At 58.2% G+C, this 60948-nt stretch overlaps 2 protein-coding genes and 1 long non-coding RNA gene across 9 annotated transcripts; 1 reads left to right on the forward strand and 2 right to left on the reverse strand.

The window, feature by feature from the left end:
- Positions 1-13326: 13326 nt before the first annotated feature.
- LOC130837122 (uncharacterized) lies at positions 13327-17318 on the reverse strand. Its single transcript, XR_009049252.1, has 3 exons — positions 17175-17318; positions 14753-14849; positions 13327-13640 (listed from the first exon to the last, which is right to left on the reverse strand). It is a non-coding gene; the product is annotated as an uncharacterized LOC130837122 (long non-coding RNA).
- Positions 17319-28842: 11524 nt separating this feature from the next.
- On the reverse strand, positions 28843-42599 carry TRIP13 (thyroid hormone receptor interactor 13). 3 transcript variants are annotated; one of them, XM_057708025.1, is made up of 13 exons: positions 42408-42599; positions 41214-41379; positions 40990-41119; positions 40238-40293; positions 39410-39500; positions 38089-38161; positions 36058-36121; positions 35288-35374; positions 34972-35078; positions 33090-33243; positions 31139-31224; positions 30087-30156; positions 28843-29775 (listed from the first exon to the last, which is right to left on the reverse strand). In XM_057708025.1, the coding sequence occupies exons 1-13, from the start codon at positions 42497-42499 to the stop codon at positions 29680-29682; spliced, it is 1272 nt and encodes a 423-aa protein (XP_057564008.1). In that variant the 5' UTR covers positions 42500-42599; the 3' UTR covers positions 28843-29679. The 3 variants fall into 3 exon arrangements, with proteins under 3 accessions (XP_057564008.1, XP_057564009.1, XP_057564007.1); XM_057708026.1 differs by having other exon boundaries at positions 28843-29742; positions 31139-31251; XM_057708024.1 differs by having other exon boundaries at positions 31139-31251.
- A 58-nt stretch (positions 42600-42657) lies between these two features.
- BRD9 (bromodomain containing 9) lies at positions 42658-60387 on the forward strand. Of its 5 annotated transcripts, none has more exons than XM_057709676.1 (16): positions 42658-42822; positions 43414-43628; positions 43881-44013; positions 45461-45521; positions 45933-46077; positions 47925-48035; positions 48737-48912; positions 50063-50195; positions 51766-51841; positions 52991-53086; positions 53524-53656; positions 55034-55145; positions 55563-55601; positions 56614-56713; positions 58627-58794; positions 59694-60387. In XM_057709676.1, exons 1-16 carry the CDS (start codon positions 42771-42773, stop codon positions 59792-59794), a joined length of 1851 nt encoding a protein of 616 aa, XP_057565659.1. In that variant the 5' UTR covers positions 42658-42770; the 3' UTR covers positions 59795-60387. The 5 variants fall into 5 exon arrangements, 3 of the variants coding, with proteins under 3 accessions (XP_057565659.1, XP_057565660.1, XP_057565661.1); XM_057709677.1 differs by having other exon boundaries at positions 48797-48912; XM_057709678.1 differs by having other exon boundaries at positions 48800-48912.
- The last annotated feature ends 561 nt before the right edge of the window (positions 60388-60948 follow it).

Consider the following 60948-nt stretch of genomic DNA (forward strand, 5'->3'; position numbering starts at 1 on the left):
AGTAAAAATAAATAAATAAATAAATAAAAATAAAATTTTAAAAATTAAAAGAACCAAAAACGCTCTGGCTCCCTGCGCCTCCACACGACACACCAGGGCAGGCATGGCACGCCTGCAGTTTTCTCACCAAAGATGTGTAATCTCAACCTAGTCGTGATAAAATAACAGATACTCAAATTCAACAACCCCTGACCTTCAGAAGTGTAAAGATCATGAAGAGACAGTGCAGGAGCTGTAAGTGCAGGGGGGTCCTTTTTAGGACCTGGAACAGGGGGCGGACTTGTGAGGAAACCAGTGAAATCTGACCAAAGCCTGTAGTGTACCTGACTGTATCCTACCCATGTGAATTCCTGCTCCGGGGGTGGTGGGCGCCAACACAGGACGCCAGCACGAGGAGCTGGCACTGGCTACACGGCAACTCTGGACTATTTTTCAACTTCCCTCTAAGTCTAAAGTTATTACAAAATAAAACGTACAAAAGTATAGTGCCCATGGATTTGAAAACGTACAGAAGAGCTGAAGAGCAACAGTCCTCACCATCACTCTGCACCCCAAGGAAACCACGGTTGATAGTTTCTGAATTTTGGAGCTTCTGGAAGGAAGACGTCCCGAGGACACTCTTGCCTTCCAGGAAGCCTAGGTCTGCACCAGTAGACGTGGCGTCGGCCCCCTGACCCCTGGGGGATTTCTTCTCCCCGTCCGCTCCCCATGGTGGGAGTCCCAGCACAGGGAGCTGCTTAGCAGAAGCACGGCTGCCTGGATGTGCCTTCCAGCTGGCGCCCTCAAGGGTGCTGCTTCTCTTCTGGAGCCTCTGTTTCCGCTTCTGTAAAATGGGGTGGAAGGTGCCTCCATCACAGCCTTGAGGAGAGGACTGGGTGAATTGATGCCCGTGAACTAATTGGAAGGTGGCTTGTACACAGAGAGCTCTCAGAGACTGTCGGTTACTAGATACATTCTCCATGCTCATCCACAGTCCTTGTTTGTGAAGAGAAAACACTGAATGTAAACGTGGAGTTGCAAATGGCTCTGCTGTGACACCCACAGATAAAATGATATCACTGCAAATTAACTCTGCCTCCTGTGACATTTCTTCTCCCCGTTATCACAGAGCCATTGGACTTTCAGGCAGGCCCTTTGGCAAGTGAACTGAAGAGGGTCTGCAGCTGATCTGTAACCTCATGCTGAGGCCAAGCAGGACCTCCCCCCCACCATGTCCTCCTCCCGCCTCTTGTCTGCAGGAAAGCTTTGGCCTCCTCTGCCTTCCCTGAGGTCCAAAGAGAAAATTTAATCAGAGAAGCAAGAAAATGCAGAAACAAAGGAAAGCCATCAACAAGACAAAATACTCATAGTTGAGCCTTAAACAAACTCAGGACCGTTAGTTCTGCCTCAAGGGCTGTAGATCATATCCTGAGCCAGGTCCCCTGTGCTGTTTTGCAGAGACTGAAACCCCCACCAGGTGGGAGAAGGTCACTGTCTGCTGCCCACAAGCACGGAGACCCCAGACAGGTTGCAACCAGAAGGTTGACGGTGTCGACTCCTGACGGCCTCACCACCAACCAGTCAGAAGAGTGTCCACTAGCTGGTCGGGCACCCTGCAGCCCTCACCCTGGACGTTGCCCTTAAACCAACCCCCCAAAAGCCTTTGGGGCATCAAGGCCCTGTGAGCACCAGCTGCCCAGACTCCTTGCTTGGCACCTGCAATAGATGCTGCACTTCTCTTCACCACCACCGGGTGTCCGTAGATTGGCTGTACTGCGCTTGGGCGAGGGGACCAAAGGTGGGTTCAGCATCAATAGTTTTGTGTCCTTTAAACTCCTGTTGCGTCTTCACTCCTGGAAACATGAACGCTCCCCTCTCCTTGTTTGGAACCAGCCTGTGGCCGTAACTGTGAATTAACACATTTTCAATGATTTGTCAGCTGGTGGCGACGACACGTCATAACACAGAGCCACCAGGGGCTGACATTTGCCGTGTGACATACTTTCCCAAACCGCGTCCGTGTTTCGCTTGGTTTTCCTCCTCGCCTGAGCTGGACCTGCGTTCCTCAGGGGAGTGATGGAGGTAGGGGTCTGCTGGCAGAGGTCTCTGACCCTGGACACATTTCAGGCGCTGACACCCAGGGTCCCCGTACACGGCGGCAGCTGAGCCTCATCCCAGGGGCACCACTTGTCACCACGTGTCACCAGAGACACCACTTGTCACCACGCATCACCAGGCTTGCACCCTCGGCCATCGGAGGCGTGGCTGAGATTTCTGGTCAAGTTGTGTCGACTCTGCTGCCCACCTTCTCCTCTTATGTGTCAGCGCAGAACCTGTACATCAGCAACAGGGAGAGACTGGTGAAAGGGAGAGAGGGAGGGAGGAGAGAGAGGGAGGAAGCAAAAACTCCCACGAAAAGGCCAGCCTGACAGCAGCCGCGATGGCATTTTAACATGAAGCTGGCGGAGAACACGTGAATCCGTTCTGTGATGAGATCGTAGGCACACAGCCCCCTTTTCGTGCTCAGGGCATCTTGGAGGAGAACGTGGGCTTTGGGGAGGAGAGAGGGGTGCGCGTCCCAGGAAATAAAGACAGAGGCAGGACCCCCCCGGGCACGTGGCCCAGGTGCCCATGAGGTCGGGCCCTCCGGGCGCGTCGGTTCTGCACTGAGAGGTGGGCAGTTGCCTATTTGACAAACCTTAAAGTTCCAGTGTGGGAAGAGCCATCCCTCTCACAAAGCCGCCCAGGTCACCCACCTCTCCTTCTCCGCCCAGTGGGGAGGGATCCCAGGACAGCCCTGGAGTCTCTGAACGGCAGGAAACTTTCACTCGAGTGCGACTGAATTGGGAACATCTGTGCCGCTTTTCTCCCCTCTGTGACACATGTTTAAGGTTCCAGGAAATGGACTGGGCAAAACCACGTGGGGTTTTACTGAACATCTAGATTCTTGGCAAATGCACAGAGCAGCTTGTGTGTGTCCGTCTCCCCCAAACGCCGGCTCTCGCAGGAGGTGGTCGTGGACCCAGGTGACCACTTGCCTCTTGGGGTGGGATCGCCGTGTTCCTCCCGACACACCCCTCTGAGGCAGGACCCACGCAGGTGCTTCTGGTCTTGACACAGGAAGAGGCTCTGTCCCTGCAGCCTGGCCACCGCAGATAAGGTCACGAACAGCAAGCGCTGGGGCCAGAGCGGGGGTGCCCCTCGGGCGCAGGAGCCACCGGGCTGGGTGTCCGGGAAGAGAGCTGGCGTGCACCGGCGCTGGAACTGGGGCTCAGCAGGTCCCCGTTGTCTGGTCGCCAAGGGCCTTTCATTTTCTTTTCCAGTATTTCTATAAAAATGCCACAAAGAGGGGTTTCTGGTGGAGCCCCGAGGCTGGGATCCCCATGTAGCCCCACAGTCTGGGGTCTCAGCTCGGCCCCAACAACTGGAAAACATTCCAGGAGCCAGAGCACCAGGGGTGAAGGATCGGGCAATAACCCCGGAGATGCCGCGCTGGCCGCTGCCCTGTGAGGGGCAGGGACGCCCACGGGAGCCTCGGGGTCGGGGTGGGGGCAGGGCCTGTGGGGGTCCCACAGGATGGAGGGGTGAACTTGGGCTGCGTGGGCTCTTCACACCCGGACACAGCCTGCCGAGTGCTTCCTGGAAAGCCAGGTGCCTGCGTCCTCCTCTCCTCGTCCAGCAGCCCTGGGGTGGGCGCTGGAATTGCCCCCAGGGACCGGGGGCTTCATGGGCGAGTCCAAAGTCCCCATGGATCCCTCGTGCCAGAGCAGTCCTCGGGAGGCCACCTCTCGGGTTTGAGACCCCAGGGGAGCAGCAATAACGGGCCCCCACTTTCTGGGACGTCTCCTGAGCCAAGAGAGCATTTAGAGATGGAAGCCCGTCCCGCCTGGCGGCCCAACAGCTCCCTCTGACCACTGGCCCGAGCCCTGGGCCCTGCCAGTGCCGCCCGGACCTGGCCACAGACGGCTCCCAGGTGACCAGGCCTGGACCCATTTTCCAGGTGAGGCAGCTGAGATGCTTTGTCCCAGCACCCGTTCTAGGCAGCAGGCATCCAGCAGCGAACAGATGGACAAAATTCCAATCCTGGAGGCTACACTGCAAAGTAGAGAAGAAGAATCACGTGACCTGCTCATAGAAAAACATCTGAAAACACTCACAGCCGTCCACGAAAAACTTCTCAGCAGGCTAAGAATAGAAAGGCATTTCCTTAATGGGATGAAAGGTCTCTTCGAAAAACCATCAGCAAATACAGCACTAGCTGGTAAAACAGAGAAAGCGCGCCCCTTACGCACAGGAAAGGTAAGCATGCCTCCCGCTGCACTTCCCGCTGCGCTGGGAGAGGCAGGTGGTCATGTCATCCGTGAGGGAGAGAGAGGCATACACAAGGGAGAGACAGAGACGGGGAGAGACTGAGAGACAGGGAGATGGGGGAGAGAGAATGACTAAGGACCGGAAAGGAAAGAGGAGAAAATAGATCATTCACAATGGTATTATTACAGAAATTAGGAGAAATGAACAAAATGAAAAAAATAATAAAGATAAGAAATGAAAGAGAATAAAGATAGAAAATCCAAAAGAACTTGCACACACTTTATTTTTTTTTATTTATGTTTTTACAGGTGTCAAAGAATTTATTTATGCTGGTGAAGATGTTATATCTTGAGGAGCAACTATAATTCAAGCCACCAGGTAATTAAACTCAGAATAATTCATTGCTAATCCTACATCCTCTGCACGGGTCAAACAAGTGGATAAAATGAAAATGTTATGGCATTCACCACCCCCCCGCCTTCCTCCCACGTCTCTGCAATTTCAGTACAGGAGGGTGGGGCGAGGGGACTTCCAGTCCACTCTTGCTACCACAGTGTCCTAAACCCCATGCTTTAAGGAGCTAAAATAGGAGCATCATTACGTACTGTACACCCAGGAACTGGAGAAATAACCACAGGATGGTTTGATGGACCCATTCAGTCTACTTCAGGACACATCTCATCTTACAGATGAGAAAACGGAGTGCAGTTACTAAGTGCAAAGTGCCCCTCCCCCAGGACGGTGTTATTAAAAACCACCCCAAAGTGATTGCACATACTTTAGACGTAATAAGATGTAGCAACTGCGTCGGATGGGAACCCAACATACAGAATCAACCGCGTTTCTATGTCCCAGATAAAACATTTTAAAAATGTAGAAATCTAACAAAAGATAAATGGGACCATTGAGGAGAAAATCACACACTTTCCTGAGACGTTAGTAAAGACATCATCCAGGAGAGGCTGACTCGCAGACAGAGGGCAGCACCCGTGCCGTGAGGAAGCCGGGGCCTCCAGTGGGTCTGCAAGTCAGCGCGATTCCTCCAGCGACGTTGCCCTGGAAACTGGCCAGGTGACTTTAAAATTCCCGTGGATGGGCAGAGATGAACCAGAAGCAGAGGACCCCGGCGGGGACCTTCCCCACCGATACCGGGCCTTCCTGCCGAGCTGTGGCCGCGGGGCCGGGCGGCTTCAGTGCAGGGATGGACCAGCCCACGCGGGGGCCCCTGGCACACAGGTGGGTGACGCAGACGGACTCTCACGTGCAAGTCGTGGGGAAGTTCGTCACCGCAAGAGAAAGGGCTGCGCTTCTCCCTCGCACCACATGTAGAGACGCTAGTGCCCTCAGAGCCCTAACTGGTTCCACAAATTAGAAGATGGTGCAGGAGGTTGTCTGTAAGCCTTGAACTACGGAGGGATTCCTTAAAGCACTCGGAAAAGGCACAGACACCAGAGAAAAATCTGGTGTCTTCAACTGTGTTCAGATGGAGAACAGCTCATTCCAGGGAGTAAAGAGGCCACGAAGCGGGAAAAGGTATCTGTTCTGCTCGGCAGCGAGCGTTGATACTCAGGATACAGGAAGAACCCCCGACGTTCGATAAGAGAACCACAAACGACCCAACCATCGTAAGATGCGCGACCTCATTAGTGATTGGGTGCGTGGAAATTAAAAATACAATTAGACATCATTTCACACCACCCGTTCGGCAGAAGTGACAGGTCTGGCAACACCACGAGCTGGGGAGAACGGACGCCGAGGGGAGCCCTGGTCCTCGCCTGCGGAGGCGGCGGAGGCCACGCGGCTCCCAGATCCCAGCGCCCGGCGCCCGCGGTGCCTGCCAGCCGAGCGGCGCTGCTGCAGGTGGGGACCGGGGGCTTCGGCGGCGGCAGGAGGGACACGCAGGCGTCTGTGAAGACGAGGCAGCACGGGGGAGGCTCCATCGCACACGGGGAGTGGAAGCAGCGGGTCCCGGAGCAGAGTGAGCGCCGGCCACAGGCTGGAGCCGCGTGGGACCCGCCGCGTCTTCCCCAGGGATGTGCAGACTGGCGGTGACTCTGGGAGGAAGAGGGAGGCCCTGAGCAGGGCCGGTGAGGCGCGTCGGTGCCCCTGGGTCCGGGCGGAGGGTCTTCGGTCGCTGTGTTCCTTAAGCTGTGCACACGCCCTGTCTATCTCATAATTCAAAAAGCAAAGCAGCGCAGAAGAGACCCGGGCGTGTGGCCAGGCCCGCCTGCCCCTCTCCCTGGTCCCGGCAGCCACCTTCCTCGGCCCCGGCCTGGCTGGTTATCCCCATGGGTCTGAACGCTCACCTCGTGGCCCCAGAAGACACAACTTCTCTTCCCTCTGCAGTGAAGGCTCTCCTAGGGGCCGAGCGTCTGCGGTCCCACCGCCGACGTCCAAGTGCACCGTGCGTGACTCCCGCCACCCTGCCTTCCGCTGCGGGCGCACGAGTCTGTCACTGGCCCTCCGGAAACCCCGAGGCTGGGCCGGACAGCCCGCAGGACCCCTGAGAGGCACCGGAGGGCGGAGCTTCGCCTCCCCCTGCCTGGGCCCGCCTCCTGTCCCCTTCAGTGCACAGACCGCCGCACCACGTGAGGGTCACACCGTTTAACCCGTGAGATATCCACAGGGGGCCACGGACCCGCGCCGACCTCGGTGAGGTGGGGTTAATCTCCCCTGTCGGCCCGAGGGTCCCCTTCTCTCCGGGCTGCTCAAGGCTGTGTTGGGCTTTTCAGCGGCTGAGTCACCCAGCTGTCTCTTGTGAGCTTGTGGTCCACTGCCACCCTCAGATCTCCTTCACAAACTGTCGGGCTGGGCCGTCCCGCTCCTCTTGTGACCTCGACGGGCCTGAGAGCATGCCTGCGGACTTCTCCCGCCGTCTTCCGTCCGTTACCTTGGGCCCTTTCTCCAGGCTGGTGAAGTCGCCTTGGATCTTGACTTCATCCTTCAGTACCTCTCGTCTCCCTCCCAGCTCCCGCCATCTGCACGTTTGATCAGGATGCAGTGCCGCCCTCCAGGGAACCAGAATGCAGGGGGGCCGGACGTGGAGCGCTGCCGGCGGGGAGCCCAGGAGAGGACCAGGTTCGTGTCCACCACGTGGAGCAGGGGGGATGCAGGGACCAGGCAGGGGGTGAGGGGTGCGGGAGGAACCAGAAGCCCAGCGTCAGAGAAGGCGGGGGAGGAGGGGCGAGGAAGACCCTTCTCCCTGAGAACGTGGGGCTGCGGGGGCTTCCTGGCTCCACCCACTAACTGTCAGGTGGACAAGGAGGGTGGTCCTGGGGTGGTGGACAGAGCAGAGGGCGGGGCCTCCTGAAGCCCCTCCCACCGCGGAACCGCTCAGCCTCCCTCGTGAGAGGCTGGGTGACCTGGAGGCCTGGACGAGAGCCTTGTTTCTCTGGTGTCCAGGCGTGGTGCTCTGGCCGGTCGCCTGCAGGGACCAGAGGCTGGGCTCAGGGGTGAGACGCCAGGCATCTGTCCTCTGTCCCCCCGTCCAGCCCTCCTGCCCCTGTGCGTGACCTTCCCCCACCTCGTCCCTGCTCAGCCACACCTGCCCCTCCTCCTGCCCCTGCCCGCCGCCGCCCGCCACCACTCACCCGCTTCTCCAAATCCTTCTTAAAAGCTCAGTGTGTCCTACCTTCCATCTGGCTCCTGATGGGAAAACTTAGGGCAAGGCCTGGGGTTTGGGGTGCTGCCCTGGTGCACCCCAGCCCCTGGCCCAGAGGCGGGGAGCCAAGGGTTCCTGACCCAGTGACAGGTGACCCAGGATGGGACGTGGCAAAGGGCCTTGGGGCCACAGGAGGGGGGCGAGGAGGCATCCCACACTCCGTGAGTTCCTCGGGACACCAGCACGTCCAGGCCGGGAGGCCAAGGGTGAGCCCCGCTGATGCCCATGAGGGCACGGTAGCCTTGTGTGGGGACTGCCTATCCATGCGCAGGGCCTGGGGTTTCCTCTCTCAGGGCTCTAGTTGCAGAACAAACCCTGAAGGACCTCGGGGACACAGCCAAACGGTGGAAGTAGCGTCATGTCTGGAAGGCTGGCCGGCCTGGAGGGACGTTTCCTAGGACAGATGTGCTGCTTTTGGCAGGGAGGGCGGAAGGGCTGCAGGCCAATCCCAGAGCTCGTGTGGCTGTGGGTGGCCCCCAAAAGATGTCCACCACCCCACCCCAGAACCTGTGAACTTACTAGCTTATTAGGAAAAGATTCTTTCAAATGTCATTGTGTTGACTGTTGCAGGATGAGAGACTCCCAGGTTATCCGCTGGGCTGTAAAGCAAAGACAGTGTCCTTACAAGCGACAGAGGAAGAGAGACAGAGCCACAGCACAGAAGCCGCGTGAGGACACAGCCACGAGCCCAGGGACACCCGGTGCCCTGGGAGCCGGAAGAGGCAGGAAGGACCCTCCGATCTGGCCCTGGAGCTGGGAGAGATCGAAGCTGCTGTCCAGGCCACAGTTCCAGTGTTCTGTCGCAGCAGGAAGGGGAGCTGGCACCGGGTGTGAAGAAAAGGGTCCCAGCTAGAGCTCAAACCCGCCCACCAAGGACCCCAGCCCACCCCCACTGTGGGCTCAGCACCAAGCTGGGCTGGTGGATCTCAGTGGGGCTGGGACTGCCACCCCTGGGGCCACGTGCCCTCCGCTGGTGTGTGTGGGGCGCTCCTGTGAGGCCCTCAGAGGACACCGGCGTCACCGAGAAAGTGCTGGCCTCACAGACACGGTGGGAGACTCGGCCTCTGACATCCATCAGTATCTATCAGGTGTTTGATATCCGTTTGTTGTCTGTCCAGAGCTGGGCGGCAGTTTTACTTCATCACCACCACCCAACTGCTGGGTACCCGAAACCCGCGAAGGGGGGTCTGCACCACAGGGAGCCCAGCCCGGCCAGGGGAGCCCTCTGCCCGTGGAGGTCTTGGGCCCTCGCGTGGCTGAAACAGACCCTGGGCAGCACCGGCCCCGTTTACTGGGAAATGTGAGGCCAGCTGGCAGCGCCTCCTCTGCTTAAGTCTTCCTACTTGCATTTCCCGCTTTTTGTTTACTTTCTTAAATTAATTAAAACATTTTAAAAAATAAATTCTGAGGTAATGGACTTCCCTGGTGATGCAGTGGTTAAGAATCTGCCTGCCACGCAGTGGACAGGAATCCTCCTGCCAATGCAGGGGACACGGGTTCAAGCCCTGGTCCAGGAAGATCCCACATGCGGTGGAGCAACTAAGCCCGTGCGCCACAACCACTGAGCCCGTGCTCTAGAGCCCTCGAGTCACAACTACTGAGCCCATGTGCCACAACTACTGAAGCGCATGTGCCTAGAGCCCATGCTCCACAACAAGTGAAACCACTGCAATGAGAAGCCCACGAACCACAACAAAGAGTAGCTCCCACTCGCCACAACTAGAGAAAGGCTGTGTGCAAAACAAAGACCCAACACAGCCAAAAATAAATAAATAAATACATCTTAAAAAAAAAAAAAAGAATCCACCTGCCAATGCAGGAGACACAGGTTCAATCTCTGGTCTGGGAAGATCCCACATGCTGCAGAGCAACTAAGCCCATGAGCCACAACTACTGAGCCCACGTGCCACAACTACTGAGCCCACGCACCTAGAGCCCATGCTCTGCAATGAGAGAAGCCACTGCACTGAGAAGCCCTCGCACCACAACGAAGAGGAGCCCCTGCTCGCCACAACTAGAGAAAGCCCACACGCAGCAACGAGGACCCAATGCAGCCTAAATAAATAAATAAATAAACAAATAAATAAATAAATTCTAAGGTAATTTAATTACGAAGTGGTTTAAATTCTCATTTCACATTTTTTTATTTGACTATAGTTGACTTACAATATTATATTAGTTTCAGGTGTACAACATGTTAATTGGGTATTTTTATAGATTACACTCCTGAATTGTGATAAAATACTGGCTGTGTTCCCTGTGCTGCACATGACATCCCTGTAACTTTATCATTTTATACCTAGTAGTTTGTCCTCTAAATCCCCTTCACCTATCTCCCCCCCGCCACTCCTCTCACCTCTGGTCACCACTAGTTTGTTCTCTGCATCTCTGAGTGTATTTCCATTTTGTTATATATGTTTGTTTTAATTTTTAGATTCCACATATAAGTGATAACATACAGTATTTGTCTTTCTCTGTTTGACTTATTTCACTTAGCATAATGCCCTCCAGCTCCATCCACGTTGTCGCAAATGGCATGATTTCATTCTTGCTTATGGCTGAGTCATATTCCGGTGTGTGTGTGCACCACATCTCCTTTATCCGTTCATCTGTTGATGGACACTTGGGTCGCTTCCATGACCTGGCTATTGTAAACAGGGCTGCTATGAACACTGGGGTGCGTGTGTCTTTTCGAATTAGAGTTTTGTCTGGATATATGTCCAGGAGTGGGATTGCTGGGTCATATGGTCGCTCTATTTTTAGCTTTTTAAGGAAACTTCATACTGTTCTCCACAGCGGCTGCACCAGCTTACATTCCCACCAACAGTGCAGGAGAGTCCCCTTTTCTCCGCACCCTCTCCAGCACATGCTGTTTGTAGACTGTGTGATGATGGCTGTTCTGGCAGGTGGGAGGTGGTACCTCACTGTGGTTTTGATTTGTGTCTCCCTGATGAGCAGTGATGCTGAGTGTCTTTTCACGCGCCTGTTGACCATCTGTGTGTCTTCTTTGGAGAAGTCTGTTCAGACCCTCTGCCCATTTCTTAATCAGGTTGTTTGTTTTCTTGATCGAGCTGTATGAGCTCTTCACATCCCCCGTTTTAAACACTGTGATAGGCTTGTACACGCCCAAGGCCCGCAGGCCCATCCCAGGGGCTGGGCCGCCCTGTGGTCTGTGCAGAGCTCTGGCCGCGGCGGCCCGCAGGCTGGCTGGACCACAGATTGAGGTGCGGTGCCTTCTGGGCAGCCGGGTCCTGCAGGGACGTGAGCCCTGACGGGTGCAGCACCCGAGGCCGTGGTCCACGCTGACAGTCACAGGTCCCACCAGGCCTGAAAGAGGGCGGGGCTGGACAAAGCTGCTTCCGGATTGGCCCGTGGCCTCAGAGTGCCCCATGAAGACAGTGCTGGGGCCAAATGCCAACCCCCAGGGCCCTCAGGCTGGACACTCATCCTTAAGTGTACCTGGTGTCATGTGCTGGCTGCCTCCAGGGGAAAACTGGGCTGTCTGACTCGGCCAGAGGTGGGCCTGCTGTGGGACAAGTGACCCAGGACCTGAGGACATTCAGGACACGTTCCTGACGCGTGGAGGACCCAGGGTCTTTCTGCCTCCACACCTGGACTCTCCGGGACCCTCCGGAAGAAGCCCACTGCCACGACTATTCCAAACCTCAGCTCACTTCAGGGTGTGTTAGGTCGACAGGGGCGCTGGACTGAGTGCCCTGCAGGCCTTGGGCTCCAGCCAGGCCCCAGCCGGAGACCAAGAGCGAAGAAAGTAAGGACACTGGCAACCCCACACGTGTGACCAGCGGGGCCCCAGGAGGCCACTCACCCTCACCACTCCGGCCCGTTCTCACCCCGTTCGGCAGAGAGGCAGGTAGAGGGCAGCGTGTTCAAGGACCCGCAGGAAAGTCCAGCTCTGCACAAAGGACGCACCCGCTTCCCTCCACTCACCAAGCCACCTTCTGGACGGGCGTTTCTCCTCCCTCTACTCCACCCTCCTCTGAGGCGGGCCAAGCCACGCGCCCGCCTCCCCATCGCCCGGCAGGAAGTGGGTCCTGGATGGGGCCCCTGCGGACGTGGGGAGCAGCGGGATCCCGCAGAGTCCAGGGCCTTCTGGGGCGAGAGCACACCCGGGAAGCCCCTTCCAGGGCCAGGCCGGCCGCCCCGCCCCACGAGCCGTGCTTCTGCATCGCCGGCACCACGCGCCCCAGAGGAAAGGAGCGCAGGATCGGACGTCCGAGACGACAGAGGCAGGAGCGCCCGCGAGCTCCAGGCCCCCGGGAGGGCAGCGGCCCGTGTGCAGGAAGCTTTGCTCAGCCCTAAGGTCTCAGCCAGACCTCCCTGCAGGGGAACTGGAGACAGGACCCCGCAGGTCAGGGCGCAAGGCGGAGCGAGGGCCACCCAGCCAGCTCTGCGCACAGGCCGCTGAATCTCCCTGAAGACCCAGCACGAGGGCAGGGCCGCCAGTCCTCCCGAACCCGGGGACCCAGCTGGGCAGACACCTGCCTCCCCCACCCACCACCCAGGACATCGCCCTGTGCACAGGGGAGGGCCACGTGCTCTGCACTCAGACACACGCCGTGAACACACACACACACCCCCCAGACTCACACACACACACACACCACACCCACTCACACAGACTCACACTCACCCTTCCTGCCTTTGACATCAGTTGCCTTCTCTCAGATCTTTTCACTTTTTTCTGTTCACTTCCCTCCACTCTTACCCTTTCCAGTTTCTTTTTCTCAGCTGCTTTCTATGGGGTCTGTTATTCTTTTCAATTCAGTCTCCATGCCTGAAATTGCCTTTCCTTTGTTTTCCACAGTATTTCCTGATTTCCATCAGTTCCGTACAATTTTCGTCTGCTTTCCAGTCCTATGTTTCTGATATGTTTATGTTGTTGGCTGGAATGTTAAATTTTTTTATTGTAATAACTTTCACGTGGCTACCCTGCAGTCTGGGTGTACGTGTGGTGTGTGTGTGTTGCGTGTGCTGTGTGCATATATACACATATTTGGAATCTTCCAGAGAGAGAAGGAGAGCAGTGGAACAGACGAGGACTTAGAACTGTAATTCAGAATCACTTTACAGACACGGAGAAGACTGGAAAGGCACAGAGAGCACCAGGAAAACCCTCCCTGACAGTCAGCATCAAGATACATCCTTGTAAACTATAACCCTCTAAAGATAAGGGGGAAGTCCCTTTGAACATTTAAGCAAAAGAAAAAAAAAATCAAATTTATTTACAAAGGAAAGTACATAAGATTGGCACCCAATGTCTCAAAAGCAACTCTTTGCTAGAAGACAATGGAGCAACATTTTAAAGATACTCCAGGGAAGAAAATGGGAGCGGAATGCTGTTGGCAGCCCAGCTGTTTCACAAGAATAAAGGCAAAAATCGTAAATATGCCACCAACAGTCAGGGAATGTCATCCCATGAGCCCTTCCCGAAGAATCTGCTGAAGAATCAACTTCCAACAACCACAAGAAAACTGGAGAAGCTTCAGCACAAGTCCTGAGGATGGGCCTGGGGTCCATGTGGTCGTGGAGCCGAGACCAAGTGGTCAAGACAAGGATGACGGGGAGGATGTAGACATTGTGTGCTTTGAAGTAGAGACACTGTGTGGCTGACAAGGGTCACCCAGCCTCACAATTTCCTGGGGAGCAGATTCCACTCACACGGACACATCTGCAGGAAACATGTCAGTCGACTTAGAAGAACAACGATTAACACTAAGATTTCTAACGCTTGAGCCCAAATGGCAAAAATAAACTAAAATGGAGTGTTATAAAATGATCAAAGAACCCAGAAGAGGGCAGGAAATGAGAAGCAGGGAATGAGAAAGAGAGGGAGAAACCAAAACCAAATAACAAAGACATTCACAGTGGATTTTTAAAAATTATCCAAATACATGCTGTCTACAAAAAAATTTTAAATGTAATGATATAGGTAGATAAAAATAAAAGAAATTAGAAGATTCACAAATCCTAATCAAACCAATGCAGAGTGCCAATGCAAACATGAGACGAAATTGATTTCAAAACAGAGAAAGTTATAGGAAGAAAGAGGGACAGCACATGACAAAGAAAAAAAGAGAAACGGACTCATCAAGGAGACATAACAATTCAACATCTATGTGAACCTAACAGGAGAGACTCAGGACACAGGAGGCAGAAACTGACACATCTGAAAGGAGACGCCAACACGCCCCTCTCAAAACTGATAGACGTCACGAAAAGAAAATCAGCAAAGAGACAGGAAACCAAATTCCTCAACCAAACTGAGCCAACTCATGTTTGAGAAAAATTTAGATCAATTTTATCCAAGCTCTTACAGAAAACAGGAGAGCGGGGAATATTTTGCAAATCATTGTATTTGGTCAAATTACCAAGATGCGACTTTATAAGAAAAAAAAGCTGCAGTTAGTTATTAACAAAGACACAAAAATTCTCAGCAGAATATTAACAAATGGAATCCATAAATATTAACAAAAAGTACACCACAATCAGGTGGGATGTATTTTGGGAATGCAAGGCTGGTTCAATATCTGATAATTAATCAATGTAATGCATTATGTTAACAGGCTTTAAAAATGTATAATATTGATTGTTGAAGGAAAAGCAATTGATAAAATTTAACATTTATTCTTGATAAAAACTCAGTAAACTAAAAATGGAAGAGAACTTCCTCAGCCTGATAAAGAGAATCTACAAAAACCCTTGGTTACCCTCATTTCTGTCACAGTGTTGTTAATTTCTAGCATTTCCTTCTGACTCTTTCCTAGATTCCAAGCTCCTTACCTGCCAGGGCTGCCAACGTCAGGCTCAGTGGTAAAGACTGGGTGCTTTCCTCCAGGACCCGAGTGTGGTGAGAGTGCCCCTCTCTCCACTTCCGTCACTATGGTATTGGGACAAGAAGAAGAAATAAAAGACAGTAGGTTGGAAACAAAGAAGTCAAAATATCTGCAATTGTACATAACATGACCGTCTATGCAGAACATTGCATAGAATCTTTTAAAAAAGCTACTAGAACTAAGAAGTGAGTTTAACAAGGTCACAGGATATAAGGTCAATAAGCAAAATCCGTTGTATTTCTGCATCACAGCTACGAACAATTGGAAAACTGAATTTTAAAAACCAACACAATTCACAGTAGCTCAAAACTTATAGGCATATAAATATTTAAAAATGTGTACAAGATCTGTATGCCGAAAATAACAAAATGTTGATGCAGGAAATCAAATTAGTGGAGAGGCAGACCATGTTCGTGGTCTGGAAGACGCAGCTCTCCCGATGTGAATCCATGCATTTAATGCAATTTCCTTTAAAAACAAACAAACAAACAAACCCTGCAACACTTTTTTTTTTGGCTGCGTTGGGTCTTTGTTGCTGCGTGCGGGCTTTCTCAGTTGTGGCGAGCAGGGGCTACTGTTCGTTGTAGTGCACGGGCTTCTCATTGCAGTGGCTTCTCTTGTGGCGCATGGGCTTAGTTGCTCCGTGGCATGTGGGATCTTCCCAGACCAGGGATGGAACCCGTGTCGCCTGCATTGGCACGCAGATTCTTAACCACTGCGCCACCAGGGAAGTCCTACACTTTTCAATAAATAAATAAAAGCTTGTTCTAAAATTAATATGGAAAGACAAAGGAATCAAAATAGCCAAACAACATTTAAAGTGAAGAGTACGGTCTGACTTTAAGACTTGAGATATGGCTACAGAATCATGACAGTGTGGTATTGGCAAAGAGGTACACACGGAATGAAAGTCCAGAAATAGACTTGTGCAAATATAGCCAATTAAACTTTGGAAGAAGCACAAAGGCAATTCAGTGGAGAAAGGATGGTTTTCATCAAATGGTGCTGAAACAATTAGATATACCTAGGCATGCCCTCAAACACACACACAAACTTGTCCGAAACCTCACACTCTTATATCAAGCATGTTGTCCAACTTTCTGTATCTTATGATGTTTTGGCACCTTAAAAATCCTGCTGGCCGGGGCTAGCCCATTCTTGGAGCAAAGGGCCTGGCCAGGAATACACCGTTCATATAGAAACCAAACAATCCCAAGTGTCTAGAACCCCACCTCCTCATCTGACTCTCACACACAAGCCAATGTCTCCCCAGCCCTACATCCCCCAGCCCAAGCACCAGGCAAGTGGAGACCCAGCCCCATGCCCCCAAACCCACCAGAATCATTCAAACCGGCCGATCCGAAAACCAGACCCACGGTCCTGGACAGCCCCGCTCTCCCGCAGAAACCCCGTTAAGGCTCTGGCTCGTTCCCCTCCTCCTTTCTGCCTCCTGATGGAACCCTGGGTTCCCGCGTGGCCGTGCCCGGCGTGGCATCCCTGCCACCTCTGGAAACGTACATAATAAACGGCTTCCGTCAGTGGCACCAGCCTCTTCCTGCGTCTCAGCGACTTTCACAAGTTAACACACAAAACGACCCCATACACCTGCCCTGACTCGCCCCAGGAGGTCCCGCCTTCCCACACTGGGCCACGCGGCACACGCCTCCCGCCTCGGGTTTCGGCTCTGCGTGGACGTCTCCTCCACAGCTGGAGGCGCCGTGGCCCCATCACGCCCCCTGGCAGGGACTGTCCAGGGTCAGCGCCCCGCCCCCGAGCAGCCGGTCAGGCCTGGGCCTCGCCTGGTACGGAGCCCCTGCAGGAGGGATCCAGGCTCGCCGTCCTGCCCGGAAGAGCTCCTGGCGCCTGCTCCCCCGGCCCCAGGGGTCCCGTCAGCGGCTGGGAGCAGCTGAGGCTGCATCCGCTTCACGGTGAGCAGGTGTGTCCCGGACGTGCGCCCAGGGCGGCCTTCGCACCAGGGTGGCCCGTCAACGCCCTGGAGACGGGGAGCCCTGAGCTGCCGACCTCCCCACCGACCCAAGCACGATCCCACAGGGCACCCACGAGGGCAGCCCTCGGGGTCTGGGAGCCGCCAGCCTCTCTGACCCCCCGGTGGGGCCCCAGCCTTCTCCCCCCACCCCACTGCGTGCCGTGACCCGGGCCCGGGGGCAGCGGGGGGATAGGGACCCCACCTCCGGAGCAGGCCCTGGACCGCAGTGGCTGGCCTCTGGGGCTCGCTCCTCAGACGCCGTCAGTGCGGCTTGGCCGCTCTGCGCACCCTGGACCCTACGTCTCTAACACACCTGGAAGGTTCCAGCACCTGCAGGAGGATGCACGCGCAGCCCCCGGGACCAGGGCGCCCCCGTGCACACCTTCTCACGTGAGACCACGGCGGGCTCAGGCTGCAGTGACCCGGTGCCAGGAGCCCTTGCAGACAGGACCATGAGCCCAGACCAGACCATCCAGGCGGCCTCCGCTGAAGCCCTCACTCCGCACGTCAAAGGCTCGGGACTCATCGCCCAGACGACTCCTCCACCCGCACCAGCGCCATCCAAGCCACAAGGATAAGTATAGACTTTCCAGCAGCCACATTAAAGAAACCAAAAAGAAACAGACGAAGTTAGTTTTAACAATATATGTTATTTAACCGCCCGTACTCTGAGCCCCACGCAGGCGCTGGGGGCCCAGCTCTAAGGGCAGCAGAGGGCTGTGTGCGCTCCCTCTGCCGTGGCCCGGCAGGGACGGTTCTGGGCTCGGGAGACCGCGGCCCCTGCCCCTCTGGAACATCCCTCATGCCTAGGCCACAGGCCAGTCCCCCAGGGGGCTGCCAGGTACCCTCGCTGACCTCAGGATGCTTGCCCTCCAGCCCGGCGCCTGTGGTCACTGAAAAGAAGAATGATTAACAATGGGCTCCCCCGAAAGCCTGCTGAGGGCCGAGCGGCTGACCCAGCCGGCCCCTGGCGCCCAAGTCCTGGTGGTGCCCTCTGCCCCTGGCCTGCAGCGGGAGGGGAGCAGGGAGGGGCAGGAGGCGGACGGTGGCAAGGACCGAGCAGGCACAGAGGGCGGGTGGTGGGCGGGCTCGGCCCCAAGGTAACGTGGGCCCCTGACGCCCTAGCCCCTGCCCGGGTTCTCCATGGGAGGGGGTGTGAGCTGCTGTGAGCCGGTGGGTCTGAGTGAGCAGGGTGCCGGGCAGGTTCAGGTCCCCGTCCTCATATCGTCCTCACGGTCACACCTGGACCCCCAGAGGACAGGCCACAGGGCAATTTGCCTTGCAAATCACAGCCCAGGGAGCTCAGCCAGGGCGGAGGACAGACTCCCCCAAACCTTCACAGCTTTACCCCGGGAACCCACTAGGTTCTCATGGTGAAGATCCCAAAACATCCCCTCTCGACCCTGGTGACAGAGGAGAGGTTGTGAAGCAGCCCAGAGAGCCTGTCCCCACGGCTCTCTGGTGAGGGTCTGATCACAGACTCTGGGTGCCCCTGGTCACCGCACCACCAGGGGTCCACTGACACCCAGGAGTCATAGCTGAAAGGGCTGCAAGATTCAGCTTCCACACAAGGAGGGGCGCTCGGGGAGCCCAGATCACAGGGGAGAACAGCACTGGGACCCGGGAGGGGCTGCAGCCTTGGACGCCCAACCGCAGCCGGGAGACCACGAGCCCCGCAGTAAAAGCCCGTCTGCCTCGGTTCTGACAGCCCTGGACACCGAGTCCGCCTGCCAACATCACAGGACAGGCCTTTAGGAGCCGCGGGAAACGCGGGCAGGAGAGCGACCGGAACAAGACTCAACAACGTGTGGCAGAGATGCTGGAACCTTGAGTCCTGGGATGACCCGCGAAGGCCTCAACGAGAAAATGGACAAAATCACGACAGATGAGTGACGAAGGCAGAGATAAAAGCTCACAGAAGGAACCACAAGGAAACGCTAGGAATCGGCCTTACCAGGAACGAAGAAAGCCTTTGACAGGCTCCGCAGTAGACACACAGGGCAAGGGACGAATCCGTGAACTGAAGGCGGGCCGACAAAGCATCCCCCCCCCCACCTGCCCAATATCAAAGAGAAAGGCTGGGAGGCCCAGGACATCCGAGCCTGCAGGACACGTCGACAGTGTAGCAAGTGTGTAACTGGGACGCCAGGAGGAGCAGAGAGAAGGAGGGAGGAGCACTTGACCTAAAAACCACTGCGAACTTTCCAGAAGTAACAAAAGGCACCAAACCACAGGTTCAGGAAGCTCAGGGAACAGCAAACAGAATCAACTCCCCAAATCCACACCCAGACACATCACACTCAAACTGGAGGAAACAAAAGACACAGAGGAACGTGGTGAGAAGAGGCAGGGGACAACCTTGCCTTTGGAGGGCCACAGGCTCCTCTCCAGATGGCAAACTGGTCACAAAAATGGAACCTTGCCTGGTGGTCTTCCTTCCAAAATACACGCACCCAGTCCGATCCCAAAACACTCAGACAACGTCTACTGGAGGGACATTTAGGAAACACCTGGCAAGTGCTCCTCCGGAACGAGCCGCGTCTCAGAAACTGTCACGGCCGAGCGAACCCACGTCGTGTGGTCTTGGACGGGGTCCTAGGACGGAAAAGGGACGTCAGGCAAACACCAAGGCAATCTGAAGAGACCGTGGACGTTGCTTAGTCACAAGATGTGCGTTGGCTGGTGTGCCAAACGTGCTGCACTCATGTGAGATGCTGACTGCAGGGAAGCGGTGCCTGGCGTCTAGGGGTCCCGTGGTGCCTCCACAACTTTCCTGCCACCGCAAAACTGTGCTGAAGTGAAACGTTTAAAATATATATATATACACACAGTGGATGAAAGGGTGGTGGAATACTTTGACAGAGAAATGAAAGTGCTCAGAAAGAACCAGATGGAAACTCTGGAAGTGAAAAGCACAGCATATGAAAACTAGATGGAAGGGACTGGGCTCACGGGCCCTTGGGGCGCAACAGGCTCAGACGCCGTCCGTGGGTGTTTGATGCTGACGTCGTCCCGCCCCGTCCCGCCTCCCGCACAGGCTGATGGGAAAGGGCTGCCGCATTTGGCACCCGCAGGTAAGTCAAGCCTCATGAGCGCAGGGTCCACCCCACCCCACCCCCGACCCCACCCTGACCAGCGTGAGGGCCTCTCGCGGCTCCCGCAGCTGGTTCAGAACCCCCGCCAGCCGCCCTGCTCTCCCGCAGAAAGCCTCATCGTGTGAGTCATAAAGCGTCTCCCATCCTCTTGGGGAAGGGGGGGGTTGCCACAGTCTCGACCACACCAAGGCCCGGGCAGGGCTTCACTCTGTTTCTGCGCTGTGGGCACAGGGGAACCATCATCAGTGCCCGTGATAAGGGTTGGGGGGTCTGCAGCCCTGTGTCCCTGCCTGGGAACGGGCCCCGGTCTCCAGCCCCCGATTTTGAAGACCAGGTGTTTTCCACACACGTCTTTATGCCTGAGAAAGCTCTCCTGGCCACTCCCAGCTGTGCAACCCCAGAAAAGTCAACCTCTCTGGGCCTCCGTTGTCCGCAGCAAAACAAAGCGTTTGAACTAAACAGGCCTGTGGTGGCCCCAGGGCCACGACGTGGAGAGGGCCTGGGGCTCCCGCGAGGCAGGGCCACGCCGGAGAGCGCACCCAAGGTCATGGGACTCCGGGGCCGGGTCCCAGCGGTCCTGGCTGTGTGGCCACAGGCTCACCACTCGGCTCTCCACCCCCGTGTCTGCTTCCAAAAGCGGTGTGGGAGGCCTGACGGCAAGAGCTCGGACAGCGGCTGGCCCAGCGTCAGCGCCCCAGACGTGGTTTGAAACTCCGTGAGCGGAACCCTTGGTGTTCACGGAGAAGCAGCTGGGCCCCGGGACGTCGCAGGGCAGCAGGGCTAGCAGAGCGGGCCACTGTTGGGGCTGCGCCCAGGCCCCGGGCCAGGCACGTCACCTCGCGCCTCCCCTGCTGGCCTTGGCTGTGCCCCTCGCTGGTCTGGACGCCGTGCCTGGCGGACAGCCAGCTCCAGGGCTGCCGTGAACCCGGCGGGAGGAGGTCACAGCCCGGACCCGGCCTCCCAGGGACTCAGAGGAGCCCGGGCGACATCCCCCTTCCGTCGACACAGAATCGGCACCGGAAGCCAAGTCTTCCAGGAGGGGGAGGCCGCTTCAATTCGAAAGGGCCTCTTGGATTTGTTCAAAGGAAGAGGTTTCAAAACTGTATAATTGGAAACAGAAGGCTGTTTCCAGGAGCGCGAACTCCCCGGTGCAGCGGGTCGGCTGCCGAGGGACAGGCTCAGGCTCACAGGGCACAGAGGTGGGGGCGGGGGCAGGGGGAGGGGATCAGCCCCGCACCCCGTTTGCATTTACTCGAGTTCCGGATTTCATGGCTGTGGGCAGCTGTCACCCCAGGAGGAGCGGTGCGGCCACTTCCCCGGGAGCAGACTGTGGGGAGGAGGGGGAGCCCCGCACCCCACACAGGGGGACCTGCCAGGTCCTGGGTGATCTGAAGCTCGTCCGTCTGTCCTGCTTTGCGCTGACTGTGAGCTGGACCAGACGCGGCCAAAACCCGGCCGACAGCTGCGGTGCGCCTGTGCGCGTGAACCTGGGCCCTGGGCCCGCTGCAGCGCGGAGCTGAGCGTTTCGCAGACGCCGGGGGCCGGTTTTCCGCCCGGCACTTTTCCTGTCGGGGTCCGAGCAGGAGACGGTAGCACGGGCGAGTGAGGTGGAGCCCACCCTCCCGCCTCTGCAGAAACAGAAGAGAGGCGCTCGCCGGGCGGGGGCGGCCATCCTCTTCCTCGAGGGCTGGAGCGGGAGCCCCCGAGGCCGGTGCCTCCCCTCCTGTTCCACCCGAGGACCACGGGCCCGGAGCGCCGGCCTCAGCTGCCAGCTGCCGTGTGCGCTCAACCCACTGCCCGGTCTCCAGCCTGAGGCGCGTCCTGGGGACGGGCTGAATCACCGCCAACGTCACACTCTGTGTCGAGCGGAGTGGGGCTGGCGAGGGGCCCATCAGACCCCTTTGCGGTCGAGGCCCGGGTCCCATGGCAGCGGGGGTTCTGCGTGATGGTCCGTGCATGCCTCCCTCTCGGCTTGGCTTCGGCAGAGCCAGAGAGCGCCTGCCCAGCCCCCGCCACCCCAGTGGGACCCACCAGTCTGTGCCCCGGACCCCTGGCTTAGAGCCTGCACGTCCGATGACCTGAGCTCACACTGCATGTAACACTTTGACTTGTGTTATGCAGTCACTTCTTTGTAAAACCTGCAAAAGAAACATATTCTAACTGTCGGTCAAGATTGCTGCCTCCTTCTGTTCTAATCTCGCCTCCAGGTCACCCCAGGATCCCTGGGCCGGGCTCTGTAAGACCACAGGGTCGGGGGTGGGGGGGGGCCTGGCCATCTGCTCAGGGTCCCCGTCCAGCCTAGACGCCTTCCTGTCATACTGGACCCAGGTCAGCCATCCCCGGATGGCCCACTGCGTGGAAGCGGGGTTCTAGCCCCACCTTGGGCCGGCGTTTTTCTGAGTCAAACAAAACAGAGGTCACGGCTGGCATGTTCCACCCTGGAGGCTTTGCCTGGGCGCGCCGGCTGGGGCCGCCCCCTTGGTCCTAGCGGCTGTGGGATGGGATCCTGCCCCCCAGCCCACCAGGTGGCAGGCCCCTGTCACCCCAGGTCCTCGCGGGCCCACATGGCGGCCGTTCCTAGCACAGAGGTCTTGCTCCTCGGCCCAGCCGCCCTCTGACTTCAGCCCCTTTGCGAGGACCCCCGCCCCGCCCGGGCTCAGTCTGCAGCCCTGGAAACCTCCCTCCCGGCAGCCTGAACGCCGGTGACGCGCAGGTGGCCTCTCTGCAGCACCGCCTGCGGGACAGCCTCTGCCACTGGGTCCCGGGCCCGGGGTCTCTGTGGCCGAGCCTTAGAAGCTCTCCCGCCGCCCGAGGGACCAGCGCACGCGGCCGAGGGCCCAGCGCACGCGGCCGAGGGCCCGGCAACCCCAAACCGCCTCTGTTTCGCCCTCGACGTGGCGGAAGGCTCGCACAGCTCCTGAGAGCTCAGACGCCGGCCTCTCGGGGAAGCCGACCCCTGGCTGGTCTTCCCGGAGCCCGTTCCCCTCCCCGGGGGCTGCCTTCCCGCCCCCACCCCGAGCCAGAGGAAGCATGCGCCCTCGGGGAGGGAGGCCAGGCCCCCCGCAGGTGCGGCGCAGGCGGCCCCCGGGGCAGGGCCGGGGCAGGGAGGGCGTGGGCCCGGAGCCGCCAGCCAGGGAAGCGTCGCTTCGTTCCATTCACAGAAGGGGCTTCCAGGTAAGACGTCTCTCGAGGGACGTTCCGTGGATTTTCTAAAGTCTGAAAAGCCCTGGAGAGAGAGGAGGTGCTGAGGTCTCCGCCCAGAGCAAACCTGGTTGCAGACCCCGGCCTCTCGCGGGGACAGGCCCACGCGCGGCGGGCGCGCCCTGCCCAGGCTGCCGGAGCTGAGACGCCCTCGGGGCTGCGGCCGCCTCGCGGGGACAGGACAGGAGGCGAGGCGGGGACGAGAAGCAGCCTCGGTCCCCGCCCCACCACCCCGTGCTCGGGCCGGCCCGGGCCTCGGACGCAGAGGGCTCGGCTCTGAGGAAGGGAGGAAGAAGGCTCCTCTCTCAGAGGCGAGCCCAGCGAGCGGCCGCAGGGGCCCGAGCGCCGGCGGCTCTCCCCGCGGGGGCGGCGCCCTGGGAGCCGCGTCTTCCCCGGCGCCGCGTGCGGGCGCTGCGTCACCCAGGCCGCCGCGCGCCGCGCCCGCAGGCCCCCGGGGCTGCGCTCTCCGAGGGTCCCGCCCTCGCCTCCCCGCGGGTCTGCGGCCCACGCCAGCCCGGACTCTGCCCCTCCGAGCGGCGGCGCGTGGGCAGCGGGAGCCGAGCCCGCGGGGAGCCTGGAGGCGCGCCTCCCGCCGGCCCCACGGGGACGACCGTGCGCCGCCGGGGAGGGCGGCCCCCAGGCAGCGAGGCCGCCGCGGCAGACGCCGGAGGGTGGACGCAGAAGGCCCGTGAGAAGCGTCCGCGGAGGAACCGGAGCGGGAAGGCGGCGGGCCCGGCACCGGCCCAAGCAGCACACGTGCCGGCGACGGGAAGAGAGCCGAGGGGATGCCCAGCGCCTACGCGGGGCCGCGCAGCCCGGAGCCGGGGACCCCTGCCCGTCTGCATCCCAGCGCCAGCCTCGCGGCCTCGGCGAGAAACGGGGTGGAACCAGAGGAACAGGGGAACGCGGCGCGGGGGGTCAGCCTCACAGGGGACACAGTGACGGGGAGCGAAATCACAGGGGGACACAGCTACGGGGGCGCGAAGTCACAGGGGGCACAGTGACGGGGGAAGGAAATCACGGGGGACACAGTGACGGGGGAAGGAAATCACGGGGGGACACAGTGACGGGGGAAGGAAATCACAGGGGGACACAGCTACGGGGGCGCGAAGTCACAGGGGGACACAGTGACGGGGGAAGGAAATCACGGGGGGACACAGTGACGGGGGAAGGAAATCACGGGGGGACACAGTTACGGGGGCGCGAAGTCACAGGGGGACACAGTTCAGGGGACACCCTCACAGGGGAACATAGTTACAGGGGAACTAAATCACAGGGGGACGTAGTTACAGGGGAACTAAATCACGGGGGGACATAGTTACAGGGGGACATAGTTACAGGGGGACATAGTTACAGGGGAACTAAGTTACAGGGGGACATAGTTACAGGGGAAGTAAACCACAACGGGACACAGTTCAGGGGGACACCCTCACAGGGGAACTACATCACAGAGGGACATAGTTACGGGGGAAACTAAACCACAGGGGAACAGTCCAGGGGGACACCGTTACAGGGGAACAGGGTCCCCGGGGAACACGTTTCAGTCAGAGCTGATAAGTTTCCGGTCATGGTGATAGCCCAAGTGCTAGAGAAAGCAGGTTCCTGTTAAAAACGAGAAGACACGTGACAGAGGAAAAAGTTTTCCTATCATGAATGAAAGGTCGGGTGATAGGAAAGATGTCCTGTTATAAATTATAATGTAGGCACTAGACAAAGATAGGTATTCAATTGTAACTGGTAATCCACAGGAAAAAGTGTCCCAATCACAAATGATTATCCAAGTGAGAGGGAAAAACGGTTTCCAGTCTTAAGTGATAACTTGGGTGATTAAAAGGAGGTTCCAGTCATAAATGAAAACTTAGGTGATAGAGATAGAAGTTTTCTAGATGTAAATGATATTTCAGTAACAGGAAAAAAAGGCTTCCAGTCATAAGTAATGTCAGGTAATGGAGAATGAGGATTTCCTGTCATAAATCATAAATCAGTTTATAAAAAATAAGGTTTCTAGCCATAAATGATAACTCAGATCAGACCATGTTTCCAGTCACTAACGGTAACTCAGATGAGGAACGAACACTTCCATTCATACATTATAACTAAAGAGATGCTTATAACTAAGGAGTATCCAGTCATAAATAACAACCATGGTCACAGAAAAAAAATGTTTCCATCATAAATGATAATCAAGGGGTTGAAAAAAATTTCCACTCATAAATGAAAACTAAGGTCATAAAGAAAGAAGTTTTCCAGTCTCACAAGATAACTCAGGAGACAGAGAAGGAGGTTTCCTGTCATAAGTGATGTCAGGAGACAAAGAAAGAAACACTCCAGTCGTGAAGGATAAAGGTGATGGTTCTAGGTGATACGGAGAGGGTTCCTAGTCATAAAGGATAAATCAGATGATAGAAAAGAAAGTTTTCCAGCCATAAACAATAACTTGGGTGAGAGAGAAAAAAAATTTGTCAAAAATGATAATTCAGGAAATAGAGGATTTCCAGTCATAAATGGTAACTAGTATGAGATAGAAAAAAGTTTTCCATTTATAATTGATTACTCAGGTGATAGAGAAAGAATGTCAAGTCATAAAAGATAAATCATGTGATAAGAGAAAGAGTGTTTCCAGTTGTAAATAATAAGTCACGTGCTAGAGAAACTCAGGTAAGAGAAAATGAAAGGCTTTCAGTGAAAAAATATAATTCAGGTGATGGGGAAGAACACTTCCAGTTACAGGTAATAATTCATAGGCTAGAGAAGAAGATTTCGAGTCACAAATGAGAACTTGTAGAGAAAGAAAGGTTTCCAGTCGTAAATGATCATTCAGGTGATATAGAAAGAAGCTTCCTAGTCAAAAAAGAGAATTAAGGCATTAGAGAAAAAAAGTTTCTAGTCATAAATAAGACAGAAGAAGAAAGGTTTCCAATAATTACTGATAGTTCAGGTGACAGAGAAAAAAGGTTTCACTCATAGAAGATAACTCAGGTGAGAGAGAAGGAAGGCTTCCAGGCCTGAATGTCAGGTGATAAAGAGAGAAGGTAGTCAGTCATAAATTACGGAGAAAGATTTTTCAATCATAAATGATCAATCAAGAGAGAAAAAAATTTCAGTCATGAATGATAACTAGGCGATAAAGAAGGTTTCCAGTCATAAATGGTAACCAACATTATGAAAAGATTTCCATCACAAATAATAACTCAGGTCACAGAAAAAGATGACTTTCTGTCACAAAGTAACAGGTCACAGAGAAGGAAACATTCCAGCTGTATGTGATGACCCCGGTGACAGGACGAAGGATTTCCTGTCGTGAATGAGGGTTTGGGTGCCAGAGGCAGAAGGGTAACAGTCACAAATGACAACTCAGGTGGCAAAACTGAGGTTGCTGCTCAGAACTAGTAAAAAAGAAAAGTTTCCAGTCAGGAATGATAACTCAGGTGATGGTGAAAGATGGTTTCCAGTCATAAGTGACGACACCAGGGGTAGAAAAAGATGATTTCCAGTCACAAGTGCTAAATCAGGAGACAGATAAGTACAGTTTCCAGTCCTAAGTGGTAACTCCAGGGACACAGGGAGAACTTTCTAGTCATAAATGGCCACTCAGGTGACAGAAAATGTTTCCAGTCATAAAACCCAAGTCAGATGACACAGAAAGAAGTTTCCTGATCATAAATCATATCTCAGGTGGCCCAGACAGAATACTGCTCGTCACAGAGGTACGTTGAGTGGCCGAGAAGGTGGTTTGCAGCCACAGACAACCCAAACGATACAGAAAGAAAGGATTCCCCTCAGAAGTGATGACTCTCTGAAAGAGAAAAAGCCTTCATGTCATGAATGACGTCAGGGGATAGAGCAAGAACGTTTCCAGCCGCAGGTGGCAATGCAAGTGATCATGAAGGTTTCCAGTCCGTAACAGCGTCTCGGGTGACAGGCAAGAAATTGTCTTGTAAATTCTAACTTAGGTGGTAGAGGAGGAAGGGTTCCAATAAAAAATGTGAACTCAGGTCATATCCAAAGAAGTTTTCGGGAACGAAGGATAACTCATGTTAGAGAAAAAGAAGGTTTCCGGTTGGAATAGATAAACCCAGAGATAGAGAATAAAGGTTTCCATCAACGTAAGTGACAGCTCAGGTGGGAGACAAAGAAGGTTCCAGTCCTGTATGATACAAGGTGACTGAGAACAAAGTATTTCCTGTCCTGAACGGTAACCAGATGGTCAAGGGAGGACGTTCGAGTCCGAAATCAGAACTCAGGGGACAGAAAACCCATCTCCCCATCCCAAAGGACACTTCAGCCAGCGGAGAGAGGCTGCCACCGTGTTGCCATGGTGACAGGAGCCACATCCCAGGGGCACCCACTTTGCTCAAGTCAGGGGCTGGAACACAGGCCCCACAGAAGGGCCTCCGGGCTCCAGAGGGGCCGGCAGGCTGAGCTGCGGGTGTCCGCTTGCTCCTGGGGCCTTTCGGCGCGGTGTCACCTCCACGCCGGGTGGAGGGGGCTGCAGCCACGGCGCCCTCAGCTCAGCACCTGATTCCTCGGTGGTGTGACTGTGAGAATCGCCCCCACAATCTCCATCGCCTCGTCCTCCGGGTCATCCTGCCTGGGAGGTTCTGCCGTCCGTGGCCTCTCCTGCAGGGCGCCTCTCCCCGCTGAGGGTCAGGCCGGAGCTCTGTGTGCCGGGCCGGGGGCTCACGAGAGGCCGGGCCAGGGGGCGCCGTGTCCCGCAGGCTTTCCGGGGCAGCACTCTGCCGCCTCGCGGGAACCTGCCCCGTGGGGGCTGCGCAGCCCCATCCTGGCCCCAGGGCCCAGCCACTCATGTCTCGGGCTTGTGGCCGCAGCCCAGAACGTGTCCACGACAGCCTGTGCCCAGCGAGGTGCCCAGGGTCTGCGTCCTCTGCTTGCGGGGCCCGGGTACGACCCCTACCTGCTGGCGCCCCCTCCCCCCCACCGGAGTGAGCTGGGGCCTGAGGAGGGAGGACAGGCTGAGAACATCCGTGTTCCCACTCCCACCCGGCACAGACACACACGCGCAGATGTCCCTTGGGCACGGACACACATGGCAGGGATCGGGGGGAGAGGGCTATGGGGCCTGAACGGGGACGTGGGGCAAGGCTGGCCGTCTCTGCGGACACTCCCTCCTCCGCCCCAGGGCCTTGGCGGAACAGGAAGCCCCTCCTGTCCGTCCCGCGGAGCAGCGCCGCCCCCTGGTGCCCACAGGAGGCGGCACCAGGCACACCCACGTCTGGGAAATGGCCTGGCGGACCCCCACTCACCCCCCTGGTGCAGGCCCCACCCCCCTCCCTCTCTGGGCTTCTCTTCCCTCTTGCCCCCTGGCTCGCGTGTCTACCTGTCTGCACCGGCCCGGCCCCAGGCTCCCCTCTCCTCCCAGACCCCTTCCGCCCACCTGGACACCTGGACACTGGGTACTTCAGTAGCACACCTGGAGTGTGCCGTGCCCCCGCCCCTCTCCTGACCCTGGTGCCCCCAGACCTCACTTTCACCCTATTTCAGGGTCTTGAGGAGACCACAGAGCCAGGCCCTGGCCCCCAAGGCCTCAGGTCCCCCCACCCCCAGCCCAGCCCTGACCCCGGGCCTCCCCAGGCTGTACAGCCACTTGCACCTTCACCTCGAGGCGTAAGACAGGCTAAAAGTTAAGTAATCACGTGAGTCATTTAAAAATAAAACTCAAAGCATTTGAGAGTGATAAAAGAATCAAAATGAGAATGTTTTGGAAAAAAAATTTGATATTTAAAAAGTTCTGACAAAAGGAAACGTGTTCTTTTAAAAATGTATACAAAACACTAATATGAAATTTATTTTAGCATAAAAGCAATACAATATTCTGTGGAATACATCAATTATCGGCCAATTTATTTTACACCTGTTAATGTGACTCTTCATTTGAGCTGTGACTGACTGTGGAACATCCCCGTAACGCCGGCCACACTGGACACCAGGGAGGCGTGCCCCGCGTCACGGCTCCTGCCCCACAAGTGGAGCCTGTCTGCTTACTGAGAAGAGCACTTGCCCTAGAACTTTCTTCTCGATTGATGTAACACAGGAACAGGGTTTTCTTACTCACCGAATAGTCTCCAAAATGTTTGCACTAAACAGAACGAGCTCACAGCAGGAAGCAAATGCTGCCGTCCCGAGTGATATGTACTTTCTTTTAATGCTATGATTACATTCTCACTTAAAGCAATGTAGATTCTGTTTTGCTTCTATAAAACTTACATTAATCATTTTTTTAAACAAAATTTGTCAGCATTTTGGGTCCAATTAACCAGAGGCAGGGCAGAATAAGGACACCTAGATGGTTCTTTACGAAGAGACACAGAGCTCAGAGGATCGTCTTTTAAAACGGAGAAAACAACAGGCTGTTTGTCTTCTAACATGGGTTTAGAAGTATGTAAACATAACACGCTTCTTGTACGATGCCATGTAAATGCAACACGCTTCTTGAACAACACCGGCCTGTGGGTTTCTGGCCTGCAGGTCTCAGCCGTGGGCTTGGAAATTCCCGGGGTGGCCGCTGCTGTGAGGGAAGCGACGTCACCTCCTCACTGTGTGCTCACCGAGAACGCAGATGGGGACGCCAGGTCACACACACGGCAAGAGCTTCCTTCTGTCCTCAAACTGCCTGTCCACAGCCAGAGACAGGGCCTGGAGGAAGACCTCGATGGTGACGCTGGGGGTCTGGAAGGGTACATGGCAGCGTGAAGGGTCCTCACCTCGGTGGGGCCGCCCAGCAGCACCCACCCCTACAGGGTGCCAGCACCTCCGAGGAGACAGGGAGGGCCTGGACGTGAGCTCCTGATGCGCCAGTGAGGGGCGAGCTGACACACGACACCTCCTCCCACTGCCCCCGGACCGCGTCACTTAGAGACGTGAAATGAGGCAGAAACCCCAGTGGTGGCAAGCGGGACCCTCGGCGAGGCCACAGCCTGCCGGACAGAGTGGGTGGTGGCGGAACAGGGCCCAGAGGCGGAGGACGGCCAGGGACTCACCTGGACGTACAGAGCATGAGCCAGAAAAGGGAGTTTTCTCAGGACGCGGCCGCTGAGGCCCTCACTCTTCCTGTGAACGTAACCACACGCGGGGCGTCAGCTCCACACGGACCGCCGCACGTTTCAGGACCAGTGCCCGGACGTCCCTCCCCGAGAGCCCCTTGAGGGGGCTGGGACAGGGTCCTGACCCCATCCACGGCCTCACGTGGAGCACGATGAGGCGGGCACACGGCTGGCAGCATGGGTTCCCCCAGAAACCAGGCTGGTTCGCGTCTTCGTGAATTTTTGCACCAGTCCCTGAAACGCTCTCCTCTGTCCCACCTCAACCCCTTTAATTAAATCTCTCCAGCAGTAGTGACTCCGGCCTCCAGGCCCCGCCAGCGCTACCACCTGGTGTCTAGAGCGTGGCCCACCCGGGGTCCCCTGCGCACACGGCACCCGCAGCCTTCCTGATTTCTCTCCAGTTTATCCAAATTCTAACTGCGCTTTGAGGCTCTGCCCCATTTCCCAGCTTTCCTTCCCACCTCCCTCGATCCCAAGGCCACGTGAGACCCTGAAAGCGCTACCAACCTGGGCCTCGAGCCGGGCTCCCACCGACTCTCGATGCTGGCCTGTTACGTGTCCCGTGGTGCCCGGGCAGCTGGACCACTTTCCTTTATTTCCCAAAGCCTAGCCCCTAATTATTTACTCTGCTTATCAAAGCAAAAGCCTCCATTTTATTTTCTTGCCAATATGTAAAGATTTAACAAATATTGCTTAAGAAATCATTAATGCATCAGAGAGCCTTCATCTGAACGTCTTTTCAGATACAAGGGCAGTGCTTTGTTCGTGGGCCAGAGGCACGTCCAGGAGGGCAGCTGACCTCCACCCTTCTGTCCAGGAGCCCAGGGTCGGGGAGGCTGGGGGCTTTCGGCGCATGTGCGGTGCCTTGGGATTCAACCCCCTGCCGTCCAACCCCAAACCACCACCCCGGCTGCTGTAAGGCGATTATGATTCCCCGTCACCAAAGCAAACAGGCTTCTCTTGGTTACAAAAGGGAGGTCAGTGCTCACCTTGAAATTTCACTCAGAAGGAGGCTCAACTTGGACACGTTGTTTTCAATGAAGCCGATCATCTCCAGCTCGCGGAGGGTCAGCAGCTGCTGGCGAGGGTATATGATCTGACACTGCGGGGACGGAGGGCGGGTCAGCGACAGGGACAGCGCGCAGAGGGCAGACACACACCGTGTCACATCTCAGAACAGCGAGTGGGCCCCAGGAAGCCACCCTCACACCCCCCTGCTTCCTCTAACAAAGGCGAGAATACAGACAGCAAAACACGTCTCAGACACCACAGCAGCTCAGCATCTTCTGCACTTGTGGCCAAGACATGTCCTCAGCACGTGTCAGTTGGGCAGGGACTCGGAGGCGTTGAGTCCAGCCTGATACTCAGTTTCAACCGTGTGTCACAACCCACAATGGGCAGAGTTGGGCCCTGGAGCCAGGACTTGGTCAGCCTTTCAAAGAGGGTCTCCATTTGGTGGAATTACAGACAGCCTCCAACTGACCATGGAACCGGGTCCTAGAGTTCATCTCTCAGACCACGTGTCTGTATGTCGTGGGACGTTCCTTTCCAAGCACCTGAGCTCAACTGTCAGGCTGCCACCCTGACCGCTACTTATGAATTCTAACACACGCTGTCTGATCAGGAACCAGGAGGGGAGAAAGGAGAGGCTTTCTCTGCACATCTGGGAGGTCTGTGGGGTCGTAGGTAAAACTAAGCAACAGGGTCTGTGCTGGGAGTGCTCTGACCTTCCCACCTGACTATGTGACACTCCCTCAGGCTCCCTGCAGCCTCCGTGGACACCCCTTTAGTGACATGAGCCGTCCAGCAGGCTCCTGACAGAGCGTGTGCCACAGTCACACACCGACAGCCTTCAGGACCGGCCAAGCCACCGCTACCACATCAGAATGTCTGCACTTCCCATAAATTGTTTAAGAAACTACATCTGCCCCAGGCACTCGGCTCCCAGAAAAAATCTGCATGCTTGGCTAAACCTCAGAGTACCCCTGGACTCACAGCAGTGTGACGTGGCACCTCGGGCAGGATCCGCCACCACGCTCCAAGGCCCCTCCCCCTCCCACAGCACAGGAAAGCAGGAGGGGATGCGCACGCCAGGACAGCGCGACCCGGGGCTGAGACCAGCTCCTGTCCCCGTCACAGAGGCTGTGTCATCCTCGCCAGGACGCTGGGGCCCCCGCTCCGTGGTGCAGGCGGTGGCTACAGGGTCGGGGTTCGATCCCATCCCCCAGCCACTTACAAAGTTACCAGCCTGGCGATCAGCGTATAAACCTCCTGGCACCAGGCACACGCAGGCCCCTTGACCCACTCACGAGACAGACGGAACACAAATGCACCCACTGCCACTGTGCTCATGCTGACGCTAGGACCTGGGGCCACGAACACTGCAGCCGACGACCTCCCTGTGAACTACAACCTCCAGTCCGGCGACCTCCCTGTGCACCAGGACCACGGTCATTCTTCCTCTTTCGGGGGAGGAAATCGAGGCCCAGAGAGCAGGTCACTTGCAGAGGCTGCGAGGACCGGGATGTGCCCACATCCCCACCCACTTGGCACGTGCAGATCAGAAGAGCAAACATCACGATGATCATTTTGCACCAAAAGAGCAAAAACACTGGATCAGTTGCTGTGATTTCGACTATGTGTTCAACCTGCAGATACAACAACTGGAGATTTTTTTTTTTTTTCTGGCTGCACCGCGAGGCAAGTGGGATCTTAATTCCCCAACCAGGGATCGAACCCTCACCCCCTGCATTAGAAGCTCACGTCTTAACCACTGGACCCCAAGGGACATCCTCAACAATTGTAACTTTCAGTCTATGAAGGTGGTTGATGCCAGGTTGAGAGACCTCATTCTTTATCGGAACCAGATATCTTAAGCCATGCCAGGGAGTTAAGAAAACATAAGAAATGTATTGATTAGGAGAGAGAAAACCAAGGTACCCTCATCAGCTCTTCCAGGCAGGAGAGGTAGATTTTGAAGATGGCTGCTGCAGAGGGCGGTCCAATGTACTGCCTGATGTCAGCTCTGTCCACGAAGGCCACATCGATCCTCTCCGTGATGTTGGAGGTGGTCAGGATCACCACGTTGGAGTGCCTGTGGGCAGCAGGGGAGGACCGGCCACCCCGGGCCGGCATGAGGCGTGGCAGGACAGATCTGCCGTGGTCCCGGGCATCCAGCCAGTGCCCTTCAGCCGGCTACACTCCCCGTCCCCGCATCCCCACGCCCGCCCATGAGGCCTTCCGAGGCCCTGCACTTGAGCTCCTGCCTGACCCCCAATCCTGCCAGGCTCTCCTGCTGCAACACAACAGACCCTCCCCTGCCTTCCGGAAAGCTCTCCCGGACCCCTGCTTGACGGCTCCTTGCCTCCTTCACCTGTGCTGAAGCCCTTGGCTCCGCACAGCATCCCCGAGCCCCCAGCACCTGTGCTCCCGCCTGCCTGGGCACAGTACACACGGGGAGGCACACCGGGCCCAGGAGTCTGGGCAGAAGGCCCAGCTGCAGAGGCTGGTGAGCACGGGCTGCACAGAGGGCGCACACACCCGGCTGGGAACCTCGTCCTAGGGTCGGGCTTTTCACCAACGGTCAGATCGCAGAGGCAGGTGTGGAAGGGCCACCCGGAGTGGGGCCTGAACCGCACGAGGCAGCGTGAGGTGAGGGGGGTGAGATAAACCAGAACCCCTGTCTCAGCCTCTGCTCCTCCCGGGGGTGGGGGGTCAGGGGGGGTCGGGGAGACCCCATCTTCTGGCTCGAGCAGTGGGTGTGTGTGCAGCAAGGCCACCAGTGTAAGGGAACCCCAGGGAGCTGGGGTTTCTGGGCCGAATGAGTGCCTGGGACCACGTGTGAAGCCTGGTCGGGCGTGAACCTATAGGTCTGTGACGGGGACTCAGGGAGCAGGGTGGAAGCGAAGCCTGTGGTTGGGAGTGCAGCCCTGCCTGCCCGCGATGCCAGGAGACGCTGCCCGCAGAAGCTGGGGGGTCAGGAGAGTGAAGGCAGGGAGGGCCCACCAGGGCGTCGAACGCTGAGGACGGTTCCACACTGAGCACTGGGGTGAACGAGGGGGCGGTGGCCAGGGCAGGAAGATGGAGAAAAGGAGGGGGCAGGAAGCCTAGACAAGAGGGTCTACAGCTCATACGGGGCGCCTGCCGCTGACCCCAGCAGACAACAGAGGTGCTCTCTGCTGTGAAGAGCACGGACGGTCAGAGCAAAACCTGGGTAAAATCTGCCGCGGCAAGTGTCGTTCCTGCCACTCCACACTCAACAAGCCAGCTTCCGTGCGCGGTGCGCGGCCCTTGCACGTGGAAAAGAAACACGAGACTCCTGAGAGGCGGGGGCGCCAGGGACGGCACAGAGCGCGTGGCGCTGCTGTCTGTGCACCGCTTCCTCGTGCGTCAGGCGGGCAGCGGCACCCCCTGAAGCCGGAGCGGCTTTGGACACACTGACCACAGGCCCTGGAGCGGTGAGGCTGGACCGCAGACACACACGGCCCAGCCCGTGAAGGGACACCAGCTGGCGCTCCCCTGCCCGGTGCCAGCCCCTCCGTGACCACCGACCCGGGTCCTGCGGGCGCTGACGCGGACACTACATGCTATGCTTCTCCGCAGCACCTACCCTCTCCCCACACCCAAGGCTAGTTTTGCAGTTTTAATACAGTAACAAAGTAAAAAGTACCTAGTTTCTAAAAAGTGCATTTAGCACACGCTGCCTCAAATGTGGAGAAGACAGAGCCCACGCTCCACGCCAGACGCATTCTTAGCTAGGAAAGCTGGGAGCAAGGCCGAGTGGTGTCGGTGCGTCTCACACAAGCCCGCTGTGCCGCGTTACCTTTTAATCTGATCGATCTGGGTTAAGACGGCGTTGACGACACGGATGGCATCCGAGGGCTCGGCGCCCGCCCTGCAGGCATTGCGGGCGGCGGTCAGGCTCTCCACCTGTGGGGACGGAGCAACGGGGCGCTGTCAGCTCACAGGCAGCTGTGCCCCGCGAGCCTGGTGAGAGGGGTGCCCAAGGGGCAAGGCCTACACGACACGGAACCCACGGAGACTGGACCCGTGTGGGGCTGGTGGTACCCCAGCAACGTAAGAGGCCACTCAGCCTGGAGCCCCCTGCATTCATGGGTCTAAAGTCTGAACATACCCACCTCATCAATCAGCACAAACACCAGCGCATCTTTGTCGTCGATGAAGTCCTGGATCTTCTGGAACATCCGAGTCACCAACTTGCCACTCTGGGAGCAAAGCACTCGGTACCATCAGTGGGCACGCATCAAGCTGCCTGCTGCACACGTGTGTGCGCCCACCATCCCCACCTGGCTCCGCTCTGACCCCAGGTGGCCCCACAAGCCTACCATCTCCTGACGGCCCCTCGGAAAACTCCCTGAACCAGAGGAGCCAGGGCTGCACGGCCCGGGCGACGTGCACCTCGGCCAGCCTGACTCCCCTCCTTTCCCTTCCCAGCTGTCCTCACGACCAGGATGGGCTGGGTCTCGGTGCAAATGTGCAAACCAGCCCGGCGCACCGCTTACAGGCGTTCCCTGTCCCCACCCACCATCCACCAGGGGGACCTCTTGTCACAGGTGCCTGTGGCAGAGCCTTTCAGAGGTGAGGGGCGGCTGTGACATCACCTGGTGAGTCCCTCAGTTCACAGACGGTGAGCGAGGCCCAAGCCCCAAGCAAGGCTCAGTGGAGGGGTGTGGTCCCGTCAGGAGGCGGAGCTCCTCCCTCCTCAGGTAACACTGAACTTCCTGTCCCACCAGTCAGAGGTCTGGATGTGACAGGCAGCTCTGGAACCTTCCCGTTTCCCCTCTTTCTCTCCTGAAGCTTCTGGAGGAGCAAGTCTGCCTAACCCCCGGGACCCCTCCACAGCCGCGTGGCTGATAACGCAGAGGACTGAGGCTGTGTTAGCACTTACTTCTGAGAACCACTTAGAAAAGAGGCTGTGGCTGTTTATTTCAATTAACTGGCCATACCGGTACCTAGGACGGTAAAGAGAGGCACAGCAGTCGTTACAAATCAGTCCCAGGCACCCTCCGTGGCAGCCACCTCTGCCTCTTTAATGCAACATCTCCCAAATGCCCAGCAGGCTGAGAATGACTGCGTTGTTAAATCATCGCACTACTGACACAGGATCGAGGTACCTCGCAACCTGTCTACTGAAAACTATGAAAAATCTAAAAAGATGCACCAACATCAATAGTTCCAGTTGGGGCAAGTTAAGTTTCTCGAACTGAACAGTATCTTCATTCGAAATAAAGCAAGAATAAAATCCCCCTCATCTTTAATCTACTTACATTTCTATGTTTAAAAAGCATTACCTGTACTAATATAGCAAACAAATCAAAACACAAGCAAAAGAGGGGAAGGGGGAGGCAGACAACCTAATGAATGTAGGTTGGGTTGAATATCAAACAAAATTAATTATAAAGCATTTTAATTATTAAGAAAAGTGTGCAAAAAAGGCTTGCTAAGGCTTCTTTTTGCAACAAAATAAGTACAGATTTCCAGATCTTTGTACTGGAAAAAGTCACATTTCTTGTAATAACACCTTCACCCTCTGGTGTTTTAGGAAATTGCCCTTAGAGATCTTCAAAACACGGATGCATTTCACTATGTCAAGACAAAGGCCAAGTTACTAAGTGTAAAAAAAAGGGTTGAAATAAAGCAATTTCCCTGCTTATAAGACATCTTTGAAAACAAAATAGATTTAAAAGTAACTCTCATAGGATTTCCTCTTCTACAGTCACACTAGATGAATAGGCACCAGACCTACCTTCTGCCTTAACCAACCAGAAACCCAGACAGACCAAGCGAAGCGATGCCTGTGACGGGCAGTGGACGACAGCACTGGGGCTGTGACCTCAGAGGAGGCAATGGGGCCCTGGCTTACTGCCTGGAGCACCTTTCCACCACGGCCCTGCAGGCGACTCATCACGCTGAGTTGAGGAGACAGAGGCCAGAGTTCAAGGAGCCTTAGGTGTCTGGAGGCTACAGAACAGGGTTCCAGAGAGGAGGAAGATGCGGGAATAAACTCCAGAAAGCATCATGGGGCCCCTGAGTCTCTCCTGGACACGCAGTGTGTATGAGGAGGGAAACGCTGGCTGTCATAGGCCAGGAGTGTTCAAGGCCCCAAAGGCCAAGGTGGAGAGTACTCGCTACTCATTTGGGGCTCGAATGCAACCCCGGAAGGGCCCCACATGAGGGTTAGGCCCAGACCACACCGAGACCCCTCTCGAACAAAGCTTAAAAACAGACCTCAAAAGGATCGCACCAAAGACAAGCACCCAGACACCTGCAAAACAGAACCCAGCAGTCATTACAGACAGAAGAGAACCCAGACGCTTCAGCTCACAGCGTCCGCGTTCAAACACTGCCTGACACGCCAAGAAGTGGAAACATGGCCCGTAACCAGACCCTGATGGCAATGACGGAATTGGTGGACACAGCAGAAGACAGCGATCACACATGTGCCCGAGGTTTTACCAAGAGCACACGGGATAAGAAATACAAGTACAAAAGGAACCAAACAGAATCTCCAGAGAAGAAAAATACACTATCAGAAATGAAAATTCCACTGAACAGAATTAAAAGCAAATCAGATACTGCAGAAGACTATCCAAAATGAAACTCAGACAGCATGGACGCCAAGCATCCTGAGCTGACATCCATGGAATGGTCGACCCAACAAGAGCGGAAACACCTTCTAAGTACATGTGGGACGGTCACAGGAGCGACCACATGCTGGTCCTAAAGCGAGTCTCAACACATTTAAAAAGACTGGCATCGTGACTCAAGACTGTGCTCAGCACAGAGGAATCTGTTAACTTACATTGAAAGAGATAAACCTACTATTCATGTAAAATGATTAAAACACAGCTTCCGTTGTTATAATTCAAAAGTGAGCAAACCCACTTCTGCTGCTCTCCTCTCTAAAATTACCAGTTACCTGCTTGAGAGTCTGATGGTCAATTTCTGGGCTAAAGCTTTACACAGGGATGTTTTTCCAGTACCCGGAGGACCTATAACAAAATGCAAGCAAATACGTTTTTAAGTCAGTGCTGTAACAAATTCCTTAAAACAACAGTAGCTGCATTATCCACAGGATGTGAGATAAGGGACAGACTTCAATGCTATGAATGTTATCACCACAAGCGCCACTGGTTAACTCAGAAATCTGCTAGCAGCGCAAATGCTAGAAAACATCCCCAGGGCGCTTCCTGGCCCACGACCCGCTCGCTCTGCGTTTCTTTGTCCGTGTCTTCGTGGACAACCTACTCGTCCCCACACATTCTCTGTGAATTCCACCGATTATGAAAATCCGCCTTTAAAACGTCAAGTACACCTTTCCTGATAACCACCGGGACCTCAAGGCACTGACGTCTGCTGATTCTGAAGCCCAGGGCACCTCCATCTCTCACCCCAGCTACCTACACGTGGGCCCAAGCCCCGGCACCACACAGGGAGAGCAGTGAGCCAGGGCTCATGCTCTGTGCGTGTGCCACCTTGCACGGTGTCCTGCAGGAACTCTGAGGTGACTGATATGGAAGCACGAATGCATCCAGCAGAAAATGCTGACATGTTCAACTCTGATTTTCTGCATTTTCCATAGTTGAAGAGTCCATGCACAACCAATTCTAAGTGGAAATAACATGCTGCAGTCATTAAAACACCTCGTGGTGGCCTACTCTGAGCCTGGTGTTAGGACCATTTGCCAGCACGCGCGCTATTTAAGAGACACAGTTTTCTTAAGATTGCGCACGAGCCTCCAATCCTCACGGCTTAAAGAGGCTATTACTCTTGCAATTACATCTCCTGCTCACTATAATTTGGGCTTTGTCTCCATTCTTTTCTCTCCAGGGACAGTAAGAAAAAAACTCCGTATTCTCCTCCGAGAACCAGACAGAGTTCCATAAAGTATGGCTTTTGCAGTTTATTACCCATCAAGGGATGCTCCAAAGGTGCTGCAAAGAAACATGAGGCAACTGCTATCCTAAGGAGCCCGTGACCAATAGGGAAATAAGGCAGTTACCTGAAAAGTTTAATAATAATATAAAAAGTCACAAGGCATGACCAGGTGGCTGCCAGACGAAGGGTCAAGTAACCAAAGCCCAGAGACGGTGCGCCCCATCGCCTTCATAGAGGAGAACGTTCTAGGACAATTCTGGCTCCACCAGAGAAAAGGAGCTGCAGCTCCTCACGGGACAAAGGCACAAGTACAAGCCCGACCTCACACAGTTTATCCTGTCACACAAACAGTAACGCTTTACCGTGAAGCAGCACCACCCGGTTCCAGGTGACGAGATTGCTGTCGACATTCTTGTCTGAAAACAGTAAAGCTGTCAACACATAGTTGAGGAGCTGCGTGAAGAAAGCAAAAGTACGGATAAAGTCCCTGGCAAGGCAAGGGTTCCGCTGAATGTGCCCTAAGTGAGCAGAGGGAATATGGCCAGACCCTGGCCAGATATCCACAGGCTTTCAACTCAGACGGTAACTTCAAATGTAAGAGGGTGAGTGCTGGCTGTTACTGTCATAAGGATAAAAGGAAAACACAAAGGTTACTTTTACTTAAAACATCAACAACACGCAAAACAAATGAGGGACACGCCAAGTAGAGCGCGCTCCTCCCTCTGGGCCACAGCAGTGGGCAAGCACGTGGCACGTCTGCTGGAAGAACAGCAGTCTGGGGCTCTGCCTGCAGGAGCCTGAGGTGATGGGGGGAGTGGGGACAGCCTTCCAGGGCCCCCTCAGTGTGCAGAAGGACTCTTCCCCTTGAAGGGGGTCCAGACACGCTGGTACTGGCTCAGACCTGCCCACCTGCTCTGTGTGCCCCTCAGCACTGCCTCCTCGGCCCACGGGTTCCAAAGCGTGTGACCCAGTGCAAGTGGTCTTCACCCTCCGAACCCTCCCCCTCCTCCCGAGGGGGCTCCCCAGAGGCCAGCTCCACTCAGGAGCAATTCCAGAGGACAGATATTCAGCACGTGGGCCGCTGGTAGGCAGCGCTCCCAAAAGCCCATCTGAGTTAAGGGTACTAGAGGATAACACAGTGATGATTCTACTTCAAGTAATGGGGCCTTTTGGGAAAAAGCGCAACTCACGTGAGATTTGACTTCCACATCATACACCAGGCTGTCCCAAAGCCCATGGAATTCAACTGAAAGAAGAGAACAAAAACCTAGTTTTAGGAAAGTAAGCCTGGCACCTACTGGTTAGGTCGGCCCTGAGCCGACCTTCCACCGCTTCACACGCAGCTAAAATCCTGGTTACAGGGAAGCTAAACGTTTAAAATTGTTCTTAAAATCAAAGGTGCTGAATACATGGCAACTACACGTGACTCTGGAGCAATAACTAACCTTGCTGTCACATCATCCTGCACACCTGTCTTTGTGGACCCGCGCTTGGACACAAGCACAGAACCCAAACCCAGCACTCTCCCCACGAGCCAACCCTCCAGCAGAGCCGAGCAGTGGGTCTAGCCTGGTTTTTAGGATCTCAAGCCTAACCTGGATTACAAGCAAGATTCTGCCTGCTAGATCCCATCAGCAAAGTTCACAGAGAAGCATCGAGAAGGTGGGAGGAAGGAGTGGTCCAGCAAGACTGATCAACTGGGCGGGAAAGGAGCACCACTGTCGCTCTCAGTCAGCACTGTCTTTGAGGGACCCAGCCAAAGCCTCACACGGGAAATTCCTCCTTTCCTCTTACGTGATATACTTTCTATTTCATAACAGATAAAACACCCTACAATTCTACATAACAGACAGATAAAACCTCCTTGGCCAGCCCCCGGCGTGTGTCATCCTTTGACCTCCCGTTCTCGGCACACGCTGCCTACGGCCACTGTCACGGGTACCTGCGGGCAGAACCCAATGGCTGGCCGCAATCATATTTTCTGTCTCTTCCTCCAAATTTTCACTGCTGGGGCCATCTTCGTTCAGCTGGAAGATGTGAAGTGCAATAGTGCAGGCAGTCAAATCAATGGGCTGCAATGAGAAGGAAACGTCACAGAGACCTACACAACACACTCTCAGCACAGCACGCGCACGCTCAAGGGGCCACTGAGAACCAGTACGTTACCTGTGGATCTTTAGCCTTTAGTTCTGTGTCAACAATAGACACAGACTGCACGTTTCTGGTCAGAAAAGGCTCATCAAACTCAGTCCACGTGTAATCACCAAACACAATATTATGCCTGTTGAGTAGCTTTCTAACACTCAGCTTTATATCCTCTTTTTTTGCAGTGCTGGGAAAACAAACAAGACACATAAACCAGATTTCAGTTAAAACATAACATTTTAACATTTAAGTGACTTACGAAAAAAAAAAACAAAAAGACGGTGCCTAAGGAAGTGCAGCCGTCAGCAGGGCAGGCGGCAGGCGGCAGGGCCCGTTTGGGGAGCAAACCTGGACCGACTCCTTGTGACCTGGGGAAGCTGCCCAAGGACTCTGTGCCCCAGGTCCCCGTCAGAAGAAGGGGTGACGGGGACTCCCCTGGTGGCACAGGGGTTATGAATCCGCCTGCCAATGCAGGGGGCACGGGTTCGAGCCCCCGTCCGGGAAGATCCCACATGCCGAGGAGCAACTAAGCCCCTGTGCCGCAGCTACCGAAGCCCGAGGCTCTAGAGCCCGCGCTCCACGACAGAAGAAGCCACCACACGCAGCAGCCCGCGCACCGCAACGAAGAGCAGCCCCTGCTCCCGGCCACTGGAGAAAGGCTGTGCGCAGCCAAGACCCGACACGGCCCAAAATACATTAAGTAAATAGGTACATCTATCTATGTACCTATTTACTTAAAAAGAAAAGGAGAAGAAGCGGCGAGGGCCGAGCCGGTGCCAGCGTGGGCCCCCGGAAGGGCAGCCACGAGCTCGGGGCTGCGCCGGAGCTCGCGAGGCCCCGGGGAACAACCCCTCAGCAGCAGCGGCGGTGACGTGACTGCGACTCACGGGCACGAGACCTCCCGGCTGCGGGGACCGGCGGGGTCGGGCAGAGAGTGCGGGGCCCGCCGCCCGGGCTGCTGCCCAGACCACGCAGGCCCCCGCGCCGCGCCTCGCGGCTGCTCGCTGCCCAGACGCTCCCCCGCCCCGCCGCGGCCCGTCACTCGCCCCCCGCGCAGAGCTTCGCCGGGGAGCGGGCACGGCGGGCGCGGGACAGGGCCGTTTCCGGGCGCGGCTGGGGCTGCGCCGGGCCGAGAGTGGGTCCCTGCCCGGGCCGGGCCGGGGTCCGCCTCAGGCTCGGGGGCGGGTCCCGTCAGGGCGGGCCGGCCGGGCTCACCTCCCGCTGCGCTGGTGCACCTCCACATGGACGGTGGGCACCTCGGCCACGCAGGGCAGCGCCTGCTTCAGGTCGCCCACGGCCTCGTCCATGGCGCCGCCGCCGGGAGCCGCCAGGACCGGGCCTGACCGTGGCCGCCGCCACCTCAGCCTCCGGCCGCGCCCGCGCTTCAAACCTGCCGCGCGCGGCGCACCGCCCCCTGACCCGGAAGCGCCGGCGCCGGCGCGCGGGTCACTTCCGGCCGCGGCGCCCGCTTCCGGCGCGGCCGGGGGAGCTCGGCAGGCGAGGCGGGCGGCGAGCCGGGCCCGAGGGGGCGGTGGCCACGCTCCGGCCGGGCTCGCTGCTGCGCTCGGAGCCGCAGCCATGGGCAAGAAGCACAAGAAGCACAAGACCGAGTGGCGCTCGTCGTACGAGGGTGAGGCGGCGGGCGCGCCTGGTGACGCCGGGCGGGCCGGCGTTCGCGATGGCCCGGGTCCCCGGGACGAGGCTGGGGGTCCCGGGGCCGCGGCTCTCAGGCGGCCGTGTCGCCCTGGCCGCACGCTGCAGAAGGGCGCCGGGGATCTTGGCTGTCCCTCGTCCGTATTTCCCGCGGTCTCCTCCCGCCTTTCCCGCCGGTGCCCTGGTCCCGCAGCGCCTGGGCCCCGTGCCCGGGACGCCGCCCGAGGGCTGCTGCAGGACAGGAGGGCTGCCCAGGGGCCAGCAGCTGGGGGCAGGCGGCCGGGCGCCTGGGCCCCAGGCGGGGTCTGCCTGCTCCTCCCGGACAGCGGCCCGGAGGCCTCCTCCCTGCAAGGGGCGCGCACCCCCGCCGCTTCGCACCCACCGCCATTCTTCTCCGATGGTTTTGGCTCCCTGCTGCCCGCCTCCTCTCGGCTGATCCCCCCACCTTCCTGGACCTCGGTGTCCTCCCCGTAGCACCCCACCTTGGGCCCGCCCGACCGCCGGGGCAGCGGTGTGCGCCTCCGAGCGCCCTGAGCGCCCACGGTGAAGGCTGCCTCCGTGTTCGCAGACTATGCAGACAAGCCCTTGGAGAAGCCCCTGAAGCTGGTCCTCAAGGTTGGAGGAAGCGAAGTGACGGAGCTCTCGGGCTCCGGCCACGACTCCAGTTACTACGATGACAGGTCAGATCATGAGCGGGAGAGGCACAAGGAGAAGAAGAAGAAGAAGAAGAAGAAGTCGGAGAAGGAGAAGCACCTAGACGATGAGGAAAGGAGGAAGCGAAAGGTGAGGGGCAGACGGAGCGGGGGCTTCTTGGCCTCAGGAAGGGGGTTTGCAGCGGGGCGCAGCCTGCAGGGTCAGGCGCTTCTGTTCTGGCTCTTCGTGCATCATTTCTTGCCTGGCCTGGGCGGGGGTGGGGGGCGGTCTGGAGTAAGAAGAGTCTTTGCGAGAGGGCTCTTCTCTCTCAGCTTCCCCTGAGAAAAGGAGATTTGTTGAAAACTGCCTCATTGCTCTCGCTGCCCTGACCCTGCCTCGCAGGAAGAGAAGAAGCGGAAACGGGAAAAGGAACACTGTGACACAGAGGGAGAGGTGGACGACTTTGATCCCGGGAAGAAGGTGGAGGTGGAGCCGCCCCCTGACCGGCCCATCCGAGCGTGCCGGACACAGCCAGGCGAGTGGCGGCATTCTCGGGGGCGTCCTGGAGCTTTGGAGCTGGCCGCTGTGAGGCAGCGGTTGGCGTCCCGCCCCTCGGCTCCTGGGAGACACATAGGAAGGAAGAAACAGTGATCTCTCTTCCAGGGCCTCACGCAGCGTAGCTGGAGGGACCTGAGGTCCTCGCCATCCTCTCCGAACGTCCAGGGCAGGGCTTGGCCCACCGCTGCTCCTGGCCTTTTTTTTCAAGTACGAGAGCTAATAAGAAGCTTATCGTGGCCGGGAGGAGGCTCGTGCTGGCATCAGGTGTTCAGGCCTTCAGGTCTCTTGGGAGCTGTGCTGGCTCCAGCAGAGGAAGGCCTCTGGAATGCTCGGACCCTCTGATCCGCCTGTGGTCACTTCCCTCACAGGTGTTCAGGTTGTCGGGAGGCAGTTCTCCAGGTGTTTCTTTCTTGACCTGGGGTCTGACCACAATTGACGTGTTGGGGGAGGTGAAAGGTATTGCATTGCAGTCGTGGGGCTACTGTTTCCTGGCGGTGCTCTCGCGTGGGAGTCATCACCACGGGGACAGGTGGGACTCGACCGCTGGGCCTGTTGTGGAGCAGAGGAGGTCAGGCACAGAGCAGCGCTCCCTCAGGAGGGCTCATCTGTGAAGTCACTGCCGTCCCTGTAATTGCCCGCTGACTCTGCGTGACCGCCTGTCTGAGGCCACATGTTTAGCAGCTTCCCCATGAAGCTCATGACCAGATGATGTTCTCTTGGACCTGTCCTGGTCACTCTCAAGAGTGTCACTCTTGGGACCCACTGGTGTGCACTCTTGTTTCCCTTCAGCCCTGGGGTGTGCCATTTCCCCAAGGAGCCCTCGTGAGCAGGGCGTTCAGAATCCCACATCTGAGCGCTGGGTGTGGGCCTTGGGGGCGCGGTAGGGAAGACCATTGACATACATCCTCTTGTGGAAGGAAACCTGCGCTGCCCTCTGTGTTCACATTCCCTGAAAGCCGTGTTTTTCACGCTGTGGCCCAGAGGTGCAGTTAACAAGTGGAGTCCTCGCAGGAACCCCCATGTATATCCCCATTTTACAGATGAACAGGCGTGACTGGACGTTTAGGACCCTAGACGGTATCAGTGCGTCCAGGGTCAGTTTCTTTGTCCAGAGCCTTCGTTTACTTCTTCATACCTCGTGTGCAGCGTCCCAGGCCCAAGAGTGCTAGGGGCTAGAGACGGTGATGAGTTTTAGAGGGCGCTGGCAGTCTGAGGGGAGGGAGACCAGTGCTGTGGGTGCCCTTTTCCACCCCACTCAGCTTTGTGGGGTCTGCTTATCTTTACATCCAGTTCTCATTTGAACCTAAAGCATTGCGGAACAGGAACTAGATAAACAAGTGCTGTGAAATTGGAATTTTCTCTGCGGTGAAGTGGTATCAACATCCTTTTGTTCAATTTAATTTTTTTACTTTTTAAATTGTCAGCTGAAAATGAGAGCACGCCTATTCAGCAGCTACTAGAGCACTTCCTCCGCCAGCTGCAGAGGTAAAGAGCATCTCTAAAGAGCTCGTGTGGGGGCAGCCGGGTGTCTTCTCTCTGTGGTGATCTTGCTTCTTGCCCCACCCCTGTCACCTTGAAGCAAGCACTTCACCTTCACTGGCGGGAGGAGCGGGGGATGTGAGTGGGAGCAGAGCCGGGAGGGCTCGGGCCACCTCCTGCCCCATCTGCTCTGAGTCGGCACCAGGTGGCAGATGCCCGCAGGCAGAGTCACGGCAGAGGCCGGGACGGTCGTTTTGGAATTTTCTGCGTATCCAAAACACCACAATTTTAAAGAGCGTGAAAGAAACAATCTTACAATTTGGTTAATTGTATCAGATTTTTTACTGTGTGGGGGTTTGGGCAGAAATTTAGATTTCAGGGTTTTTCCAGGTTAAATAAAGATGTTTGTGTTTTCAGAAAAGATCCTCATGGATTTTTCGCTTTTCCCGTCACGGATGCAATTGCTCCTGGCTATTCGATGATCATAAAGCATCCTATGGATTTTGGCACGATGAAAGACAAAATCGTAGCTAATGAGTACAAGTCAGTCACGGAGTTTAAGGTGAGTTCATTTCAGCTCCTGGAGTAACTGTTAGGAAGCGCCACGTGTCTTCACGTCCAGCAGACACTTCGTGCTTCTTAGGTTGTCTCCAGTTGCAAGTTTTTGAGGGTGTTTCTGTGTTGGGTAGATGTTTCGCAAACCTAGGGGTTGGTTATAATTTTCTCTGTGTTTTGGTCTAGAAGCTGACCCATATGTTGTGTGCTAGTAGATGTGTGTTTTTTTTAAGTTACTGTTTTGGCATAAACGGACATGTTGGGTCAAGCAAAGATGTGTTCGTTTTCGCCTGGCTCCGGAATGGGTATTTTTAGAAACATAACTTTCCTGATCTTAATGACCGAGAGCTTAAATTTTCTAGAATAAGAAACTGTCACGTCTGCGGGGTCCTAGCTCTCTGTTTCTCAGCACTGGCAATGGAGGCTGAAAGGTGCTCGTTGGCTCTCAGACGCAGGGGAGAGGAAACTGCTTGACGACGCCGACAGTGACGTCGTTTAGGAAAAGGCATTAGGTTTCTTTCTCAGCTTCCGATTACTTTGGAAAAGCTTGACTCTTTTTACTTACTGGAGACCTTACTGAAATGGTTTGCTGACCTGCAGAAAGAGCACAGCAGACTAAAGGGAGGGTGGGAGAAAAGGAGTTTTCGTAGGAAGGTCAGGCAGTGCCCGTGTGAGCAGGTGGTTAACGATAACCTGCGTCCTAGAGTCGACTGTCTACCTGCGAGCCCCTAATTGGGTCGCTCGCCCAGTGACAAAGCCAAGATGTGTCCTCCAGAGAGTGTTCTGGACTTTACGGCCTCAGCCCCAGCCCAGGGGAAACGCTTGGTGAGGACTCCAGGTGGCACCTGCTCCATTAGCAGTCACGGTCCATCCTGAGGTCTGACTTACCTGTGACAGGTGTACCTTAAGTAATTTGGCTAGGGTGATAAAATACTGATACTTCAGAGCATTTACGTTTAATGTAAGTTGTTTGCCAAGGCTCTCCTTATTTTAGGAGTAAGTGTTTTAGAAAAACCATTAGAGATGGTACTAGAGTGACTGTCTGTAGACAGAATTTTAAATTCTATGGAAAATCCCCAGAGATAGAGGACATGCCCACCTCTCAGTTCATCCCTCAGCTCTTGCTTGAAAGAACCGGTTGTTGGTTCTTGTCCCTCTTAGTGTCCGAATTCCTTCCAAAGGGAGGGAAGAGGGTGGCTCAGGAAGAGTGGGGGGAGCCAGGCTGTTACTCCCGTGGAATGTGTGTGTCCCGTTCAGGAAGAAGTTACACACTTTGGCAAGCTTCTCACTGGAATATTTTTCATGCAAGTAAAGACCATTGAACAGTTAAGAAAATTGCTCAGAACGTTTTTAAAAGTTATTCTTTAATTATTCAGCCCTAAAAAAGAATGAAATATGACCATTTGTAGCAATGTTGGATGAACCTAGAGGTGATCATACTAAGTGAAGTATGTCAGACGAAGACAAACGTTACGTCACTTACATGTGGACTGTAAATTCCTCAAGTGAGTCTATACAGGAGCCAGAACCAGAGGCGTAGAAAACAGTTACAGGCACAGAGGGGAGGTGCAGGGAGGCCTCGCAGATACAGGCTATCGTACATGAAGCAGCCAGGCACCAGGGGTTTACTGTGCAGAGCAGGGAACTGCACTTCATGTCTTGTGATAACCTGTGATGGAAACTAGTCTGTAAAAGTTTGTATAAATAAAAAAGATTACTGTTTGAATGAGAGCCCAGTTGTTTCTCACTCTGTGTTCAGCCTCTTCCTTTTGGTCTCTTTTGGTTGGAATCTTAACTCTTTGTTATTCTCTGTGGTGTTTCCCACTTGACGAATTCTTTTTCTTTCCTTTTCAGGCAGATTTCAAACTGATGTGTGATAACGCAATGACGTACAACAGACCAGACACCGTGTACTACAAGTTAGCCAAGAAGATCCTCCACGCGGGCTTTAAAATGATGAGCAAAGTAAGGGGCCCTCTGACAGCCAGTGAGGCGCCCCTCCCCTGCTCCCCTCCCCGTCTCCTGCTCCCCTCCCCCTCTCCTCCCCTGCTCCCCTCCCCCTCGCCTCCCCTCCTCCCCTCCCCCCCTCCCCCTCCTCCCCTCCCTCCGCCTCCTCCCCCTCCTCCATGGTCCTTGCACCTAAACAGAAACTCACAGTGACCGACATGCTTCCATCCATCCACCCCGGCCACGGCGTGCACCCCTGCTCTAGGGTAGCCCCCAGCCAGCGCCCTCCCCACGCCCCTCTCCGCAGGCGCGCCCTGCTCTGTTCCTGCGCCAGCCGCAGGGCTCCTGTAGGGCTGGTGCGGAGTTCCAGACCTGTCAGTGGTGCAGGGTTGCAGCCTGCATTGCGGGTCTGCTTTCCTCTCTGGATCCAGGCGGCCATCCCGGCCATCCCGGGTGGCTTCCCGACCTGTCCCGTGAGCCAGGCCGCATGGGTCACACGTCAAGGACCACGCCTTGCGCCTGACCAGCCCGTAGGTGAGGTGCGGCCCCGCTGGCTCTGACCGCTCCCGGCTGGTTGGCACACCCTTTGGTGCCAGCCCCCGTGGAAGGTTAGCCATTAGGCCAGGTGAGGCTGTGGCCACCCACCCCATCCCATCGCCATGGCGCCTTGGCTGGAGGGAGAGGTAAAGCCCCTGCTGCTCTGTCCTTTCTGATTCTAGGAGCGGCTCTTAGCTTTGAAGCGCAGCATGTCGTTTATGCAGGACATGGATTTTTCTCAGCAGGCAGCTCTTTTGGGCAACGAAGATACAGCTGTCGAGGAGCCTGTTCCCGAAGTTGTGCCCGTACAAGTAGAAACTGCCAAGAAATCCAAAAGGCCGAGTAGAGAAGCCATCAGGTAAAGGCCAGCCCGCCTTGGGGCCCAGGCTCCGCGGGAAGTGGGTGAGGGAGGGGCTGGGCCTCCTGGGTCCGTGCAGCCAAGCGGACGGGCCGCCTGCACCGCTGGCGAGAGAGCCTGCTCTTCGGACGCTGAGGCCCGCCCCCGGTCTCTCAGGGCAGCTGGGAGAGACCCTGGGCCCCGTGTTCAGAGGGAAGCAGTCCTTCTTCCCTGCCCTCCTCGAGAGTGAGGTGGCCGTGGCTGTGCCGGGAGAGTCAGAAGACCCTGGGCCCTGGGTCCGTTGTGAGGGGCACGGCTCTCTGCTCTGTGACCCACACTCTCCACGTGCCGGTGCGCGGTGACTTGTCCTGGAGAAGAGTCACTGTCACCCTGACGGACCCCCGCCGGCCACACGCACGCTCTGTCCCAGGTGTGGCTCTCCAGGCTCAGCGGTTTGGCCCCGTGGTGTCCACGGCTGACCGGTCATCGCTATTCCCACGTCCATGCCGTGTGAATGTGTGTTGACCCTTCACTCCCAAGACGTCCCCTCCCACATAGGACGCTTGTGGAGACCTGCGCTTGCCTGTCGCAGGCTCGGGGGGTGCCGTTGTGCTGCTCTGAGCGGACAGTGTGCGTGCGGGGTGGGGGGGCAGGGGCCTCCCCTGGCGAGCTGCCCGCTCCTGTAGCTGTGAAGCTGGGGGCGCGAGGGCCCCAGGAGGGCACGCCCCGCCCCCCGGCTCCTTGGAGGGGCTCCACCCTCTGCTTCTAGACCCTTCCGTGGGGGGGGGGCACCTCCCTCGGATGCTGGCGGCCAGCTCCTCCGCCCCTGCGGTCTCCGGCGCCCCGGGGGCCGCCCTGCAGCCCCAGCCCCGCGCGGGACTGTAGTCACTGCCTCTGCCGGCGCCTCCAGCCACGCTGTAAGCAGCGAGGCTCCTGTTGCTCTTAAAGTGACCGAGATACGTAGCCGAGACAGCAGAAGCGTGGAGCATCCGCTCGGCTGTACTTTCTCGGCGTGGAGGAGGCGCTGGAGGTGGAAGGGAGGGAGTTGAAGGGCGCGCTGCGCTGCCCCGCCAGCCCGCCCCGCGCGGGCGTGAGGGCCGGGCCGGGCCGCGGGGGGGGGGTGAGTGTGCCCGCGCGCCGCCCGTGACTCCTGCCCGTGCCTGCCTCGTAGCTGCGTGTTTGAGCCTGAAGGAAACGCCTGCAGCCTGACCGACAGCACCGCGGAGGAGCACGTGCTGGCCTTGGTGGAGCACGCAGCCGACGAGGCCCGAGACAGGATCCGCCAGCTCGTCCCCGGCGGCAAGGTAGCGCTCCCCGACGGGGCGGCCGTCACCGTCGCGAGGTCGGCCCGTCCTCCGGCATCTGGTCCCAGCTCTGCTAGCGTCCCGGCAGTGCCGCGGTCACCGAGGGGTCAGCGCCTCGTCCCCGCTGGCCGTTGCAGCCTGCTGGCCTGTCTCCTGCAGGGCAGGGAGGGACTCCGGGGGCACCTCAGGGGACGGGAGTGGTGTGTCCTGTGCGGGTCACGTGCCGGCAGAGGCGTTAACCTCCGTCTCTGGACCGAGGCCAAGCCGGCAGGCCTCTCTGCCGTGGGTGCCTCCTTTCTCCCGTGTGCTCACGTGTCTGTGTGCCCCTGCGGCCCCTTGTGGGTCTGAGCCAGGTGTGAGCCTGTGCAGAGCGCTGCTGGTCCTCACAAGGGGCCCTGCCATCCTCTGAGCACCTCCTCTCTGACGCGGAAGGTGTCCTAGTTCTGCGCATCCGGTAGAAAGCGTGAGTCCGGTCCGCGTGCCGCTTCAGACTTCCTAGCAGCTGTGCTGGCGAGGACACAGGCGAGATCAGCCCTCGTGTTTGATTTGACCTGATGTGTCTAAAATTTTGTTTCAGCGTGCAGTCTGTGTAAAAGCTTATTAGGAGGTTACATTTTTTAGGTAGTAAGTCTGTGAAATATGCGTTGGATTTTAACGTAAAGAATTGTGAAGTGGTAACGGTTTGGATGTGTTGGGTTATGTAAGATACGTTGTGTTTTACATCACCTGTTTATTTTCGGTGTGCCTTCTAGAAAGTTTGAAGTTGCCCGTGTGGCTCACGTGGTAGTTCTCTCTGTTGAGCCCTCTTGTCTGCGCTCCTGTGGCCCTTCAGCCCTGGAGTCAGTGTTTCTCCAAGGAGCCCTGGTTCCCTAGTGGAGAGTGGCATCCCAGACCTAGACCCGGGCCCTGGTGGACAGGGCTAGGACGGCCCCATCCATCCGTACGGCTTGTACAGACGTCTCTGTTACGTTCACCGAAAACCGTGTTTTCACCCTGAAACCTCCAATTTCGTCCAGCACCAGTGGGTCTGCTTTGCTTTTTTTCCTTTCAGTGGTTCAGCAGTGAGAAACCCGACTTGTGTCACCCGTCTCCATCCCTTCCACCCCCGTGCCCTGCTCACCCTGCTCGGACACTGGGCACACGACCCGCACGGCTGCCTCCCCTTCCTGGGCCTTCCCGGCGGCCTGTGCGGGGGCTGCTCTTGTGTGGAGGTTGGCTTTCAAACGGAGATGAATTCCCACGTGTGTTAGAGGTGGAGCCTCTGGTCTCCTTGACCAGGTCCTGTTCCAGCTTGCTCTGTTCAGGCTTCTGGCTGCTGGAAAGGCCGTCTCCAGGTTCCGTTCTCTGTCTTAAAGCTCCTGTTAGAAGCGGTCCCGAGGAGCCCGTCTCAGAAGTTCCTAGGTTGCACACATGTGCACGTGGTTGTTTGTTTGTGGGGAAATAAGAAACTTTGTGGCCTTTCGGGATTCAGGCCCTCCTCCGAGGCCTTTGCTCCGTGGCGCCTCGGTGGAGCCCTGGGCCGGGGCGCAGGCCGGCCGGGGAGCAGGTGCTCAGGTGTGCGTCTTTGCAGATGGGCTACCTGAAGAAGAACGGGGACGGGAGCCTGCTCTACAGCGTGGTCAACACGGCCGAGCCCGACGCCGACGGTGGGTGGCCCACGCGCTCTCCTCGCCTCCTTCCTGCTCGGTGACCTTGCCACCTCCAGCCCGCCCGAGGCGCCCCTTTGCCCTGGTCCCGACGCCGTGCGGGAGTGTAGACAAGGGTGTGTCTGGTTTCCCGCACAGCGGGACGCAAGTGTGGCCCGTGGACGGCAGGCGGCTGTCCCATGGGGGCTGAGACGCTGGTCAGACCTTTTGGGCCAAGGGCCCCAGAGACGCCAGCAGCCCTGGGTCACGCTCCCCACAGCTGCGGCGATGCCGCGGGGGCCGGGTTTGCCGCTCAGCCCATCTGAGGCTGCTTCGTCGTACCCGGTCGCTGAGCTCTCTCCGCCCTCGTGCCTCGTGACTTGCATGAGGCGGGCGTCTGCCCACACAGCCCATTTGGTAATCACATCGGAAGGTTTCGAAGGAGGCGTGAGCTCCCTGGAAAGAGCATCCACGCAACCTGTGTGGTCACGGCTGTGGTCTGTGGTCTTAAAGGGCTTTTGTGTTTTTTCCATCTCGTGGAAAAGTATTTCAAAGGCACGTCACACACACGGCAGGAAACACTCCCCTGTCCTCACCGCTGAGGGTGTGGGGCGGCGCCCACGGCGCTCTGCCCCGCTGCCACGTGAGCAGGGTCCCTCAGTGTCCTCGATGGGTGCGGAGGACAGGCGCTGGCTGCCGCCTTTGACCTGCGGCTGGAGTGAACTGTCACGTCCTCGACAAGAGGAAACAGGCGAGCTGGTCGACACGTAGACCGTGAGGCTGAGGTTCAGACTGGAGGTTGAGGGGTCCTGCTCAGGTCACCCGAGCGGCCTGAAAGGCGGATTCAATGTAGGAACTGCCCGCAGGACCCTCTGGAGTCGGGGGCTGTCCTGTTGCTCTTGTGACATGTGGACCGGGGTCTCTTGGAGGTGGCAAGCGGGGGCCTGGGTTTGGGAAGGCTGTGGTGCTGTGCGGTGGGCAGGTGGTGGGCCCGTGGTTGCGTGAGCTGCGGGGTGACTGTGCGGTGAGGTCGCGGTGCAGCCGGTTGGTAGATCGGGCTGTGGGTGGTCACAGGGGGGTGCGGGGAGCCCCAGGCCCGCTCTCCCGCGGGCACGCGCTGCGGCCTGGGGGCTCTGGGGCCGCCTGCTCACGGCTCCGGTCCCCTTGCAGAGGAGGAGACCCACCCGGTGGACCTGAGCTCGCTGTCCAGCAAGCTGCTGCCCGGCTTCACCACCCTGGGCGTCAGGGAGGAGCGGAGGAGCAGAGGTGAGCGTCCCCGGTGCCCCTGGCTCCCGTGTGGGCGCTGCATCTGGTCCCGGGTTTGAATCTCATCACGTTGTCTGGTCACGTGACGTGATGGGAGTCAGGAGCCCCGTGGGTGGGCGCCGGTGCGGCCACCTGCTCCAGGGGGCCTCCCCCTGCACCTGGTGGCCGCCCTCCGTGGCCGTGGCAGTCGGTGGTGCAGTTGACATCACCTCTGACAGACTGTCACGTGTCCTCCACGTGGGGGGTTGTGACGCTGCCGTGTGTGCGCGAAGGTCTCCCGAGACGCGGTGGCTGGGGTGGGGGCGGGGCAGGGTGGCGCGGGGTTCTTGCTGGGCGCTCTGGTGTGCACGACCTCGGCCGTCCCTGGGATGCGCTGCGCAGGGCGTAGCCTGCCTGTGCCCGCGTCTCTGACACCACCACCCCCCACCCCCCCCCAGTCACCTTCCTCTCCGGAGCCAGCACCGCGCTCTCCACGCACAACAACTCCGTGTTCGGCGACTTGAAGTCCGACGAGGCGGAGCTGCTGTACTCAGCCTACGGAGACGAGACGGGCGTGCAGTGCGCGCTGAGGTGGGCCTGCTTGCGGGTGGGGGCGGGGGCGGGCGTCGGCCCCAGCAGTGGGTCCCGTTATTTCCAGTAAACCAGTGAGGCTGCTGCCGGCGGCCATGAAGGTCAGGCCACTGGGTCGGGGTTTTGAGGCCGTGACGGTCCAGGCCGGAGGCCGTAGAGGCCCGTGTGTGATGGCCGTGCGCGGCCAGGGAGCACCGGGTCCACGGCCGTCCGGGGGCGCCTCGTGGCCGTGCTGTGGCTCAGGTCGCCAGAACAGCGGCTGAACGACACATGTCGCCTCCGGTGCAGGGGCGGGCAGGGCGGCTCCTGCGGCCTCGCCCCTCTGCGTGCAGACGCCGCCCCCCGCCTCCAAACCCGTGTGCTCTGCGCGTGTGTCCTGAGCCCTTTGGGGACACCCAGCACACGAGGTCAGGCCCACTTTAAAGACTTGGGTTTCGCTTAGTCACCTTTAAAAGGTCCCATCTGCAAACACAGTCAGGTTCTGAAGTGTTGGGGCTCAGGGCCTCCACGTGTGAATTTGAAGAACACACAGCAGGAGATCAGTTGGCCTCTAATACAGTAAATGAACACCTGGCCCCGGCTTTTGAGCAAAAGAAGACGTGAAGGTAGAAGAGCGAGGGGGACCTGCTGGTGGGGAGGCTGGTGTCCCCCGTGGTGGCCCCTCCCCGGCCCACAGCGCGGCGGCTGCGCTCCCCGTGACTCAGGCAGTACGTGCAGCCAGACCGAGAGGCCGGTGGGTCCCGGGCCTCGCAGGCCGCCCAGGAGAGCCGGCGCTGGCCTGGCCTGAGGCTGCGCCCTTCAAGGTGCCAGTGCCCCAGCCCCTGGGAGAGTTCCCTCCCGGCCCGGCGTCCCTCCCGGGGCTCCTGGTGGAGGCCCTCCGGCCCGCGGCCCTCGCCCCGCGGGAAGGCCTTTGCCCAGCTCTGCTGCCTGGGCTGTGGGTTCTGTCCCCGCCTCCTTTCCAAACGTGCTGTTTAGTCGTGTCTTGGATTTTGAAGCTCTCCTACGGTCCAGAAATCACAGTGACACTCGAGGTGCGTGTAGGGAGTCTTGCTCCCCGCCCCCCGCCGGAGGGTGGAGCCCTCCTCCGCGCGCGCCTCAGTCTCCTCGTGTTTCTGAACCCGACACAAGCAGACACGAGGCTGTGCTTTCATAACAGCCCGAGGTGCGTAGGGGTGCGCACACGTTCTTCACTTTGTTTTCTCTTCAGCTCTTTTGGGTCGTGGGCTGCTCCGACAGAGCCTGTGGTCCACTCCCCCTCTGGGAGGGCCGTAGCGCTCGGCGAGAGCCCGTCCTGTGGGGGGGCGTCTGGGGTGTGCCGCCAGCGCGGGGAGGGGGCGCGAGCGTGGGTCCAGCCTGTTCTCTCGCGGCCCCTCCCAGCCTGCAGGAGTTCGTGAAGGATGCTGGGAGCTACAGCAAAAAGCTGGTGGACGACCTCCTGGACCAGATCACAGGCGGGGACCACTCGCGGATGCTCTTCCAGCTGAGGCAGGTGGGCGCGCTGGGCCACTCCTGTGCCCGACCGGGTGCGGGGAGCGTGCTGTTTTCAGGTGACCGGTAGTTGTTATTTACTCCTTGTTTTTCCTTTACTTATCTTTCAGAGAAACTTACTAAGTTTAGCCACAGGCTGTTTTGTTTTTCTAACGTGTGACTTTCCTCTTTGGTTCTGCACCCCTGGGGCTGCACACACAGGTTGGGGTGGTCTCACTCCTCTGTGTCCACCTCGCTGCAAGGTGGTCTCGTGAGTCAGGCCCGTGGGCCGGGTGGTGGCCTCGCTCTGTCTGTGACCCGCGAGGGCCAGCTCAGAGCAGCAGGTGTGCCGCTGTCACCTCACGGCTGGGCGACTGGATGAGTCATCCTTCTGTGCGAGACTTGTGGAAAACCGGTTCTGGTCTGTTCTGCTTTGCAGAGGAGAAGCGTCCCGGCAAAGCCTCTGGATGAAGTGAAGGTGAGTTTGGTGGATGACACAGGGAAGACCTAATCACTCAGGTGCCTGTGAGGACAGTTGTGTTTGGCTTTTGAAGTGGGACGGTTGAGAAGCGCTTCGTGTTGTTTTCTTTGGAAGCTGGCTAAGCTGTCGTTGAGGACGGTTAAGGTGTGGTCCCCGCACCCCGACTGATGGCCTGGGCAGAGGGCGTGGGCACAGCACATTCCTCCAAGCCAGACAGTGGGGTTTACGGGCCGGGGGGGGAGCCTGCAGGGCGAGCGGGGGTCTTCCTGTCCTCCCGGAGGGTGGCCTCACCGGCGGGCACGTGCTGCCGGCAGGGGCATCCGGGGCCTCGCCCGGGCGCAGGGTGGGCGCTCTCGCAGGAAACGTCTGCTCTGGCCCTGCCCTTGAGTGATCGGCGCACGTGTGGTCCCCGGCTTTGAACACAGCCTGTGTGGACGGAGGCACTAGGACCTGGGCAGTGCATGGGGGCCTGGGCTGCAGGGGCCACCTGGGCTCGGTGATGGGGGCCGCCCAGGGGAAAGCGTCAGGTGCCGTCCGGTGGGGGCCCTTTGATGGCAGAATCGGCACGGTTGCCGAGGGCGTCTCTGCCACACGCGCGGGGCAGGCAGGCTCCGCGCGGGGTCTCCGGGTCACGCAGACCTGCGACGTTGGGTGCCGGCCCCACACAGTCTGCAAGGAGCTGGGACGGCCCGCAGGCCACCTTGAGCAGGGCCTCCACGGCTCGGCGCGGAGGAGGGCGCGCGCTGCGCTGGAGTCTGCCGCGCTGCCTGCTGCGTTCCTGGCAGGCCCCTGGCCCTCCGCGTCTGCGGTCTCTCCCAGGTCCCCTCGGCACCTTCGTCACTGGTCCAGGCACAGCCGTCCACCGGGAGCTCACCCTGGGGCCCCTGGGCCGCAGCGTGGACTCCTCGGGGGGCAGGACGCAGCAGGTCGGCCTCCCGCGGCTGGCGGGGCGCTGCTGTCCGCGTCCTCGGCCTGTCTTTTCCTGTCTCACGCTGCTTGTCTCCTGCAGGCTGGGGACCCTCTCGGGGATGGTGGCTGCACCCTGGACCTCATGGCCACGAAGCCCTACCCGGACGTGTCTCTTGACGTCTCCGTGCTCGGCTGTCTGGGTACGTCGTGCCGGGGGCTGGAGGGGTGGCTTGGCCTGGCCCCTCGGCCGCGCGATGACGACCCCTGTCCTCGGGACCCGCGGGTGGCTGGGGCTGGGGCTTGCCTGGCCCTCCTGCCCGACCTCAGGCCCCGTCCTCAGGGGTCGCGCGCGGGCTCCTGCCCCGGTTAGTGTGTCAGCGTGTCACCGCCAGCGCGGCACGCGCCCACCAGACCAGCCCCTCAGGGAGGTCCCTCCCTGCCTCCCGGGTCTCGCGTGCTGGCACGGCCCTCCCGGCTCCTGGTGGCCCGTGGCTTTCGTGGTGCGTCTCTTCCCCTCCCCTTCAGACCTGCTGGACGTGCCGTGCGTCCCCTCAGGCGGTGGTCTCCCCGGGGCAGCTCCCCCGTAGGGCCTGCGGCAGCCACTGGAGACGTCTTTGGCCTCACACGTGGGCCCCGGTGCTTCTGGCCTCAAGTGGACAGAGGCCAGAGGTGCTGCTGAGTGTCCTGAGACCCCAGAAGAGCCCCGCAGGGGTGGCCTGGCCCGCAGTCGGGGCGGAGGCTGGGCCCCAGCCCGCTGTCGGGAGGGCCCTCGTCGCCCCGTCACAGAGCGTGTCAGGCGGACCTCGCTCGCCCCCCGGCCGGGCAGGCGCGCCTTCCGGTTGGGGCGCTCAGACCCTTCACGTTCAGGGCAGCTGTGATAGGCTTGCGTTCCGCCTGCCGCCTGGCTGTCTTCCATCTTCCCAGCTGTTCGGGGGTCCTGGGACCACCCCGAGATCGGGTGATTCCTTAGGACCCTGGGACTCAGCAGGTGGTCGTACTCACGGCTTTTTACAGCAAAACGACAACGTCAAGGACCCCCGAAGGGAGGCGCGCGTGGTGGGGGTGGGGCTGTGCTGCAGGAGAGCAGGCGCCAGCTTCCAGAGCCCTCTCCCCACGGAGCCCCCGCGGGAGCCGTGACCACCAGGCACCCGGTGCCCGGCACGGCCGCAGGCGGAAAGCAGGGCTCCAGCACAGTGCGCACGGGGCACGGACGGCCCGGGCGGCGTCCCTCGGGTGGTGGGGTCCGGCCAGGGGCCGGCCTGGCCGTCGCACCAGCCGTGCTCTTCCTCTCGCTGTGTCTGCTTTCTCCACGTCTCTCGTCTGCGGTGTTTGGTTACAGCAGCCCTGGTTTGCTGTCCTGTAGGCTTGGTCTTCGAGGGTTACGTTTCCTCCCTGGGCCCGGAGGTTTGAGTTTCTGTCAGATGTGGGGCGTCTGGCTCTAGCTGGTCAGAACTCATCTGGGCCCGGTTCCGCCCACTGGCCTTCTTCGGTCTTTTGCCTTCTGCTCGGTCTCGGGGGGTCGCGGACGGAGCCCTGGAGGCGCCGGGTGCTCCTCCCCCCTCAGACCTGCCAGCCCCCGGCCTCGCCGCCCCCACCCTCCTTTCCATCCCAGAAGTGCCCCCGGCTTTTCCCGCGTCTCCCCCTTCTCAGCTCGTTGTGTGGCCTTTGCCTTGTGAACACGTGGCGCGTGTTCCCAGCCGCTGTCCCCGCATCTCCTGTGTGACGCTCCCCCGGTGGGGCCGCACGTCCCCGCTTCTCCACCTGCCTGGTTGCGGTCGGTCGGAGGCAGTGCGTCTGGTCCAGGCCTTTGCGGGTGCGGGGGCTGCCCTGACTGTCCCATCCGGCGTTCTCCCGGGCTGTCTCAGGGCACGGGGCCCGGCGAGTGCAGGGCGAGCGTGGTCCCACCTTGAGGCTGCGCCTGCCTGCCGCGGGCTTGGGCCGCAGGTGATCACGGCGTGTGTGTGGCTTTCGAGCTCCCGCGCGGCCGTCTTCATACCTGCGCAGGGCGGGCTCAGCCGGCCGGGCGTCGTCCTGAGTGCGCGTGGTGACCAGGGAGCGCGGCTGCGGATGGAGGGCACGGGCTGGCCCACGTCCCATCGTCCTGTGTCTGCAGGGAAAGTGAAGAAGGAGCTGGACCACGACGATGGCCACCTGAGCCTGGACGAGACCGCAAAGCTGCTTCAGGACCTGCAGGAGGCACAGGCGGAGCGCGGGGGCTCCCGGCCGTCCTCCAACCTCAGCTCCCTGTCCAACGCCTCCGACAGGGACCAGCACCACCTGGGTGAGGCCGGCCGTGCGCGGAGGGCAGGGGTCGGGCTGAACGAGCCTGGGGCTCCCGGCTCAGGCGGCTGCGTCGAGGTGAAGGGTTTGGGTGGGGCTCAGTCTGTGAATCTGGGGGCTTGGCCGGAAGACACCTCAGGTCATGTGTCAGGAGCAGCCCCGGCCGCCGTGTCCAAGCCGTGGACCTGCCAGCCTCGGGGTGAAGGAAGCGGGGACGTTGGTTTCTTTCTGCTCTTCTTCCTTCTGGTTCTGAAGCAGCGTGAGGAGGAAGGTGTTCCTGCAGGACCCCCGTGTGGGGCGCGCACAGGGCCTTCCTTAGCCTGGGGCCTCCCCTGGAGGGGGCCTGGGGGTGGGCGGGGGTGGGGGGCCGCCGGCCGGGGAGCAGGCGCCTCCTGGCTCCTGGACTGTGCTTGGTCGGACCTTATGCTGCTGTCTTAGTCCCAGACACAGACGCCCGGTTACTCTTTCCACGGGGCCGGTCTTGACTTGGGGTGGGGGGTTGGCGGTGATCAGGCGGAGGTTTGGCTAGAACCGTCTGAGGAGAGGACCAGCGTTTTGGTCCTATTAACCTTGCGATAAAGGCACGTGAAGGAGGTGCCAGGTGACCCTGGGGCGGCTCTAGACATGAGGACCCCAAGGTCCTGGTGGACTCAGGGTAACGGCCTCTCGGGGGGCTGAGGTTGTCGGAGGCCCCGGCCCAGGAAGCGGCAGCCTGGCTGCGTGGAGGCTCAGGACCCCTCTCCAGGGCCATCGGTGGCCCGTCCCTGGGAGCCGCGGCTCTGGTCTGAGGCCCGGGTTCGGCGGACGGCAGCCACGCAGACGCGCGTGTTCCGCGGGGCTCCCGAGCCGCTTGCGGGGCAGGCCCTGGGCTGACGTGCCCCTTCTGCCCCGTACTTGCAGGAAGCCCGTCTCGCCTCAGTGTCGGGGAGCAGCCAGAGGTGACCCACGACCCGTACGAGTTCCTTCAGTCTCCAGAGCCTGCATCCTCCACGAAGAACTAGCCTTGTGGATAGTCCTCCGTTGTTTTTTATTTTTTGAATTTTTATTTGCACATACAGAGTTTTTGTCATGAGACAAAGACTTTGATTTTGTCCCCTTTGGCCTGCGGGAAGCGGCCCGGGGGAGCTGGGGAGTCGTCTGAGGTCACGTCAGCCGCGCTCAGAGCCTACGTGTCTGTGGTCCATCCTGGGTGTCCGGAGAGTGGGGTCACTTGTAAAGGGTGCGTGGTCAGATTCTGTGGAGTGGTCTGTCTCCGAGCTTCTCGGCGGCCGTGTGGACGCACCTGTTCTGCGCGTCTCCTCCGGGAGCGGACGTGGGGGAGTCTGTCTCTGCGAGGGGCCCTGCGTGTTCCCGTCCCGCCTGCGCCCCGCGTCCCGCATTTCCCAGGCGGGTCACGGTGGGGGCCACGTGGGAGCCGGCAGGGAGGGCAGCGCCCCGTTCTCTAAGCCGTGTGCCGAGAGGGGCGCCCTCTGCCCGGAGCTGGCCTGTCCTGCCGGCCTCGGCAAAGGGTCAAGTGTCCGAAAACGCTTTGTTCTGGATGTGTTTACTGGATGCCTGTTTGTATTCACAAAATGTAAATACAGATGTTAATAAAAATATACAAGGAGTGCCGCGGCGCATGGTTGCCTGCGGCGCTGCTGGGGTCCCCTTTCGAGTGACTTCAGGGAACCCCTCGTCGCCCGAGCTTGGCCACGTTCCCTCTTCCTCACATCGTCTCCTGCCGGCCCCTCAGTGTCGGGCCCGGTTCTTGGCTCCGCGGTCACGTCCAGGGCTGCGCCCGTCCCCACGCAGCTTCCTGCCCTGTTCCCGTGCCATGAGATGTAAAACGGGAGCCTCCGTTACCTCGCTGGACGGGGTCAGTCCCGGGAGAGGCGTGCGACCAAGAGGCCGGGGGTCCGTGCCGGGCGCCCGGCGAGCAGGGCTGGCTGCCGTGCCGTCTGGGCAGACACGCGTCTGTGTGGGCACTGGGGGGGGGACGCGGGGCATTTCGCAGGGGAAGCCTCGGGAGCAGCGTGGCTGCTGGCAGCCGGCGAGGAGGCCGTCCGCGGGGCTGGCTGCGGAGGGCCAGAGGGCAGCCGTCCTCCCTGCGTGGGGGTGCCGCCCGCCCCAGGCCCCCGACTTGGCCAGCACCCCGGCTGCAGGGAGGCTGGAAGGG

This window comes from Hippopotamus amphibius, chromosome 15, assembly GCF_030028045.1.
Source record: "Hippopotamus amphibius kiboko isolate mHipAmp2 chromosome 15, mHipAmp2.hap2, whole genome shotgun sequence".
Lineage (NCBI taxonomy): Eukaryota > Metazoa > Chordata > Mammalia > Artiodactyla > Hippopotamidae > Hippopotamus > Hippopotamus amphibius.

Excerpts from the sequence above, each read along its gene's own strand:
- TRIP13 (XM_057708024.1), bottom strand. The coding sequence starts at position 42,499 with ATGGACGAGGCCGTGGGCGACCTGAAGCAGGCGCTGCCCTGCGTGGCC. Across the intron at positions 40,294-40,989 it reads CCATTGGGTTCTGCCCGCAG|TTGAATTCCATGGGCTTTGG; the intron begins GTACCCGTGACA and ends CTCTTCTTTCAG. Across the intron at positions 35,375-36,057 it reads TTTCTAAGTGGTTCTCAGAA|AGTGGCAAGTTGGTGACTCG; the intron begins GTAAGTGCTAAC and ends CTTTGCTCCCAG.
- BRD9 (XM_057709676.1), top strand. The coding sequence starts at position 42,771 with ATGGGCAAGAAGCACAAGAAGCACAAGACCGAGTGGCGCTCGTCGTAC. Across the intron at positions 48,036-48,736 it reads GCTTTAAAATGATGAGCAAA|GAGCGGCTCTTAGCTTTGAA; the intron begins GTAAGGGGCCCT and ends TTCTGATTCTAG. Across the intron at positions 55,146-55,562 it reads TGCTCTTCCAGCTGAGGCAG|AGGAGAAGCGTCCCGGCAAA; the intron begins GTGGGCGCGCTG and ends TCTGCTTTGCAG.